This window comes from Solanum lycopersicum, chromosome 8 (genome assembly GCF_036512215.1).
Source record: "Solanum lycopersicum chromosome 8, SLM_r2.1".
NCBI classification, from domain to species: Eukaryota; Viridiplantae; Streptophyta; class Magnoliopsida; order Solanales; family Solanaceae; genus Solanum; species Solanum lycopersicum.
In genome coordinates, this window is record NC_090807.1 from 65,373,718 (window position 1) to 65,442,200 (window position 68,483).

Genomic DNA, 68,483 nt, shown 5'->3' on the forward strand with positions numbered 1-68,483 from the left:
AGAATAGTAAAGGGGGGAAATGGAAAGAAGGAGGATGGTGTGAACAAGGATATCGCGATTGGATCAGATTGCTTAAGTTATGTGGACCATGTTGTCTTACTACATGTCTTGAATGGTGGTGTTATGAAATTTTGGTTTTGTTAACAGGGCATTTACCAAATGCTAAACAAGCTATTGGTGTTATAGCCATTGTGTTGAACTTTGATTATTTGCTTTTCTCTGTTATGCTTTCGTTATCAACTAGTGCATCTATTCGTGTGTCTAATGAGCTTGGTGCAGATAGTCCTGGCCTTGCGTATCGTGCAGCCTATGTATCGTTAGCTATGAGCATTGTCTCGGGGTTTGTTGGTGGCTCTGTTATGGCAGGGGCAAGGGGTGTTTGGGGGCCATTGTTTAGCCATGATAAAGGGATAATAAGTGGTGTTAAGAAGATTATGTTGATAATGGCATTGCTTGAAGTTGTTAATTTCCCTTTAGCAGTTTGTGGAGGTATCGTTCGAGGAACAGCTAGGCCATGGCTAGGGACATATGCAAATATATTTGGATTTTATCTATTGGCATTGCCATTAGGTGTGGTTTTGGCATTCAAGATTCATGTTGGTTTGGCTGGATTGTTGACAGGGTTTGTTGTTGGTGTAGCTTGTTGTTTGGCCTTGTTGTTGGTGTTTATTGCTAGGATTGATTGGGTTCAAGAAGCTAAGAAAGCACAACTACTTTCTTGTAATCTTGAAGAAATTGCTAATGATGATGAGACAAGTTAAAACTTCACAAGTTATTACTGAGTAGGACTCGTGAGTCGGGACTATAGTCTTGTTTCACCTACAATCAGAGGCGGATCTAGAACAGAGTTGGAGTTCAGGTTCAATTTATTAGTTCAATTAAACATGTTTGCTTTTGACTCGAACTATGTATACATATGTAAAAAAATGTTTATCTTACTCCTCTTGAATTCATAGCTACCTACAATTATTGTTTGACGAAACAATGTGAAGGAAAAACAATTCACAAAAAAAATACCAACTGTTAGTATATTTCTAGTAATTATATAATTTAATGATGAGTCATGTTTAATTTTCTGACTACAACTATTGATAGACAAAATAATTGACAAAAAAAATACCAAACTGTTAATATATTTCTAGTAATTGTATAATTTAATGATGAGTCATGTTTATTTTCATACCATATTCTCGTTATTAACGAGTTCTCAAAAAGTATGTATATGATAATCGCACAAATTTTATAAAATATTTGAGATTATAAGATTCAACAGTTTTATAACTATGAAAAATTAGATTGAATAAGTCGTATCATAGAGAGGCTCAATAACCAAAAAGCAAAAAGCTAAAGCATACAATAGGTAAATGCTTATTTTGAATTCATAATAGAATCTGTAGCTGTATGAATAAACTTATTTTGAATTCATACTACGAGATATGTCGTATGAGTTAGCGGGGTGGCTCAAATAAATGATTGGCATAAAGCCAAAATTTAGAAAAAAAAGTTATATTTATAATTGTTCATAATTTAATAATTAATTTTACTTTTTCAATGATAGTATAACATTCTGTAATATCTTATAAGACAATAATAAATATATATGAATTATTATATGTTGCAGAATAACACAAATGTTTGAATCTCTCTTATTAATTATATTTTTGAAAACTTTTTCAATAAAATAAATTGTTACATAAACTATCAATATTATTCTAAAAATGATTTATTTAAAAGTGAAGACTTCACTACATTGAATGCCAATCAAAGTATCATCTTTTTACTTATACAATATTTCATAATATTTTTAATTACAAAAACCAACATTGTAGTAATTGTTACCTTAGAAAACATTCAAAGTTAAAGACAATATTTTTAAAATTTAATTATTTGATAATCTAATTAGTTTGAGTTTGAAATGTTTACTATAAAACATTTCAAAGAATTGAAGACAATCTTACAAAGTCAATATTAAAGTATGGTTGATATAAATTGAAGTAGATTAGTCAAATTAAGAAATATAAAGTAACTATAAATTTAATTGTCTACTTTATTCAATTATAATTACATCTATTTATAATACTTTGTTCGAATGATTATTACGTATTGTTTTATAATGTATCGTGTTGTATTATGTTGTATTGTGTTGTTTAATTGAATACAATGTGCGGATAGCTTGTATGTTCTCCACCTTACATTCATAATTTGAATGATAAATCTATTAAAAAAAATGTAGAATACAGATAGAGCTACTATGAAACGGTAGCATAAGAGATAACATATAACTATTAAATTATAAATAAAGAAAAAATGAGAAGAACTTGGCAAGGTGTTTCTTTTGGGCCTGCAGTAGGACCAAAGAAGTCAGTCGGGTCGCCTGCAATAGGGCCGAAGAAGTTGGCAAGGTGTTTCTTTTGGGCTTCATTGATGGCCCAAATAAAGAAGGCCCACTGGAAATTAGCATGTTCACGGGTTGTGAACTTCCTTTCCTGGAGAAGAAGCAATAACGGTATCTTAGGAATAAGCATCAGCTAATTCTGTGTCAGCAATCGCGGTAATAAAGAGTATACAAGTGTTATCCAGAATGATTAGGCTCAAAGTGTAGGTGGCTTTTTAAGTATGTCATCAATCCCAGGGCTCAACCATGAACAGACGATGTGAACTATAAGCTGGAGTCCGGTAGGGGCAAAGGAAATTTTCGGTGGAGCTGTGGAATGCATAGAGATCGAAAAAAATACCAACGAAAAAGCACTATGCTGGCCCAACATGGGTGGCCCACTTCTCGGATAGCCCATTTACCTTTACTCAGTACTATTCTGGGCCTAAATAACAAGCTAGGCCCATCGTACTCGTATCTATTTTTTTTCTGGGCCTGAATCACAATCTAGGCCTTCTCTACTCCATCCTTTTACAAGGCTATTATTTAAATTTTTGTTCATATATCTTAAAAATGGAAAACTACCTTATTGCACGTACATTCATATCATATATATTAATTCTATCTATACTTTCAAATAATTATGTATCTTATCACTTATTAAGAGTTTTCTAATATATATTGAGGAAGATACACCTAGATATGTGCATTTTTGTAGCTAAATACACTAATAGGGAGAGAACCGAGCGAGCTGGGGAGGGAGGCAAGCAAGATAGTCATGTATTTCATATACACATAATTACACCAAATTCATGTATTTTGGAATATCATATACATTGGAGAATGATGAGCGAGATGACAGAGTAGAGCGAAAATTGTCTATATATCCCAAATATGTGTTAATTCACTTGGATACAATATATTTATATTAAACTATACTTAATTTTAACCCCATACATCCCGAGTTACATGTATCTAGACGCACTAAAATTTATTAAGATTCATAATATTGTAAATTAGAGTAATTAGCTCCTAAACTGTTGAATCTCTACAATTTTCCCTCTAAAAATTGTACAAACACAACTTTACGACCAACAAAAATATCAAACTATCGTCATTTATAAAATATTAACTAACGTTTTCTCATAAAATTTTCAATTTGCTCAAACGAGATTGTTAAACCATGATCTAATAACAAAACATTTCTGAACTTAGGTCCCTAAAATACAGGCTTTACTAACTTTTTATGCCATAATATGATGTCATTTCAACTAACAAACAACTAGACAATATATGCCCAACTTTATTTTCTTTTCACTGATACTTTAATTTGGACACTGAAAAAGTCTCTCCATATCAAAATACTTTTTTTTTATCAGCACAGATTTTAAGGTTCTTGTTTTGTATCCATTTTGTCGCGCATAATGTTATTGAATCAGCTTGTGTGTATGTTAATTATTTTATCAAATATTTATTATTGAGTCACACTTCTATTAATTTAAATATGTGCGGGTTTTTTATATGATTTTGGACAATTTTATTTTTTACGAGCCAATCTTCCTACACATAGGTATCTAAAAAAATTATTGAAAATCTTGTTGACATAATTAAGCTCTAGGACATATAGCAACAACGGCTCAGAAATTATTTTCAATTCCAATTATGATATTTCTAACTTTTTTTAATCATCTTTTAAATAGTGTAATTTTTGGCTCTATCTTAGCTTAAACTAACATACTGACATGACCTATATATAGCAATCATTCATGCATATATATTAGCCTTTTTTCTATAATCATCATCATCATTATATATATATATATAAATAAATGTTGCCCAAATCATTATAAATAGTTAAATTTACCAACTGTAGGAAGGTGTTGTAAAGCTAAATCACTGTATTAAAAAAGATCATTAGTAGGAATTAATTTTTAATTATAATTAAATATATATTTTTAGTAATAATTAGCATTATTTGTATATATTCTTAAAACATTTAGTGATATTAATTTTGATGACACTCAGCTAATATCGATAGAGATTTTAATACTATTTATTAATATTAATATTTAATTTCATTAAAAATTATTTTTGTTTCGATGAACGAAGGAACCATGTGACTATTGGAACTTTTTAAACAAAAATTGCGGTGGGGTTTTAAGTGTTTATTAACTAATCTTGTTGTCTTTTCAAAATTATGATGAACAAAAGTTCCCTACTTTCTACGTAGCTTCTTCATATATTAAAACACTTTCTGCTGGAATAATAACTCTGTTACATTTATATATTACACTGGTTCACTTTTAATTGTCATAGTTTCAGACGATAATAATTTTAATTAATATTTTATTATGTAATTTTTTTGTTATATTAATATGAAAAAAATTAGATTTATAATATTTTTAGTATAATTTTTAAATATTTAAATTTTTTATTTAAAATATTAAATTAATATAATTTAATTTAATTTTAAAAATTAGTTTTAATAAATACGGTATAACAGTTAAAAGTGGATATATGAAAGTATCAGTCAAAAATAATTATTAGTACTATACTTTGTCATCATAATGACTTCTTTTTTGTGTGTTGAAGTGAAATAAATTTGAGTATTGTCTCTGAATTACTGTTACATGTTACCTTAACTTTTCTGTTTCATTTCCATGTTATTATTGAAAATGTTCACCTTTTTTAATCTTTGTTTAGCTAATTATGTTTTTAAGTTAGCTATTTAAAGTTCTTATATACTTTATAAATTTTTCAACCTTTTTTCATTGCATCATCCCTTTAAAACAAAAAGATTGACAATAATTTAGTCCAATGATTTTTAGAATTTAAAGTTGATGACTTCTTAGAAATTTAAGGTTATTTAATTTGTTACTCGATCCTCAATATATATGTTTTATATTTTTTTAATATAAATATCAAATATGGGTGAAAGTTACTAAGGTCAAAGTTCTAGATCCACATGCCCTTTTATTTAGATGGATGTGAACATTTTAAGTGTCTAGCACTCTTGTCTGAGTACTTATAGATAGAGTCAAAATTTAAAACTTTATTATTTTTTTTGGTGGGGTTTATTGAATATATGTCTTGTTTTAATTAATAGGTAAGTTAGTTATTGAATAATTCACAAATTTAATAGATTATCAAATAAAAACATAAAAATTTAACTAAAAATTATTGAATTCATCTGAACTCGTGGTTCAACTACGGTCTCTTTACCAAATGGTCTTGGTAAGCTTCACATGCACTAGTTCGTTCATTAATTGTAAATGAAGCCGTTGAGATGGAGTAAATGATCTTCCTATATACATATTTATAATTTTAAAAAAGAAAACGATCGTTCATATAAAAATATAATCTCTTCTATTTTATTTATTTATATATCTGTTTGTGTTATATATAATCGATATTCTTAGATGGAATGAAAATGAAATATGAATAGGGGTATGTGGTCCTTCCCATGCTTTGAAAGTGTTAAATATTCTTACTTCATGTTTTAAAAAATTGTCTTTTTCTTTTGAGTTGTCTCGATTGTTATGTTATTTTCCGTCTTTAAATTGATACTTTCTCTTTGAGATGATTTAGTTAGTTTGGAGGGTGGTGCATTTAAATGAATTATTCGGAATTGATCTCTCTCAGTGTCTTCTAATTTGAGAATACATACACCCTCTATGTATGATTTGATGGCTATTAAATAGTTGGGGGGAGGGGAGGTTAATTATCCGGTGCACACAGAGTACTCACTTGAAGGGCAGAGAATTGTATATCTTGTAACAATTGCGATTATCTTTGAATTCCAAAAATTAAAATAATTATTTTATATAGTATAGTAAGTACCACCAAAAAAGTAATTAAAGGCTCGATATATCTATTTATTTTTATTATTATTAGTGAATTATTTATATGTATGTCAATTGATCAAATTATGTTAAGGTAATGTTGTGTTGATGTTGGAGTTACACCACAAACAAGTCTAACGATGAAATGTCTACATAAAATTAAAGATATTAAAAGAGTTAGAGGGGTGGTCTTTTTAAATCAACCAAACCTATTTCCACAATTAGGTTCGCGTTTGAACACAAAAAATATGAAATTTTAATTAAAATAAAATTGAAAAAAGAAGAAGATAAAAGTGATCTTTAAAAATTAAAGTTGTGTTTTGTACTTTTATACATAATATAAATTGAAATTATTTTTTTTTAATTTTTATAAGTGAGCAACAACTTTTTTAAATTTATTCAAAACTTCAAATTAAATTCGAAAAGTTATCCTCTATAATTATACATCCAAATAGTTTTTCGAAATAACACTTCGAAAAAGAGGGGAAAATATTTATGGACAAATAGACTACTTAACGTAACAAGGATGACAACTCATTTTGGTTTCTAAATATATGAGCAAATTAAATTCATTTCCAATTGCGTATGATTCTAAAATTATTTTATTTTAATTTGTGGTATCCTAATATGTGAGCAACTTAAATCACTTTTCTAATTGTGTTAGATTTAAAAAAATTTACGTTACTTATGGTCTCCATATATATGTATTAGGTGAGTAGTCAATTTTCTTCCTATCGTAAATAAATTCCTTTTTTTTCATCTATCATAAATAATATTTCTTTTTTTTTCATCTATCATAAATAAATTCTTGATTGCTTCAAACATCGTTCATTCTGACTAATGAGAAATATTGAAAATTTCTCTAAATTTAGCTCGAATTATTAGTTTATTTTTTGAACTATTAATAATTTTAAAAATATATTTTTACTTGACTAAATAAACTTAAATACACTCGCATCTTGAAATAAGAGTCAAATACACACTTAAATTCTTGTTAACACTTCTCTCGATTTTTTATTAAGAGTCTCAATGAGAACACTTTACATATAGTGATAGATTGGGGTGTATCTAGTTTAATTTAGTCATGTAGAAAGGTATTTTTAAGGCTATCAATAATTGGAGAACGAAACTAATTAATAATATACGTCAAGTTTAAAAGTGTTTTTAATATCTCTCTCTTCTAAATACATCAAATTAATATTACACTGATGTTTTACATGACTTGAAAGGAAAGATATATATATATATATATATATATATATATATATATATATTTAAATAGTGAACATGAAAGAAATAACTATGTACTCCCCCGTTCCTTTTTACTTGTTCACTTTTATTTTTATAGTTGTCCCTAATTACTTGTCTATTTTGACGAATCAAGAAAAGACAATTTTTTTAATCTATTATACCCTTAATTAAATGACTAACTACTTTGAAAAATATAGAACTTTCGTCCACTATATAATTAATAGAGATAAAATGGTAAACTCACTATGTCATTAATTATTTTTTTAATAAGTGCGTCAATTCAAAAGTGGACAAGTAAAAATGAATAAAAGAGTATTAAAATTTCATTTAAAGCCTAGTGAAGGAACAATTATTTGATATTTATATTGATGGAAGATAGTAAATATTAAGTAAAATTAGCCGAGTTTTGAACTCTTAGTACCCAACGGCCCGAAAAAGTTTAAAAATTATTTTTTAAAAAATAATGTTCTTTCCACATAATGGTTGTCCAATTAGAATGAAAAAAATAAATAAATCAAATTGACTCCAATTAATCTTCTTTAAAATTGATGGGTCTATAGATAGTTATTGTTTGATAAATACTTAAATTCCTTAGAACAGTGTTTGTTAGAATGTCTTTATATCCTTTTATTTACATTTATTACAAATTTATTCATTGTCAAAACAAATTGACAATTTAGAGTATCCATCTTTTAATATGTTGTTATTTATTAATATATAATATCTGTGACATTATATTAATAATTTGGGAAGAAAAATCAGTGGCCCAAATCTATCCCTGTGGTCATGTTCACTGTTTAGCAATTTTCAATTGGCACTCATTTATAAGCACCCATCACCTACCATATTAAAAAGGAATTCTGATATATTTAATACATTTAATATTTTATTACTATTATCTTTTTATTACTGAACATATTTTGTAAAATATTTTTCTTTTAAGTCAAGGGTGTATTAAAAATAGGGAAAATAATCAAAGTTTTTTCTTAATTTTGATTTATTATTTGAATATATGGTCATTTGTACCACTGTGGAAAATTCAAATAAACTAAAATCACCCAACTTTAATTAAAATAACTGATTTTATATTTTCATTCAAATCCAACTTACTAAATCAAATTAAAATCCCATATGCATCCCTTTAATCTCCGTCATGTCCTTCCTCTATCGAAATACCGTATCACTAAATTGATATCAAAACATTATACTACCGAATTGATATGTGTTATTATGTCGATGAGAATTTTATAAAGTTAGCATCGGCTCTTGATTTTATAAGTATATAATACCTCCGCAAATAATTCCATAAGTGAATATAAATTCAAAGCATTATGATATAACTATTGTCTGTATTAACAATCCAAAATTTTTATTTAGTACAATAAATATTTTATATGCGAACATGAAGTTGATATTGAAAATCTATTTAATACAATAAATATTTGATTACTACATTTTCATATTTCCCCCCTATTTTATAAAACTAGGGAGGACTCTAAGTCATTAAAGTCAATATTTATCCCTTAAAAGTAAAATAATACAATTTATTTAAAAGTAAAATAATACAATTTATTTATAAAAACAGTAAATATACCTCTATATCTATTTTATTGAAGTGGATCCTAGTGCTAACTGAACGATCTTATCCATAAAGGGTAAGAAGTAAATTCATTTTGATTCATTATGTTCTCTGTTAAAGTTATACTCACACCTACTTGAGGCGAAATTAGATGAAAATTCATAAGTTTGAATGAATCTGAATTTTTTCGTAGATTTTATATTTACATAAAAAATTTATATATATTAACTTGTGAATTGTTAAATAAATTAATTTAAAACTCTTAAACATCTAATTTTAACTTTGTATTTGCGATTCTGCACGATTAATTGTTTAATTGTTTAATGATGAGTACAACTACTCTAGGAACATTTTTTTGCATTAAAAATGACAAATGAAAGGAACTTGAGAGAGACAAAAGAGGATCCTTTCTTTTAATTTCTTTCACAAAACTTTATAAGTAATAGAGAAACTACAAACCCCTTAATCCCAATTATAAGAGAAGTAACTCTACTTTGGTCCCCAAAGATATTGACTTTTCTCTTTTTTTGAATGAACTTTATCATTACCTTTTTAAGCTTATTTATTAATTATAATCAGGAGTATCAAATTATGGGTTTTAATGTTAAAATATTTATCGTATTTTTTATTTATACATCTCTTAAAAAAATAATTTAAAAGAGTGTCAAATTTTTTACCCTTATTTATATATTAAGATGTAATTATTTTTTTATTAAATATTTATTTTATGGGCCTAAGATATTAAAATATATATTTTTAATAAAAACGATAAATATTTTAAAACGGATATACTAGTGTTTAAATATGTATTTTTCTTTGAGGTTGCTTCATCTATCATTTCTCCTTTATGTTGTCTTGATTGTTGAGACATTAATAATCGTGAAAAAATACATTTGCTTTTATCATTCGTAATTGGGAAAATGCACAAGTACCCCCACAATCTATGCCCGAAATCTCAGAGACACACTTATACTATACTAAGGTCCTATTACCCCTCTGAACTTATTTTATAAGTAATTTTCTACCCCTTTTTAGCCTACGTGACACTATTTTGAAAAAATGTCAACCATTGTTGGACCCACCAGATAGTGCCGCGTAGGCTAAAAAGGGGTAAAAAATTGTTAATAAAATAAGTTCAGGAGGGTAATAGGACCTTAGTATAGTATAAGTGTGTCTCTGAGATTTCGGGCATAGGTTGAGGGGGTACTTGGGCATTATCCCTTTGTAATTTTGTATTTTTCTTTTTGTCCTATTAAGAGAAAAATCTAGAATTTATAGGTAATTATTTTAGAATAAATGTAATCTTATATATAATTTTTAAAAATAATTCTTGAATATGTACACATAGGTGTGAACTGAAATAATGTTAAAAACCATCCTTGGTGAAATATTGTGAGTCAATGATTCTTATGAGGGGGATTTTCACACTTGTGTGTATGTTGATTTTGTACATTTGTTTATTTTAGAAGTTGACTCTTTTATATTGTCCAAGTGCTTTGTATCTCTTTTGACCTTATATGTTATTCTCATTTTAGTTTTAATAAATTTCTTTTTATAATTAAATAAATATTATCACATGTTTATTATAAGGTTTGAAGGTTTTCTATGTATATAATAAATATTATTATTTTATATTTAAATCACTAATTTAAAAATCTTTATTTTTTACTTATTTCGTGTAATTTAAATTATGTGAAATAAATTAAAGCAAATAAAATAGTAAGCTTTTGTTTTACCATGTAAATTTTGAAATTAAAACTTGAAAATTTGAGTTTTGTGTATGGAAGTCCCAAAAACTGACTTCAATCGCGAATCCATTTTGAAAATATTTGAAGATCATATTTTCAAAGTCTAATTAAATTTCATAATCATACAAATATATGAAGATAATTTTTTTAAAAACTATGATAAAACGCTAACTAAATACATGATGAAATAATAGAGACGTACGTCAAAACTTACTAGAATAGCATCATTATAAAGAAAGAAAAATGTAAATAGAAAAAGTAGCACATATTAATGACCAAAAAAGGTCTTGGTGAACAGAATGCATTAATCTTGACTTAATAACGAGAATAACTTTTTTTTCCCCACTCGATATTCGAAATTCACCTTAAAACTTTGACTAAATTCAGATCGTGCTCTGCGACCCATCCTCACGAAGAAAGTAAAATAAGAAAAAGAAACTTTTATAAGACTCATTCAATTCAACCTATTTTTTTTTTCTTTTTTTCATTTCATTGATCTTTTAGGTACCTATCTGTCTATAAGGAGTGTCTGGTGTGTGTAGTGATGCTAATGGTGGCTTGGTTGGTGAATAGAATAAATGCTTCTGTTCTTGCAACAGACCCTACCATATGATTCATACTCACACTGTGGTGATAGTGAACCATGACATATAACAAATTGGCTTCTCTTTTTGTTTGTTATCCACATAAAAATAAAACAATTTAAGTATATATACTAATTACTTCTTTTCTATACTAACCATCAAATTTATAATCAAAGAATTAGGTGAGTTAGTTTAAAATTGTTGTTGCATTCGTATCGTATCTTTTTAAGATGTAGTACTATTTTTAAAGAATCTGACATGTATGTGTGTGTGCTTTGTGTAATTTTGTCTACGTACAATTTGTATAATCTTGTTATATACTTTTAAAGGACTATACATATAATACATTGACATTTTTGAAGAGCAAGTGAGTCAAAGATTATTTAGAGCCTGTTTGGCTCAGCTTAAAAGCTGGTCAAACTGACTTAAAAGCTGGTTTTTGACTTATTTAACTGTTTGACAATACTCAAAATAGCTTATTTTAAGTTAAAAAAAACTTATTTTAAGCCAAAAGTTAAAAGCTGGGGTAGGGGTGCTTTTTTTTTTTTAGCTTATAAGCTGTTTTAAGTTGACCACATTTTTATGTTTTTTCCCTTAATATTTTTATACAATCTCCAAATTACCCATATAACCCTAACATCTCTTTCTTCTATTTTTCCCTCTTCACGTTTGACATAACAACTTCAGCACTTTTATCTAAACGCATAACTGCTTATTTTAAAAATAAGTTTCAGCACTTTCAAAAGTACTTTTTTTAAAGCTGCTTTTATTAAGCCCATCCAAACGGTAGAGTCCGTTAGTTCGAGCGATCTTGTATATATACATCAGAAGACATGGTTAATGCAACCTTGTTACATGTATATATATAATTTACTTTTGAAGAATCTCACACAAAGTTACCGACATTTATAGAGTTATTCCATCAATCGGAGTGACATTTTTAGAGTTGTTACATGTATATATATCTTGCTTTTTTATACATATATTTTTAATTAAAAATAGGAAAAATGTAGAATTATCCCTGATCTTTACTCGAAATCTCAGAGATACACTTATACTACACTACCTATTATTTCCTCAAATTATTGTATAACTAATTTTCTACCTCTTTTTGATATACGTGGCACTATCTTGTGGGTTCAGTGCGTGTTGACATTTTTTTTTCAAACTAGTGTCACGTAGGCCGAAAAAAGTAAAAAATTATGTATTAAATAAGTTCAAAAATAATAAAATTTTAATATATTACAAGTATATCTCTAAAAATTCAAACGTAAATTCAAAAATACTTATATATTTTTTCTTAAAAAATAATAAATTCAGTTTGAACCAGTAAAACTCGCCCTAAATCTTTCATTCTTGAGTGTGGTTAAAAGGAGAAGATGACCATGTGGAGACAACCGTCAAAAATATTTCAGCAGTTTCTCTATTAAATCAAAACAAAAAAAAAACTGGCAGATCAACAACCTTTTTCAGCAAAGCCAGGCATTTTCACCTTGCATCCCACTAGTTTTGTACTCTGTTTTGCATGTCATTGCCAGCCAGACTAGTAATAGCAGTTCTAAAAATTTCATTTTTTTTGTTTTGGGGTTCTCTCTTCTTAAGCCCACTTTCTTGAAATCTTCATTTTTCTTGAAATTCTGCAAAATTATAGAATTTAGGGTTAGTAACTCAAACACCAGATGTACAAAATACCCAAAGTTCCAAACTTTATTGTTTCATTCAAGAAAAGAGTACCAAATCATAGAATTTTAAGCTATACCCAATAAATGCACTTTAATTACTTTCTTGTTTTAAGAAGATACTGAGTAAGTATTTAAAATGCTTTTGTTTAGTCAAGATCGAAATCTTGTATTTTTGATAATTGAACCTCATTTGAGAAAAGGCAAAAGGGTGTCTGGAGAAGTAGAGATCAACAAGTTCCAAGATTGGATCCAGCTATGATAATGTTTGAGTGTTTGTGCTGGGGAACATGAGAAAATTAGGTACATTTGTTCATTGTGTTGTTTTAGTTTGGTGTTTTTGTTTGATTGAATTGGAATTGGTATCTCCCATCACTGAAAAGGAGATCCTTCTTCAGTTCAAGGGTAACATTTCTACTGACCCTTTTAATAGTTTAGCTTCTTGGGATCCTAATGGAACTCCTTGCCTAGACTTTAGTGGTGTTTTCTGCAATTCTGTTGGAAATGTGGTGAAGATTGTGTTGTGGAACACTAGTCTTGGTGGGGTTCTCTCCCCTGCCTTAGCAGAACTTAAGTCTTTGCGCATCCTTACCTTGTTTGGGAACCAATTTACTGGCAATATTCCTGCAGAGTATGGGGGGATTGATTCATTGTGGAAGATTAACTTCAGCTCTAATGCCTTTTCTGGTTCAATTCCTGAATTTCTTGGGGATTTACCTAATATAAGGTTCCTTGATTTGTCAAGAAATGTGTATAGTGGTGAAATTCCTGTGTCTTTGTTTGTGAATTGTAACAAAACAAGGTTCATTTCCTTGTCCCATAACAATCTTTCAGGTTCAATTCCAGCATCAATTGGAAACTGTCAGAGTCTTGAAGGAATAGACTTGTCTTTTAATGGTCTAAGTGGAAGTTTACCTTCACAAATTTGTGACATTCCAGGATTAGTGTACTTGTCTGTGAGGAGCAATGCACTATCAGGACTTGTTCAAGAACAGGTTTCTCCATGTCAAAGGTTGGAGCTTTTGGATCTTGGTAGCAATGAGTTCTCTGGTTTGGCTCCTTTCGGAGTTCTTGAGCTGGTGAATCTTACATATTTCAATGTTTCAAATAATGATTTTGAAGGGGAGATTGTTAACTCTGGAACTTGTAGCCAGAGACTGGAAGTGTTGGATGTTTCAAGGAATAATTTTTTTGGCGAAATTCCCTTGAGCATCTCGAAATGCAACACGTTGAAATACTTGGACATGGCATATAACAGAATTAATGGAAGTATCCCTATTGAGCTTGCAGATTTGAAAAGCCTTTCCGTTATTCGATTGGGTGATAATTTGTTAGGCGGGACAATTCCAGCCGAACTTGGTGGTATCGAATGGCTTGCAGTTTTGGACCTCCATAATCTCACCCTATTTGGTGAAATCCCATATGAGATAAGCAACTGCAAGCTTCTTCTTCAACTGTGAGTATATTACCATCTTAGTTTAATTTGTTCATTTCGTCATTGCTTTGAACTGGAATTGAAACGTCTAATATTTGCTGCAGGGATCTATCTGGGAATCTTTTAGTAGGAGAAATACCACAAAACCTGTACAACTTGTCAAACCTTGTATATCTTGACTTACATCATAACCAACTGAATGGAAGTATTCCATCAACCATTGGGAATTTGTCTAACTTGCATTTTTTGGATTTATCACAAAATCTGCTGTCTGGGTCAATCCCTGTTGCTCTTGGGGATTTGCAAAATTTAACTCATTTTAATGTATCTTACAATCTTCTATCTGGTGCTATTCCCTCAATTGAGAGCATCAAGAAGTTTGGACCCTCAGCCTTTTTTCATAATAGTGGTCTTTGTGGTGATCCTTTAGAAGTTTCATGCACTGCCAGTGGCACTACTCTAGCAAAAGGGAAACCAAAATTGAGTGTCTCAGCTATTGTTGCTATTGTAGCTGCTTCAATAATCCTAACAGGCGTTTGTTTGATAACCATCATCAATATGAAGGCTCGACGTAGAAGGAGGAGAGAGGATGAAACATTTGTTCTAGAGAGCACGCCACTGGCTTCAACAGATTCAAATGTCATTATAGGAAAGTTGGTTCTTTTCAGCAAGACTTTGCCTTCAAAATATGAGGACTGGGAGGCTGGCACAAAAGCCTTGCTAGACAAGGAGTCTTTGATTGGTGGGGGAACAATTGGATCAGTTTACAGAACTTCCTTTGAAGGTGGTGTATCAATTGCAGTGAAAAAGCTCGAGACATTGGGGCAAATCAGAAATCAAGATGAATTTGAGCATGAAGTTGGCCGGTTAGGGACCCTTCAGCACCCCAATCTTGTTGCTTTACAAGGGTACTACTGGTCCTCTAGCATGCAGTTAATATTGTCGGAGTTTGTTCCGAATGGAAACCTATATGACAATTTGCATGGACTTAGTTATCCTGGAACCAGCACTGGTGCTGGTAACCCAGAATTGAATTGGCCAAGAAGGTTTCAGATAGCAGTTGGAACAGCTCGAGCGCTCACATATCTTCACCATGATTGCAAACCTCCTGTCCTTCATCTTAATGTCAAGTCCACTAATATACTCCTGGACACAAACTATGAAGCCAAATTGACTGATTATGGCCTGAGTAGGTTCCTTCCCCTGCTAGACAATTATGGACTAACCAAATTTCACAATGCAGTTGGTTACGTTGCACCAGAGTTGGCGCAAAGTCTGAGACTAAGTGATAAATGTGACGTTTACAGTTTCGGGGTGATTCTGCTGGAGTTGGTCACTGGGAGGAAACCAGTAGAGAGCCCAATAGCAAATGAAGTGGTGGTCTTGTGTGAATATGTTAGAGGATTGATAGAAAGGGGTGCTGCTTCAGACTGTTTCGATAGAAGTTTGAGGGGCTATGCAGAAAATGAGCTGATTCAGGTAATGAAGTTAGGCTTAATTTGTACTTCTGAAATATCCTCAAGGAGACCAAGCATGGCTGAGGTAGTACAGGTTCTTGAGTCCATCAGGAATGGCTTGGGATCATAGTAAAGATTTAGTAGAGCCATAAGACTATTTGAAACAGCAGCTGTTCATAGAATGAGAAAAGAGTAGTCTGGCTGTTGTGCTAGACTCACTACTTATGAGATTCGACGAGGGAATCAGAAAGGGTCTCAAATAAGAGAGGCGCGCGCAGACCAACTTATAGTATCAGCCATATTCTTGAATTTGGAATCTGAGTGATTAGGAGGTGACAGCTTTTAGTACAAAGAGAAGATTCTTTAGTATTTTGATTTGTGATTCTTTTAATCAATTGGTCATTGTAAGTTTACAATAAAGTCATTCTTTTCCTGTAAGATCCAAATGCATTTTGTTGTCTCATATGCAGCTTAACAACAGCTTTTTATAACCATACAATATTGCTCTTCATTTTACAGTTAGAATTACCTTTGACATGCACATATCAACAACCTTAGAAGGGATGAAAGAAATTGATTCATTTATCGAATTACATATCTAGTGCCAACACAAGAATGAATGTGAACAAATAATGAGTACATACATCTACCTGTAACTATACAACAATGAGAAATAATAAGAAAATATCAAGATTTAAGACCTTACTTATTGACTATGCACAAAGAATTTGGAAATGGATTTCATTTGAAGCCATTTCTATATGCTATATGTTTTTCCTTGCATAAACTTTGACTGCTAATTTACCTATCTTCAAAATCCATAAACTGGGAGGAGGAATGCATTTGTGAAAATGACAAAGTTGGAGAGGACCAAGAACACACTTCTGGAATCATCTGCATACAATTTGGCCTTTTTATTTTGTTTTCTCTGCATTTAGTTCTCAGAGCTGCTGCATCCTCACCTCATTATCAGGATACTGATAACTTATGGATCCATTAAAATCACACAACACTCGACCCTTAAAATCTCTGCAGAAGTTTTGGACCTATGATTACACGGTTGACTAATGTAAGGGATCATATCATTAGCAACTTAACTCAGAGACTTACGTAACTCCAAAACTTTCTGGATACGTTGCATAACTGCGGAAATGTCCTTCTCACTTAATGTCGAAAAACATAACCTGAACCACCCAGGTTCAACACAGTGGCAGGAAGAACCAGGAGTTGCGTTGATCTTAGCTACATTTAGTAGATTATCCCAAAGCTCAATCTCACCCTTCTCATTATACGACCGAATTAACCTGCTCATGTCAGCCCAACAATAGAAGCCCCCACTACTTCTGGTGCACTCAATTCCCAGCTGCTTCAATCCACTGACAAATAGAGAAGACATCCTTCTTAGCCTCTCTCTGTTCTTTTTGATAAATTGTTGTACAAACTTTGCATCTGATAGCATTTGGATGATTAAATGCTGTGTTGGGGCTGAAATGGATGAGAATCTTGTCAATTTTTTCGCAGCAGCTAGAACATTTTCATTGCAAGAATAGATGACCCCCACCCTGAACCCAGGAAGAGAAAGGTCCTTAGAGAGACCATACACAATGTGTACCCTGCTCCTGTCAAAATCTTCGGAATCAATTATCTCTGCCATGCTGACAAATTCTTCATTTCCATAAGTTGACCCTGCCAAGATTTCATTGGATATTACATGGATGTTCTTCTCAGTTGTAAAGTCTAAGAGGTTATAAAGTGTCTCCCTAGAGAAAATATTGCCCACAGGATTCGAGGGGTTAGAAATGATAATCCCTCGTACTTTAAGACCACGTTTCTTAGCTTGGTTAAAAGCTCGGTCAAGAGCATCAATGCTCAAGTTAAAGTTGTCTGCACTGCGGCAAGGAACAGGTATAATCTCCACTCCAGTTCTCCACTTGACATCCCTATCAAGACTGCAAATGCATTGAGCTCATTTTATACACTAAATACGTAAAAATGACCAAAAGATCGAAATTTCTTTGAGGGAGAATGAGACTTACTCAGGATAATATGGTGAGGGAACAAGAAAAGCATTTCCAGGATCAGCTAGGCAGAAGCTCAGTATCTCAAGCGCAGGAGTTGCACCACCGGTAAGAACCATTTGTGAGGGGCTGAAGGACACTGATCTCTCTAGAGCTTGAGACATAAATTCTCCCACAGCCTGCATACAGGTGAGAAAACATAAAAATCATTTCAAAGAGATTCCATAATTATGTAGAATCACACAAAACACTTATTGTTTTTATGAATCAATCATCATAGTGGCTCAAAGATAATTTCATATGTTGCTGTCATACAATTCTCAAACACGCAATTTTAAAAGGCAAATCCATCAGATCATCTCCCACCCATATGATACCTGATGACAAAGGTAGCCAACTGATATTTCAAAGAGGCCAAAATTGCCTTCCATCTTCAACAGGCAAATCTAGCAATAGTCCTTCGATAAGTTACACAGTGATGAGTATCAAGGTGAGTATTAATCAAGGAAATAATAGGCCACCTCTCAGAACAACTGAGTCCATTATTCACTATTAACTTGCTTATAACAAAAACCATGCAGAATAAAGCAGGTCAAACTATTCTCTAATGTGATGAAATATCGAAATCTAGATTTTTTTATCATATCACACTGCAAGGTCCTATTTTTCTGGTCAGCACAAACACCACCATAGACAATTATCAAAAGCTGAAACAACATAAATATCTGAGCTAGATCCACAACAATTACGTGTTTCCACTCAAGTTTTACCAATGTAATGTTCAAGTAGGAGAAGTTTAACAATTTAATTACCCTCTGGATACGGTTTTGGTGCTTTGTCTGGTCACACACATTCTCAGGTTTCAAAATTTTCCTATCATTTCTATAAAACATTCAGAGCAGTGTTTATTTTTCCAAAATGATAATTAGCGTCGATAGCGTAGAAGTTAAAGCGTTGACAAACTTTTCAGAAGTTAATTGTCAGTTGCACTGTAAAATGAAAGTGAAGCTTACCATTGCTTTTCCTTATGTCTGTTGTACTTTATACACTTAGAAAGCTCAAGATGGGACATACAATACCCTTGTATACGAAAGGTAACTTTGGGATTGTCAAATGCCATTACCGATCCACAGCCAGGGATTCACATTTCAAATTAAATCAGCGATAAAGCACACAGAACTAGAGGATGGGTGATAATTGATATGGAGTAACTGTTATACAAGCATATAGACATGACATGAGTCCATCCTAGGTAATAATTATAAACTAATACCACCTGAAAAGGTATCTCATTGATTTATTCCTATAAAGTCTTGATTCAAATTACCAACTTTAAGTTTTTACAAACCTTTTCAAGCAATTTTTTTGTTCAATTTCCTTCTCTAGCCTGTAAAAACTATTAACCATATGAACAACTACTAGTAATTGAATAGTTCAAGAAGAACCATCTTAGTATGCAAGGAAAAACTAAAAAGCTTACCACTTTCAGCTCCAATAACCCGTCAAATGGCTGATAAGTAGCTATTCCGGTTATACTCGAATCTTGAGTCATCATCCATCTTGACACATTTTCTGCTAGCCATTCTTGAACTAAATCCAGTGACAACTGTAACCATACAAATAGAGACAAAATTCAAAATCATCAAAACAACAAACCAAAGTAGAAAGGAAAAAAATTCACTTCCCAACAAGAAACGTATTGCATTTGGTACATTTCTCTAGAAAATGATTCAATATATCCAAATATTCAAAATTATTACCTTGTTTTCTGCTAATCCTAGCTGAATAACACCATCTGGATTACTCGACTCATCATAAGGGTCTTCAGAAGCTCTTTTCAATCCAACATAGTAAGGGCTACTATCAATTTGTTTAGAAATAATCGAATTAGCTCTAGCAGATACCTGAGATTGCCCAGTAGTTCCCTTCGGTGACAATAACAGACGTGAATGAACCCTTTGTAACCCAGACCCAGAAGACACTTCTGGCAAATGGGTCGACGACGGTGACCTCGCCGGTGCCGTAGATTCGCCGTTATTGTCACCACCGGAGGAACGATTTCGTTTTAGGTAGAGTTGCCAAAAATAAAAAAGAGCACAGGGTATTACTGAACCTAAGAAAAGACCACCCCGACCTTGTACTACACCTTGTAAGGGTACTATCACCCTCATCGCCGTCGTGGCTCCTCCTCCGTCTCTGCCGCCGGCGCCGCCAGTTGAAATGGTTGTTGTTCTGGTTGGTGAACGGTTCCGTGACCTTGTCATAACTGTGACATAGTGGAGGCGTAGAGAAAGACGTCACCTTGTCGGAGTATGACGTCAGTCAGCTACCTGGCCGGCGAGATGGTGGTGGACGGAGAATACAAAGGGAGGTGAGTGATGGAGAAGAGATTTGGAGAAAATGGTGGCAAATAGTTGGTCGAATTATTATTATCTTTTTGTCCGCCTAAATTTTTTTATTTTTTTTTTGGTTATAATAAGAAAGAAATTCAAAAGAAAATTTTAATTTTCGCGGTTTGTCTTGCTTCTTTTGTGGCATGGGGTTTACCCGTGACCGTAGACATATACTTCTTGGTATTTGTCTCGGGGTTTTAGGTCACAAATTTAAATCGTGTGAATTAAATTTTTATTTTCAATTGATTATAATTTTTGAAAAAAAGTTTAGAATTTAAATAGTTGGTGATGATAATTATCAATAGTCATTGATGGTTAATGATGGTATTAATAGTGATGACAGTTGATTATAGTGATTGACAACATAATGATAATTAATACTGGTGAGCAATATAATAGCTGGTAAATAAATATAATTCGTTAAACTTTTTGAATGAATATTTTAGTAAAATTTTTATCATATATTATAATTATTTTGATATATTTAAACGCATTCAATTGTTTATAACATAGAAAGGGAAAAAAGAAAACAAAATTGATGATTTAGATCTAGATAAGTAAGATTCAAATCTAAAAAAATAAATAGATTTAATAACCGATAACTGAATATTTTTTTAAAATAAATGTGCACTAATTATCCCTTAAGGTTCTTAACCCCACATTGGTCTAACTATCTTTTGTCCATCTTGAATGAGTAATAATGACCTAACTATCTTTTGTCTATCTTGAATAAGTAACTAATAAGTGTTTGAGGGACCTTTTAATTAAATTAAGAGGAAATTCAAAAAATAATAACTAAGAGGTTTTTAATTTTCTAGATGCTTATTTGAACTAATAATTTTTTTAATAGATAAAACAATATTTCTCTATTACTTTGGAGTTCAAATCTCTTGAGTAAACATTGCCAAAAAGTGAGGCATATCATTTCTTTAATGTGTGATGACAACATAGTACTAATGTACAGGTAGAATATGATGTGTTTAATGAGTTGAGATCCCAAAGTAAAGTTAAGAATATGCCCATCATTTGGTCGTGATCAACAAGTTTAATTTCAAAGCTAAACACTACTTCTTACTTAAAGACAAAAAGAAAAGAAAATTTTGTCATCTTCCAATCTCAATTGTAAACCACAAAGCTAGAAATAATAGAAAGATCACTAATCCAACCAAAAACCATTTCTTATCATCATCTATCTATGACACATTCTTATCGTTTTATCAAAAATTTTAAGATAATGCATAAGTACCCCTCAATTCGTGTTCGAAATCTTAGAGACACACTTATATTACACTAAGGTCATTTGAACTTTTTTATTAATAATTTTCTACCTCTTTTTTTCCTATGTGTCACTATTTTGTGAGTCCAATACTGGTTGACTTTTTTTTCAAGTTAGTGTTATGTAAGCCGAAAAGGGATAGAAAATTACTTATAAAATAAATTCAGGGGATAATAAAATATTAGTATAATATAAGTGTGTCTCTAGAATTTCGAACATAGATTGAGGAGGTACTTGTGCATTTTTTCAAAAATTTATAAAAATTTGAATTTCATTTTTTAAACATTAATATTTATACTTCAGAATGAATGACTCAATTATTTAAACTTTTTATATCTTTGTTATTAAGTAGGTTATATATTGTACAATTAAAATATAAATTTTTTAAAAATCAGTTTGTTTTAAAAACAAATAATAATTTCTTTTACATGTATATCTTATGTTATTTTGTTTCAATGGCTTGAAATGACCATAAGATAAGAGGAATATTCAAGTCCTATAGATTGGAGCCACAAATATTAATGGTGCGTATGCTTTGGATCTAGGGCTTTTTGTCACGTGCTACCATGTTCTTTTTTCTATATTCTTCATTTTATTTTATTTTCAATAATTTAATTTATAATTTAGTAAAAAAAAATAATAAAAATTGCTATGCCGGACGGAACGGGACGAAAAGAAAAATATTGTCTAAGGCAAGGCAGATTAAAGTCATTGCAGGTCAATGTTGAATCGAACTCGCAAACGCTCTGCCCCGCTTCATTATTTTTTTATGTTTAGTGTTTGTATTGAGTACTTGAGTTCATCTAATACGAATTCATCTATTAAAAGACTTATTTTTGAGATCGATATTTTTATCAGAAAAAATTTACGATTAAAAATGAAGAAATCTCAATAATCTGTCGAGGTCTTGCGTGCAGGGTTCTAATATCAATAAGTTCCTGTTCTCTTTATGATTTCCTTTTCTTCCTGTCTCCAAAGTTGAAAACAAAATCAGCTAAAGAGTTTTGAATCATATTTTGACTAATTGGCCATAAAGAATATTTTGAAAAAAAATCAAAATAACTTTTCACTTTATTTGAAAATTAGTACTTAGCTATAAAAAAAATCAAAATTCAACTTAATAATTATATTTAAAATTAAAAAAATAACAATTTATAATTTACTGAAGTTATAAAACTTCATTAAATATGTTATATTATTTGAGGTATTAAAAATTGTTAAACAAAAACTTTATATTGTCTTAGAGTATGCACTTTTTTATTTCACAATTTAGTGGACCTATAGTACTACATGATATTTACTCCTAGTACCAAAACTGTCATTTATCTAAACTTTTTTTATATACTCCATATAGAATGTCCACAAATTTTAAGGTCCAACTACTTGTCATTATCTTTTTTTATTATTATTATTATTCCCAATATATATTCTGCATTTGCCAGAATTGTGTTTGTGTACGGCTAATTTTTTATTTGAATTTCTTCACAATAAACTATTAATCTATAATTAAAATTACAAACACTTTTTGTTACTATACCAAACAGTTATGAAAAGTTTTCTTGTATTTCAAAAACAATGACTTACACCACGAAAATTCCACCAAAATAAAATATGGGATGTAACTCATGTAAGTATTTAATTTTAAATTTATCCGTAATTGAGTTATAATACAAAGGTATTTAGTATAGTTAACCCCTTTTTTAGATGATTTGTTTATTATAAAAACAAAAAGAAACAATTAAGAGGTAGGAAGCAAGTTTCTTTTAGTTATTATATATTTACACTAATACACATCAGTATCAACTATCATAACTATTACGTTGCTGCGGACTATAAATAATTATCAGTATCCACAACCATTATTGCTATTGGTGTCAATCATAAGCATAGTTATCAACGTGTCTAGTATCATTTACAATCATCACTATCAACCATCATTATCATCAATCACTATTATCAATAGTACAAATACATTGTCAATCACCCATAATCGTTCATTATCACAATTAGACATTACATATCATTATAATATATCACCACCAGTCACCACCACCACCGACCGCCACCATCACCACTACTACCTACGATCAATATCGATCATCCCATTTATCGGCACAAAAGGATTTGCAAATTAGATACTTTGGGCCAACGTTGAGTTTGTTGTATTGCATTTGGCCCAAATATAAGATGGTCCTCAAATTATTACATTTTACATTTTTATGATATTTGAATTTTTTTTTTGTTTTCTAATAATATAGATTTAACAATTTTATTTTTGGATTAAAAATTGATATTAAAATTAAATCAAAGAAATAGTATTTAATTGTTTTTTTTTTATTTTGACGATTATGTTTAATTATTATGGTTACAAGTGCAACACTGGTAAAGAGGAAAAATACCAAAAAGTAAAAAAGACAAAGCAATAAGTTAAAATTAGCCGTGTAAATCTAGTAAATGGAGTACAAGGGTAAAACCGTGGGGTAACTTTCTGACTTGAAAAGAAGAGAATCCTAAGAAGCACCTTAAATGAGAAAATAAATGCATTTCTCTATCGATATCTAGTTTGGTCTCACGATTCTTTTTATTTAAAATTATATTTTTGATAAGTTATAATTGTGTCATTTTTTGTCTAATCATCGCTCCTTAATACTTATTCCGTATACATCTATCTCTTTTGAATCCATCCTTAGTCAACTTCTCATACCTTCACAATGAAACATTTGTGCATCTCCCTCATCACATGTCCAGATCATCTCGACCTCGCTTTCACATTATGTCTTCCACCAAAGTCATACCCCAAAAATAATGAATACATTTATGATATATTCTATTGCAATTATGCAAAAAGTAGGATTAAATTTTAGGTACAATCTATTATTCTGAAATATAACCTCATTCATAAAATCACACTTAATATATTGATTTTGTTATAATATATCCTCAAAATTAAATGAATATTTCTTTTGAAATAGCTCTGAGAGATTTTACCAACTAAATATAAATGTCAATATTATTAGATTTTTTTTACTATAGCATATAGTACATAATAATTTTCGTAGTATTAATTGCCATAGCCATTATTCTGATTTCTGAATTTGATTTCATTTCCAAAAAAGTACTACCCTAGTAAATGCCTTAACCTTTTAGAGCCAAGACATAAATGAATAATCTAAAAAGGCTTTAAACCTTTTTTCCCCAAAGTAGGTCATGTAATTGCATAACCATTAACATCTACGATAAATTTCTCATTTGAAAGTTCAAAACGTTTTAGGATTCAAATAATTTTTAGTATCGAAAAATTATATGATACATATAAAATCAATCTTTTATGAATATAAAATAAATCTTAAACTTTTTTGACAAAAAATATCACTATCTAATTTTAATCTACATTCGCTTATTATAACTCGCAACAAAAATGAAATTAAATTTTCAAATAACTCAAGACCATTCATTGGGAGAGATATTATTGTTGTTTTTATTTTTAGTCAATTATATATACATTTCATTTAAGTTTGTCTATTATTAGCGTTTGAATTATGATTTTTTTTCTAAATTCTGTACGAACGGAGAATACTTTGTTCATCTAATTTTTTTATAAAAAATTGTTAATGTCCTGGATTTTGCATTCACAGTTTCACACTGTTGCTATAATATTTCTTTCACGATATAACATAAAAGTCAAATTAATATTCCAGTATTTTCATATTCAATTAAACTTATACAGTTTACAATATAATAATAGTACTTCTGATCTATCTTTTGATAATTTTTAAATTATATAGTTTACAATATAATAATAGTACTTCTGATCTATCTTTTGATAATTTTAAAATTATTTTTCATTTGAAATAAGATAAGTCTGGTGGGACCCACATTTGAAAAACCTGACAAACGAACAAACCGTTAAGGGGTAGAATTGCAATTAAATTGAAAAGAAGGGGTTAAAAAGGAATACATGTCAAAATTATGAGACTTGTTTTGACAGATTTGAGCCGCCCGAAACAGAGCTCAAACTCCAATGGGAATTGGCTTTTCTGCCCAAAGACAAACAAATTATCCTATTTGCCCCCCAAAATGACAATCCAATCCCTATCTTGTTTTAAATTTCAAAAATTCACTATAACATCTGTTTCTTAAATTTCAATAATTATTTGGAACTTTTTGTTGAAAATTACTTGTCACTGCTCTACATGATTTTGGAATGATTTTCTCCACTTTTGAAATTCAATTTTTTTCTAGTTTATGATACTAGTAGATAAATTATTAATGAATTAAAAAGTTTATAGATTATCGTTATAATCTTAATAAGTACGTCATTATTATATCAATAATCCTCCTATTTGAAATCAAGCTTTCAATGTGATAATTTAGGTGAGATTCATCTTTCAATCTATTTTTGAGATTGGATTTATTCTAAGGGGACCACCATAATTCCTCTTTCTCATCTCTTATTATGTATATTTATCTCTCGAGCATAGATTCAGGTTCAACAAGAAAACAAAATGAAGCACCTAACAATACAATTTAGAGTTCAAGAATTATCATATAAGCATTTTCATGTAACACTTTTGCCATTTAACAACATCTGTCGCTGAATACAAAATAAATTACATCTTTCAATTCAAACAACACTTATATTTTTAAGATGTCTCAAGTTCAAATTCATATAGTGGCGAAGATATTATATAATTTTCTTTTCATCCGCTTTAATTTTTTGAGATAGATTTACCTAATCAAATGTGATATATAGTGAAATAATTGAGATACGTGTAATCTCGTGAATTAGTAGAAAGTTTTAACTCAAAAGTTGACATAAAAAGAGAGAAGGGCATAATGGTAAAAGCAGAAAAAGTTTTCTAACGTTATATAGCCCAACCCAATCGGACCCGCCCATACCCATCTTTTCAAAAATTCGGATCCTTCTGAAAATTATCAGTCGCCGCTACCAACAAGTCTCACACTACTTACTGCTAAATTGTACTCTTTCCTTTTTTCTCTTCCCAAATCTCCATGAATCGTTACGTCGCTTCTCTTCTTCTGCTTCTTCCAATTCTTTCTCGGTTTTCTATGCACTGACTAGGCCTTTTCCTTCTCCATTATCATCGATTCCAGTGTTTTTTTTTTCTTTCTTATCTCGTTCCTCAAGATCACAATCGCTGTGTGAGAAAATCACGCTTGAGTTTCTATTTTCAAAATCGGCGGTTATCGGAAACTGTGCGATTGGAGAAATGGAGGAAGAAATGGAGGATATGGTTGAGTATACTTTTACAGCGGTGGAGATTGACCTCGATTACGAGTTTGATGCACCTCGTTACTTTGATTTAGGTTGTGAAGAGGCTTTGCCTGAGACTCGTCAAGCTGAGAGTTGGTTTGAATCTGCCGGAAGCTATCCGCCTTCTCGTGAGTTTTTTTTTTTTTTTTTTTTAACGGTGCTAAATTTTGGTGTTTATTTGATTTATTAGAACTTGTATTTTATTTTCCTGCAATTTCTAAGCTGTATTTGTTAAGGAACTAGTGTTAAAACGATTTGATTAGACGTTGTCTGTATTTTTGCATCGAAGCTGTTTGTGTATGATTCAGAACCCGTGACTCACAGGTCGCTTTTTAGGATCAACTTCTTATGGTGCGATGATGCCAATGCTATATTTTTCACGTTATGTATTTTGTATTTTTTCGCTTTTTACCGACAATATTTTAGCTTTTTCCTGTTCATCTGGTTTTGAAAATATTTATATTTTTGTAACTAATGTAGTAAAAGCTTAGCCTGGTGCAATGAGCTCTAGCAATGGACTGTGTCCGGGCAAAAGCCTGACCACAATTGTCTACTGTAGGTAACCTTATACTGCATTTTTGCGAGCGGCCATTTACGTATCTCGAACCTGTGACTTTTTAGTGGCATAACTGTGGTAGTATATGGGAAAATTCTGTGTTTTCTCACCTTTTTTATTTCTACTTAAGTTTTGGAAGATTTTAGTTTAGAACTGTCTTTAACTCTCTGCTATAGGAGCTACGTTCTAATTAAAGGAGCTGGTATCTCATGTATACTATTTTCCTTGATGTACTGAGCATTATAAGACACTGTTTCCTTTTCTGTTTGTTCTTTGCTTTGGTTTTGGTAAAGGACCTCCTAACATTCCTTAGGTTAAAGGCCATTCTAGTAAAACTAAAATTTGGAATGTAAATAACACTTGTGTTTTAATTATCACTTCCGTGCTAGAACATTGTTTTTGGAACAATATGACTGATAATACATTTGTTGTCTGTTATTCAAGCCTTCGTCACTAGGTTAATTTCGAAGGAGGACAGTTTCCTGGAGAACATTCATGTATCTCCGAAATCCAAAGTTGTGAATATGAGTTTGTCTGGGAGTGATTCTGATATTGAGGTTGAGCAAGAGGTTCCTGCTGTAATGGAAGGTGTTTATTCTGCCTCTTTTAAAGTTAAAACTCTCATCTTTTACTTGAATTTTGTGCTTTGCTGTTTTAAGGGTGATGTATTATTTTCATTGTTGTTGAACATTTGCTTTTAGAAGTTCATAATCAATTTGGATATCCCATATTTTTGCATGTGGAAGTATCCAATTGACCGAAAATTTACTGAAATGCAAGCTAGTTCTTGACATTAATTATGACTCTTGAGATAAGTAGAAGGTAAAGCTAATAAGAGTCCAAAGGGAACAATTGGTTCCTTCACCCAACGCTGATGAACTGAGTAATTTATCCACTTGGTCCTCCTTCTGCTTGATGTATTTTTTTTGTTTTCCTCGAAAAGATTTAGTGTTTTTCATAGTTGTTTACTTTAATTATAAGCTGGCTTTCAGGATATGCCACAACTTTCTTGTACTGATGTTGATACTAGTAGTTGGTATCATTCTGATATACTCAATTTTTCTGTCTGATCTTATTTTGCAGAAGGCGTGGGCAACAATGCAGAAATTTCTGCTAACTTAGGAATTAGCAACGCTGAGAAACTTTTAAATCAGCTGAGACAGCTTCCTTCAGGTGCATATCTAATTTGACAATTGTAAATGTCTGCATCAATGTTTGTCTTAATGAACTATCTTTGAAATGTTTAATATTCTACTACTAGAATTAAGAATATATTTTTGTCCTGTGTCATGGTTCAAGTTGGTTGCTTGAGTGATAAGTATGTGATTTGAATAGGCAATCATGTTACAATAGGTACAACAGTTTTGTCATGCAACCATGTTACACTAATATTTGATGCATTTGATTGGCAGGGTTGACTTTCTACAATCACACGGCTACAGGTGCCACTGCCACAACAGGTAAAACAAGGTGCTCAGGGAAGCCATCATGTCCCAGGGGTTCAACCCTCATGAAACCAACCGCAAGTCACTTAGCCAAGCAAAACCTGCCTCGTCCAATAGGTGAATCGAGGTTGGAAGCTTATCCGCCTTGATTTTCTTCGCATTCTCTGTTTTAAGTGCAGACCATCTTTTATTATTTCAAGTGTTCTTTTAAAAAAATTTCAAGAGTGAGTATCTGTAAATCTTTAAACAGTGGGTCATCTTCTGTATGTATTTTGTTGTTTTTCATATTCCACCTTTTTGTGAACGGTGAGCAAAGCTCTTGCAACTTTGCATGTAATCTGTTGGGAATGACCTTGTTTGATCACACAGCTGCTCATCACCGGCTAACTACTTTACTGGTCTGTGTTCTCTTTGAACACCTTTCTCTTGTATTAGGTTACCCACATTCTTGGTTGAGAAAAACGGAACCAGTTCAACTGTGATCGAGACTCAAGCTGCCAAGAGACAAAAGCTTGAGAGTGGTCATCTACGGAAGGTAGTTTTTGTATGTTCTGCCCTATGGATTTTGCTCCTTTTCCTCTGCATTATGCTAGAGTAATCATGAGTCTCTTTAACTATTAATTGCTTCTTCCAATTTAGTGTTTCTTTTACATTAACAGAATCAACTTTATGAATTTGTGGAGTTAAAATCTGCTGCAAATTAATTGAATAGAATTATGATTTTAAGAATTTTTATGGGGATGTATTACATATTGGAATTCCAACATTTTTAAATATTGGAAATGGGCTAAAACATTACTTTAATTCGTTCTCTCTGTAAGGAATACAACCCTTGCCAAAAAAGTACATTTTTGACATTACTTTGTCTTCACATCTAATTACTTGACCAAGGTTCTTCTCCAGCTTTGCAATTTTGACAACAGCGCAAATGCTTCATCTCTTCCTTCTATTGTATTCAAATTCTGTTCACTTGTATATGGACTTTTGGCATCTCTCTAATGTTAGGTTGCTCAAATTTTTATGAAAAAGTATCTCTTTCTGCATTACAGGTTGCCGAAGCGAAGCCTGTATTTAGTTTTGTTCACAAGGCACCTAAGAGAGTAAGTATTTGCTCTCCATTCTATTTTCTATTTACTCAGGAAAAGTTAGGAGTCTTCCTCCTTGTACAGTTAAAGACCTTAAGTGACTATCTGTTTCATTGTTTTGATCACGTGTGTCCTAATAGTTTCCCTTCACCTGTGATATCTTTTGTTGAGTTGACCTTCCCTATACCTATAGAAATTTTCGTTGATTTGAGTAGTTCAAAGTGCGAGCTCCCATATTTTTTACTTAAAAGATGTCTAGAAATTTTTCCCCCAGTATTCAACCGCCGACCAGGTCCATTCTTGAGTGGCTGAATTATGTCTCTAGTACGAAATTATGCGTAATCCCTAGTCTCTAGAGCTCTGGGTTTTTGAACCTTAACCATGTAGAACTTTTTGGTGATGACTGGATTTTCTGCTGGAGTTCTGACACAGTTTGTGAACTATCTTGCAGGACGGAAAAGTCGATTGCAACAACACTTTGGTGAAGCCCAGGATTACTATTCCTAGAGAACCTGCTCTTCAAACAACTCATAGAGCACAAAGAGCAAGGTCGGCCTCATTAACTGGTTTCATTTATCTTATCCAGTTTGAGATCCACTTTCAACATTTTATCATGACGTTTCAATTTCAGGCCAAAAGATAGTGTACAAGCAGAAAATTTGCCACCGACGGCTATACGTAGATTCAAAGCTCTTCCACTAAATAGAAAGGTTAAACATAGTTTCCTTGAGGCAATCAACTCATCTGCATGTTATTGACAGCTGACTATTTCACAGATCTTTGAAGGTCCTTCTTTGCCTCCAAAAAGAAGTAATCCACAACTCCCACAGTTTCAAGTAAGTATTCAGACTGGTGTCTTCGCTTCTCGTTCCTTTTCTAAGATTACCAAGCTCCATTCATATCACTTGTATTCCATGACTTTTCACTTGTAATATATTGTAAACATAGTTTCACAAACAAGTGAATTAAAATTTCTACCTTGATGCTTTGGTTTAAAGGAATTTCACCTGAAAACGTCAGAGAGAGCCGTGCAACATCGTTCAGCTGTTTCAACTTCTGCTGCCAATTCTTCTTCTACTAATGACAAGGTTACATATTAGTTTTTATCATGAGGAGTTTGTTCTTATGCACAAACACTCTACTCGATTTAACTTATAGTCTGAACCAGTGAAATTGGATAATTTTAGTGGCAACAACATGACAAGATTTGGGAACTTTGTAGTGTTACCTTATTTTTTATGGCTCCTTCCAATGTGATTTTTCCCTGCCTAAAATATTACATAAAAATTGCACCGTTGGTGAAATCTTAGAAATGTTCCCACCATTTTTTTTGGAGTCTATCTGCATCTATATTTGAGTTTGATAAAATTAAGAGGTTCATAAAGAAATTAGGTTATTTGAATTCAAGTTGTTTGCATTATTATTACTGATTGACAAAATATTTTGTTGCAGGTGTTGCAGAAAGTCAGTTCTAATTCAACATTGGAATGTGGAAATAGAGAATCCAGAAGGTGAATGTTGACATCCTTTTGTGTGTTGAGCAGCAGCAGTCTTTGTTGTTAGCATAACATTCTATGTTGTTCTTATTACATTCTTTTGTTTATTTTTAGTTTCAAATTAAAATATTGGTTGTCAATGCTTGTAAAATGTAAATTACTTTTAAGGTTGTGGGTGACTAAAAAACGTGAACTTTTGTATGTCAGATTCAATCACGTAGAGGCTCCAAAGCAAGAAGAACCGGTGTCCACCTACAACTTCAAAGCTCTTCCCCTTAATAAAAAGGTACATTAGGAAAGATTGGGGAAGTTTTGATATATGGAGTTCTGGGAACTGAACTTTTTGTTTCATGTAGATTCTATCAAGTAAAGGAGATATTGGAGTGTTCCGAAATACCAAGAAGGAAACCACAGTGCCAATGGTAATCCAAACATGTCTAGTTTTTTCAGTTGTTATTGTTGTCTTTGAAGTTCCAATAATGACATATGAATTGCTTTGCCTCTGCCACAGGAGTTTAATTTTCATACTGTAAAGAGGATTCATCATAATCCGCCAATTGATTTGTTTAATAAGGTTGGTAGTTTTACATTTTTGTATTGGTGTTCAATTGTGTACATTGTTTGGTGTCTCTCTTTGGACACAATATTAATCTTTCTTGTTTTTTTTTATCAGCTATCTCTTATGTCCGAGCCCCAACAAGCTGCGGGAGTTCAATCAAAAGCACAACGACCATCCTGTCTTCCGTCAAAGGTTCCATTTATTTTTTCATTTTTCTTTCTGATCTTATTTAGTTAAGCATTGTCTAGATTTTTGATTTTGTATGGGTTTTTGTTACAAGGGTTCTAAAGAAAATAGATGGGCTTATTTCCAACAGAACCATGAGGTAAGCACTGTTTATTCCGTGGTTACTAGCTATTTCCATCTCCATCAGCTTACAAAATTCTTCTTTTTAAGATAGTACACACGGAGACCGGAAAACTAGCTGATCTCAAAAGCAAAGCCAATTTTGTTCGGTAGTGATGTGGGCTAACTGAAGTTTGTCAAGTCTCTAACACCATCAACAGGTACAAGCTTTGCTTTCTGTTTTCTTTATAATCGAGAAATCTCCGAGGGTTTAAGATGTGACATGCATCTAACCCAAACATCTCTAACACCGTGTGGTAGTTTTGCTTTTCTTCTTATATGATAAAACTCAACAGGTATATTTGAATTCTTGTAGGTGTTTGGGCTTTTTAGGAACAAAATACAGCACATTTCTGGACGTTGATGGAACACCTTTTTTGCTTGATTCAAAAGGCAGACTGAGATGATGTAGCAATGCCAATACACAACAATTGTCTGAAATTGTCAAGTGCATTCGAATATATAGAAGTTTTATAACTTTATGTAAAAATCATTTTCTACAGATGTAAACCATCAGATACGAACAACAATGTTAAACCCAATGTGAATAAAAATGAGCAAGTTTTTGTTTTAGCTGGAACTGTTCATCTTTATTCTACTTTGATTTTGCCTTATATGTGACTGATTCTTTATGACATAGAATGCTTGAGAGATTAATGTATCAAATGTGAAAAAATTACAAATTTAATTGAATCCTCTTGGCTAATTTCATAGTTCGGACAGTTAGTCTCGATTACATTCTTACTATAATGCCTTCAGGACTAATTGCTTGATACCCTTATATATTGCTGCTAACTTCCATATTATACAATTATGCAGCGTAATTATTATTGAATTACAATCATTTCTCCTCCTCAGAGGCGCACTCTTTGTCTCCTGAGTTATGTTTCCCTATTGACGTGACAAATGAAAGAGGTGAATGTTTTGTCCAACGCTTCATCAAAGGCTTCTTATCCTTGCTGTATCTTTTCTTTGTTATGGCAATGGCGAGATCATTGGGAAACAAGGTTTTCCAGACAAAAGCATGCAGAAGGGTTGAGACGAATAATATGCAGACCATTGTTGTTGACATGAACGATAGGGCCAAAGCCAAAGCCTTGGTAATGAAAGATGGAACCTCCTCTGCATACTTTATGGTTGCTATTGAAACTGTGGTCATTGGAAAAGTATATGACCACCATGCAACTGAAAATCTGCAGATAGTCAAGATATTAGATCAAAGTTTTCATCAAAATTTTGAACTCTTGTGCTGTTATCGTATTTCATGGACGAGAAAGTTACCTGAATCCTGTGAAGAAGTTGGGACGTACAACCAATGATAAGTAGAGAAATAGTGATATGAAGTAGCAGGTTCTTGCCAAGCCATCAAATTCATCATATATAGCCCCCCAAGCAAGGCTAGCTGCAGCTGGAGTGGCAATGAACATGGAATAAACAGGGTGGAGTTCCTTAGGCAACGCTTCACTCGTTGGCAACCTTTGATATAATGTGACAAACACCACAAGGTAATGTGCAAAGCCAATGGACCATAAGAACTTTCCAGGCTCCTTCCATCCCACTTTAGCAGCCAAAATAGCTCCCACGAAATTCCCAATTACAGAGAGGTGAGATGAGGGGTTGGCTACTTTACAGAGACGTCGTTTCCCTCCTGAAAGCCATTGGCCATAAATTTTGAGATTGAGGAAGAAGATCGGGGCCATGAAGACACACCAGATGGCAGGGTGAAGTGTTCCTGGCGCTGTTTTAGGAGGTGCACCTATAGCTAAAAACATGCATACAATCCATGGAGCACAAAAGAAGTTGACTCTCACTGGGTGAAAGTATTCTCTCTTTATCGCTTCAAAGTAAAGAGCACATTTGAATATATAGGTGATGAAGACTGCAACGAGAACCCCCACTGCTAACAGCCAAACCGCGAAGTTAATGAAAAGTGGAACATGAAGGAATTTGGTGACAGGACTCAGAGCAAGTGAACGCCAGAGGATGGCTTGACTACTAAGGCCTAGGCATATACCGAAGCAACCAATCGGGAACCTGAGTAGAAAAGGCCATTTTTCATCTTTTGGAAGAAGAATGTCCTCAGAATCCTGCAGAAAAGATTGTTACCAACACTTGAGTTTAGCAACATCTATGCACCGACAGCACAAAAGATTAAATAGACATTTTGTTATATCTTAAAGTTCAAGACCACAAATACAAAAGTTTCTTTTACTTTCTGAAACACACTTGTCAAGTCAAAACCAGACAAACAAATTGAAACTGAAGGAGTACGGATAATTACCTTGACTTGATCAAGTTCAGGTCCTGTAAGAGCATCAAAGTATCTTCCAGCAGGTACACTTTTCTTGACATGATCATTAAGTCCTTCCTTAACATTATTGTTCTGAAGTTCAATTCCACTTTCTTTTCTAAGTGGTATCTTTGAAGATTGCCTAGCAATAGTTGATTTAGTCCTAAACATGTTGAAATCTCCTTTATTTCTTGCTTCAATACCATTTGTTCCATTAACACCAAATCCTCCAAAACTATTTCCACTTCTTCCGAGTATTTTTCGTTCATTTTTATCTTTAGATGTCTCTCCATTGAGTACAGAGAACCCTGTCTCTAGTGACACTTGCCTGCTGAACTTCCTAGGAGGCCTTTTTATTTCTCTATTTTTCATAGGCCTGTTGAATCGCGTGTCTGGTTTATCAGCATTCATCGTAATGTTACTGTTTTCTTCCTTGTGATCTTCTTCCTCTTCATGCAAGACTTCATTGATATCAACTAAATGGTTGTTTCCTACATTCATTTTGCACCCCTTCTATTGTTCGCGATAAGTGGACGAAATGTAATTATTCACTATAATAAACTTGCATTTTTATTGATTGTCAAACATGAGATGTATCACGAGAAATGTGAAAAAATGAACTTTGTTGGTGGTAATTATCAACTTGGTTCTTTGATGGGGTTTCTCGTGAGGAAGACTTTAACATAAGTAATTTGTGGTGTTTAGAGAGAACACACTATTAGATTGAGGTATTCAAGTTGAATATGTTTGTAATTTTATGGTTTTTGTCTTTATGATGATTTCTGTTTGAGAGGCACATTTTCTTGCATTTCACGGGTCTAAAGACCAAAATTAGTGGCATTGGTTGTGAACATTTACCTCATAACTAGGGTGGTCTAGGGTTAGTATAAATAGTGTCATTTGGCCATAATGATCTTATGTTCATATATACAATAATAGAGTTCATATTTAAATATTTATAGATATTTAGTAGATTCCTTATACATATATGTAGTTTGAATTATAATTAGTGAATCCATAGACGACACACTAGATCAGCCTCTGACCTCTGTAGTTAGATCCACGGTAGAGCTAAAAGTTATAATAAGGGAATTCAACATACTGCAACAATTCGACTTATATATTGTACTAAAATTATACTTGCACTACTTTGAATTTTATGAAATTTTGTGAGACTATTTATCAAATGTTTGTGTGATTTACTTTTGAAGTGTTGGATATATTTCAATTAGCAGCCCTAATAGTGTAGGTTACCCTTGCCACTTCTACTACAACTATTTTTTTCAGCCTTAAAGTTAGAAAGTAGCCAATGTTGTCGATTTCAACTTTTTACTAGTGCGATGACATGACAAATATGAAATTTTATTTGTTGAAACTTTAGAATAATGACATTACCAAAATAGCTATTTGTAGTCTTATGGGCCAAAAGAAATATTCTTGTGATATGGGCCTTCCAGACAATCAATCCAAAAACATGCATTCTATTAAAAGAAAATTTCGCAAATAGCCACTATAAATAATTTAATTAGGCCTCATAGCTATAGTTTGCTAATTATAATTCGTAGCTACATGTTAGAGGGAAGAGAGAGGTGAGTCAGATTAGGAGAGGGAGGAAAGAGGCGAGCGAGAGAGGGAGGAGAGTGGAGAGAGGTGAACTGTATTTGTATATCTGTCGAATGGTATATGTTAGGTATCAAATAACTGTATCTATGTAATTGATATACATATGCATTTGTATATTTGGCGAGCGAGATTGGGAAAGGGAGCGAGAGAGGGATGAGAGTGGAAAGAGACGCATTGTATTTATATATCTTTCATATAATTGTATATTTTTACATGTATAAGAGAGGAGAGAGGAGAGAGACTCACATAATTATAGCTAAATAGAAGTTGCGAGTGGTAATCAATTCAAACTATAGCTATATTAGCTAATTAACCCGTATATGTTTAGTTATTCGCATAATTTCCCCTTCTATTAACAAGGCCTAGTCTAACGAATCGAGTTCAACTCATATCAGTTACTTAATAACGAAAATGTGGCGAAATAATCATGTCAAACCGTATTTTCTTAATGATAAAAAAACTTTTTACAAAAATAGTCTACCTTTTAACACTTACTTTTACTTCTCAATCTGCCTTTGAAAAGGTAAAATTATTCTCTCCATTACTATTATTATTTTACTGATAAAAGTAATATTATTTTCTCTCCTTAATTTTATAAAATAAATAAGTAATATATAATTATTTTTTTTTCATTAATTATAAAGACCAAGTAAAATAAAATCGAAGAATATAAAAAATTTCCACTTGGATGGGCAAAAGATTAGATGTTAATATAATTAAGCATTGTGACATTCGGCAAGAATAAAATTTGGATAAAATAAAAAGTCACTATAGACACATAAGTTTTTTTCTACAATTCCAAAAGTAACATATCAAATATCATATATTAAAAAAAAAAATCATATATTAAATTTAATTCAAACTTTGTTATTTTCTCAAAAAAAAAAAAATGCCGCTATTAGCCGGCTACTCTTCTTAATCTTCAAAAATTAACAACCTATAAATACATCCCCTAACAATCAATAATTTCAAATCATATAAAAACACCTTATTATAACTACTTATTTTTCAAAAAAAAAAAAATTTAAAAAAATCTCAATGGCATCGACATCTGTTATGATTGCAGTTATTGTTGTTGTTGTTGCCACTCCAGCAATGGCAACTGATCATTGGGTTGGTGATGATCAAGGTTGGAAACTCGATTTTAATTACACAGCTTGGGCTGCTACGAAACAGTTCCACGTTGGAGATAAGCTCAGTATGTACATAAATTTATCATATCTCGTACTATTTTAAGTTTGTGTAATCGTTGTCATTAAAACATATTTTCAATACGTGTCCCTAAAGCTAAGCCTGATTTATTTTGTGATTGCAGTATTCAAGTACAAGAAAGACGTTCACAACGTGTACAAAGCAGATCATGAAGCATTCAAAAGCTGTACACCAAGTAGCGATGTTACGCCATTAACATCTGGAAATGATGAGATTTCCCTGGCTTCGCCAGGGAAAAAATGGTACATTTGTGGTGTAGGTAAACATTGTGAAAAGGGAATGAAACTTGCTATTAATGTTTGGCCAGCAGAATCAGTATCCCCTGCTCCGTCACCAAGTAGCCCTGGTTCTTCTTCTTCTTCTTCATTTGCATCTTCAATTTCTCCCGATTCAAAATTTGTTGCTTTGCTTGTTGCTGCATTTGCAATGATCGTCATGATCATGACTTGACGATGAAATTAGTTCGTATGGAGGGGTGAGCTGATGATCATTTATCAATTTGTTGTTGTTATTTGTTTTCACATTTTGAATAATTGTAAGATAGTTGAGGCAATCAGGACTCAGGAGTAGTGTCTGAGGCTCCTGGATTTTATGTTAATTTCTTTTACTTTGTTTGTTTTATTGAAGATTTGAATATGTTTGTATCCTACCTGATTTGATATATTATTTATTCTACGATTCTCTCATAACTTATAGTTATGCGGATTTCTAATTGCAGATCAAACACATGACTCAAAACAACCTTTTTTTTCTCTCATCAGCATTTATATGTATTTAATACATTCATATATATGGCCCCTCCCTCTATCTCTTCAAGTGGATGAAGTTTCTTAGACATTAATGTGATGTTTGAAATAGGATATTTCCTACAATTGCAACATCTTGTCCAAGTTGATTGCATTTATCTGTTGCTGCTGCATTGTCCATGTTCTCTTAAATCTTGCCTTTTAGTGTGTGGAGGCCCACTTTTATTCTTTTTTATTTGTAATATATTTACTTTTTCGAGTATTCTAGATATCTATCGGTCTGACTAATTTAAATTTACGTCCACCAAGCTCATTGAAAAGGAAGTGCTCCAACAACTTTTATATTCTCAAAGATTTGCATTTGAAAATTTTGATTAACAGCGAGAGGATTTTATTCATTCCATCATAAGTCAATAGCTTTTGGTAAACCCTTTGTGTAAATATTCCATCAAATATGATAAATATTTTACAAAGGAATCTAATTATTATAGTAGTCATTGTCTCACTTAGTTGAATCATTGTAGTTCTAACATGCTTTTGATCTTTAATTTGTCCTCTAGCGATCGAACTTATACACAATGTATCCGAACATAACTTATAAATATTATAATACGAAAACAGAAATTTATAGGAAAAAAAAAAAGAAGTTAATTAGTATGGAGGATACTAAAGACATACACAAAGTAGAGGGTTAAAAGAGGCTATCATAAACACCAAAAAAAGGTTTGAGAAAAAAGAATATTAGAGAAAGTTGAAAGTTACACCTTTAACATTTTATTATAAATTAGTAATCAATATAAAATTTAAAATTATATTAAATAAATAATGCTAGTGGGTGGAGAATTTTAATCATTTTATGCTTTTATCTATTTGGTTGAGAGACAACTTCTTTTAAGTCATCCTAAAAGTAACATGCCTAACATGCTTATAAAGAAAAACAACCAATATTTAGCTTTATGTAGCTAACTAACTCTATATGTTTCACACAAAGAGTAAAGCAAAAGCAAAATAACACATCTCATCTACATGTTTCCATAAATAGTAGTTTTCCTCTACTATTCTCTACACAAATCGTTCACTCGATACAGAAACTTACCTATCGTTGTAGGTCAACTTAACGTATAAAGTTCTTTAGACTGTTAGTGCAACAGTGCAAAAATCCCTTGCCAATGGCTCTCCTATATCGAAAGTTCTTACATATACTTTCAAAGTAGTTCTTCTAAGAACCTTGATATGAAGCTTAATAACAGTAGATTTATGTCAGATTAGACTAATGTATATGCTCCATCAGGGTATGGAGTTAAGTGAGGGCGGAGATGATCCTCCTTCACCGGAAAGTAGAAGGTACACTATCTATCAACATTCTTGAAGTTAAAGCTTAAAAGCAGTAGGTACATTTCCTATCAAGTCCCTTATGTGAGGTTTAGAAGCTACAGACATGCTGCAAATGGTTGAAAACTTGAAGTCATTCTATCTATATGGGAATTAGGTGGGGCAACGAAAGAAACTTGGCAATAACGACAGCAACTTGAGAACTAAGATCCACTTAAGAGACTTGCCAAATAATACAAACAATCAATGCAACTCATGACTATTTTGCACCACAATTTTCCATGTAGTCGTTTTCTAAAACAATCAGGGACCTCAATAGATACAACATTTCAATGTTTCTTGGCTGGCAGATCAACTATTCAAAAGTAAAAAGACCTTGCATCATCTTGATTATTGAAATATTTGCTATACATCTGATTGATTACTTACGTCTTTACAGGAGCCCCAGATCGCCAACTTTTTATAACAAGGATCGACACTAAAAATGTTATCTCGAGAATTAACTAAAACATAGAAGAGTAGGAAAGTAAACTTGAGTTTGGACAAAATATATTGGGAGGACAATTCTCCCACAAGAATATTACACATAGAGAACAATATCTAAAGAATCAGTCTTTCTTTGTTGTAGTTGCATCAAAGGAGTATAAAATTACAGAAAGGGGAAAAGTAAAAGAGACAACTTTATTCTCTTCAAACCAACCCCAATCAAGAACAATTATATAGAGGAAAAAAAGCATAGCACATAAACCTTTTTCCACTTTACCCCATCTTTGTTCCTATACAGTGGAATATAATCCAACCACTTAATCTTCCCCCACCCCATCCAGAATGAATACTAATTAGACCAAAAACAAAAAAAAAATTGTACCTTTGTGTGGCATCATCAAGATTGAATCTTTCAAACTATCATCAGTGTGCTGTTACTTTAGATCTCTTCTTTGCCTCACTGTAAAGCACCACACCCATTACAGTCACAGCAAATCCTGTTATGCCCATGATGTTCACTGGATTCCTGAATATCAAAACTGACACCACTGCAGCCACTGCAGCCTTGGCATTCCCCAAAACTTGCAGTGTCAAGGCACTTGTATGCTTAGTAACCAAGAAATTAGTCAAGTTCACCAAATAAGCAACTGTGGCATTACCAATCAACAAGAAAACCATAAATCCATCTCCCTTAGCTTTCTCCACTGTAACTGCAGCTACATTCCCCTCTATGTATAGTGTAAAAGGAAGCAAAATCATTGCTGCCATTGGAGCCATGTATAATAACAGATTCATAGAGTGCAATTTCTCAGCATCAGAGGATAACAACAACCCCTGAACAACAGATTTCAAGGCTCTCCCAGCAGTTGAACCTAAAGCCATCAAGAACCCAAACAAATGGAACAATGGCTCACTATTGCTAGCCAAAACAATACCAAGAACCACAGGGACAAGAGCTAAATAAACCTCAGCAGTTTCTTTCTTACAAGTAATCACAAAAGCAAAAATAGCAGTAAAAAATGGGGTAGTAGCACCAATTGCTTGATTAAACGATACAGGAAGGTACCTCAATGAAGTATTACCACAAACAACAGAAAAACAAAAAATAGCACTCAAAGCAAGAATCTTGAAGAACTGTTTCCTGCTATGTATCTGCTGGAAAGGAACAACTTCCAGCCACTTAATAGCAACTAAACTATAAGTAGCACATGACAACATATGCAACATAGTCAAGAATATTGGGTAACGATAACCATAAAAACTCAAAAGATACTTGTTTAGCAACAACACCCCAATATTTGAACAGTACCAAGAAGCAATTATAAGAGCAGTAAGTACATTTGGTGACACCAAAGAAGTTATCCCACCATTAGAATACTGTTGCTGCCTGATTTCAGCAGTTGGGGTTACTGGCATATCCAAGACTTGATCTTGGGGTGACTCCAATCTTGGATTGCTTCCCCTTCTTGTAGTCCATGACTGTGCCTCCACCATTACAATGCTTCCAACAACTTAAAACAGTGTAAAGATTCAATTTTTATGACTCTTGATACTACTTAGTATACTAAATACCCAATAGAATTTCAAGAAAATATAATGGGGTTGCCACTTAGCTGTAGTTTGAGTATTTGTCTAAATGGGGGTTGAGATCTGGGGGTAGTGAAGAAGATAGGGTAGGTTGGTGGGAAAATTTGGGGTTTGATCTAATTGAAGGGTCAAGATTTAGATTTCAAATGAAGGAAGTAATCCTGGCCATCGAATGAGAATTAAATGAGTAGAATAATACTAATAATAATAAAATAAAACTTAATGATTATAGCTGTGAACAAAGTGTCGGTACCATATTGGGTGCTTTAAACTCTATGCACTGTCCCACCCATGAATATGGTCCATTTTTATTTTATCAAACGTCTTGAGTTCAAGTTTAAATACGTAATATTTTAATAAAATATGTTATTTTTAAATTGAGATGTATTTAAGTTTGAGATAGGTTAGTTCTAATAAGGATATCAGACACTGATAAGACGGAAAAACAGTTGAGTTGTAATAGTGGACCAATAGAAATTATTTATCTAACATTCCCCTATATTTCATCCTAGTATAGGGGGGATTTATTTTGTAGTCATTATTTAAATTTCATAAAGATATATGTGGTTTAATTAGTCAATTAAGGTCAAACATATTATATTGACAAAGAAAATGTTATTTATTTGTTTATAGGAGTTTTGCATTCATGTTGGAGACAAGTAATATACAAAGATGTAAATGCATCTGAAGTGGAATTTGATGTGAAGTTTTTTTTATACATTTTTGTATGTTTTTTTTCTCCAAGCAATGCTTCAATAATTGGCAATCCAGATTGTTACTTGCCTCTTTAAAGTCAATATTGGTCATAGAAAATGGGTTAGAGAAAGTAATTAACAATCAAGATTGTTTGTTGACAGAGCAAATAACATAATCAAGAAGATCATTTTAATTGGCCTTTCAATTTTGCTAAACAAGAAAGGAAAGATTAATCATTATTATAGCCTTCTATTAAAAGATTGTTGCATTTAATAGTATGACTAATGATGGATACAAAATTGAAAATTATTATTCCACGCGAATTGTTTGATTTGACACAAAATTTAAAAAAAGAAAAGAAGACTTTTAAAATTTGTGGTAAAAAATAAATGATAAAAATTTATATTGCTATAAATCATTTCGTTAAAAATAAAATGGACATTTTAAAATTATATATAAATGTTTCATTCTTTTTAGATAAATTAAAAAGAAAAGTAAATCGTATAAATTGAAACAGAGTATATTTTTTCCACTTAGTTATGTCTTGGGGGGGCATGTGGATATCCAAGTTATAATCTCGAGATTATAATTTTGGAATTTGTTTTGAACTAAATGACATAGTCAAGATATACGTAAATTGATATAAATACTATCGTGTGATTAAAAAACGACTAAATTCATTGTCAAGTTCATTACATTATACATATTTCAAAATCAATTGTTTCCTCAATTAAATCGTAACTAGAAATGTCATAACAAAAAACAAAAACAGAGAAATCATTTGAAGAATTACACACATCTCCAATAGAACAACTTCTACTAGTAACAATTAATTCATTGGTAGACCAATGGACAAAGTGGTTGTGTCTGGTTCTGAATTATGATCTATGTTGTTCAGACTTTTCAAAAATATCAATGGTTGCATGTCAGATACTTTACCAGTAGCGCATTTTTGAAGAATCTGACACGATTGTGATAATATTTTTGAAGAGTCTGAACAACATATATCTGTCGAATTTGTTAATTCCATACACTTTCTTGAACGTTGGCGGCCTCTATGCATATGTTTTTCACAATATTTCTGATTTTGGACAACACCTTTGCTACATCTCCATTTCTTGCCATCAGTTCTCTTACATCTTCCTGGCTCTGGTTCCATCCTACTTTTATGTTCCCAACACACGTGTCCATATCCCATCACTACAAAAAAGAATCACGAAATTCGATTCATATTGTCTGTCTTTAACAATTCTTAGATTCTCGTTAAAAAAATCCTTAAATTATAATCATAAATAACGAAGCATAAGGAGGTTCAAATGAACCTTTTGCGAAAAAGTATACTACTAGTTTGAATTATTGTCTTCACCACTAATTACACTATCAAATCACGTTTACATGTTGTAGCAGGTAATATGTATTAAAAATCTGTTTAATTTTGAGTATTACAATTTATAATTCTCACATTTTTAAAGATAGTGGATATTCTTTAGACTACATTGACAATGAAAATATTTTTCAAATATTATAATTAAGGGTACATACATATGATAAGGAGCAAGATTTTACCAACACTTCACTATACATGTTATTATGAATCTAATAAAATCAAAGAAATCACCTTATTGGACTAAGCTTTGATTATATGCGAATTTGAATAAAGGTCAAACCATAATACAATCTTACCTTATATTAAGAGTTAATAATTTTGATATTCACTTAATTATCAATTATTTTCAGAGAAAGTCATTCAACTTTTATTTTCAATTTAAAAGTCACTCAACTATGACTTCTTTGCACAGAAAGTCACCCAACCTGTTTACTTATTTTTTTAGAAAAAATTAGTGACATGAAATTTTAATATTAACAAAAATATAAGAATCAAAATATAAATCCATTTAAAATATTTAATGACCCGCCCATTTAATCCAATCCACTAAAAATATGATATTAAACATTTTATTTTATCATTAATTCCCTAGATCATTCTCCGTTGAACATTGAACATTTTATTTTACCATTAATTAGCTAAAAGAACATTGGAGACAAGGGAGAATGCTTTAGGGAATTAATGGTAAATTAAAATGTTCAATATAATATTTTTAACGGGTCGGGTTAAATGGAGCGGATCATTATATGGGTATATATTCGACTCTCAAAATTTTGGTTAATAATTAAAATTCTATGTCACCAATTTTAATGAAAAAAATTAATTAAATAGGTTGAGTGACTTTCTGTGTAAAGAAATCATAATTGAGTGACTTTTAAGTTGAAAATGAAAGTTAAGTGACTTTCTGTACAACTAATTTATAATTGAGTAACTTTTGAGTTGAAAATGAAAGCTGAGTGACTGTGAAAACAATTGATAGCTGAGTTATTAACTCCTTATATTAATGCAAAAGATTATTTTCACATCTTAATTAACCTCGCGACATTTATATCAAACCGTTATCATTACACTAAGATTTTTGCCAGTTAAGAATGAAAAAAAAATGCTAGAAGGTTAGGTGAAGACTTACCATCATGAAGACCTTTTAAAGAACAAGTAAAAGACTTGTATATAGGAATAATTAGATGTGTGGGAACAGGTAGCCCTGCTTCTATATACTTGTAGATGATAAATTGTTGCTCTAATTCTTGCCTTTGTAGAAATGTAAATCCATATCCATTTGTACTAAAGTTTGAGTAGCTAAGCTCAAGATTTTTAAAACCAAGTTCAATTGAACATTTTTCACCTCCATCTGACACTGCACAAAAATAATAACAAAAAAGAAAAAAGAATGAGATAATAAAATAGTCATTTTTGGCCTAAAATATACACACCAAAAGAAACTAGTACCATTGTAGCAGACTTTTTTGGTAGCAATACTCTTGGGAGGTGAGATTTTGAGTTCCATTTGCAGATGAAATATATATATTTTTTGTTTATTTTAATAATATTATCACTACTAATTGTGTGTTGCTCTCATATTGTGAGATGTGCAAATAGGATTCAGATAAAAACAATGAAATACTGGCATAGACAGCAACTCTTCTGACATAGTCAGAAAATTTTGGCAGCTCCTGTTTTTGAATGGTAGGGCTTTTTTTTTTTTTTGGTTCGGTAGCTATATTGAAGCATGATTAAATTTATATTTGTGTATTGTAGAGTTCGTTTCTAGGAGGCAATACTTTTAATAGTGTTTTTTCATTTTCAAGGACTTGAATTCGAAATTCTAATTAAGAGTGAAATGATAGTGAATTGTTCCACCACAAACTTTGCACTTAGATTGTGTATAGTCTAAGAAAATGATAACAACATCATACCTAGTGAAAATCCTGTATAGGCAATCTTTATTCCATTTAGTAGGATTTAGGAAGAGTATAGTACACGTGAATCTTATCACTAATTTCTGGAGGTTGAGAAACTGTTTCGTAACTCACTATAACAAAAACTAGAAAAATGAGAATTTACATTTTTTTTTTTCGTGGAACTTACTATACTTTTCGTATTAACTATTATGCTTTATTTATTATCTTTTTCTTTCCTACTTGAATTTAATACACTTAATCTGATGGTATTTTGAAATCAATTTTCTTACTTTCACAAAATAGTGATAAAATTTATGTATATTTGACTCTCCCCAGACTTCACTTAGTGGAATTCCATGTAATATGTTACTATTGTGATGGTGAATTATGAAATATGAACAAATTTATTAGCATTTCTCCCCTAATTTTTCTCTGTTGAAAATTTAACTTGTGAAACATTAATCTGGACCAATCCAAAGTTAAAGAAAGTATATCGGCATACAAATTTTGGTTAATTGATAATTTGAAGTCACAAATTTGAAATCTAATGCATAATTTTTAAAAAAATTAAATATGAAATTTTAAATTTAATCTATAATTAAAAAATCCAGACAGACTATTAATTAGAAATTTTTGAATTTACCCAACTTATGACCACCGCTACTTACGATAGTCAAACACAATCGTTTTAGTTTTATTTACCTACCTTTTAATATTAGAACTATTTTTAACACAAAATTATTAGATTTCACGTTATTATTTATTATTACTCCAAAGTATTTTGTTATTTTCTCACTTAAAAATGGATAATGAATTTCTTGAAAATTGTGTCAACTAGAAAAAATAAAAGTTGCTCTTTACGTCACCAATTTTCTTTTTTTCACAAAATTGCACAGAAACTGTTAAATTGGACGAAATTGCTCCAAATTGTGTCTTCTTGTAATTAAAGATTGAAGATTCCATTTTTTCACCTAAAATTATTTAAAAAAACAATTTTTTTTGAATCTTGGTGTTTATGGCCTGGGACTCAAGTGATAGCTTGTAGAAGAGGTAAAGTTTCGATTTTTTCTATGTGGGTGTTTGTGTTTTTCCATGTTTTACTTATTGTGGTCGATTATGTTTCATACATGTGTATTGAATTGCTGTTAGATGGTGAAATATAAGTGTTTCATCTGCTGAACGCTTACTGTTCGACGAAAGTCCTAAGAGAAGTTAATGTTGTTAAAAAGTACATATTTTTTGCTTTTTGTGTCGTTTGTGACACTAATATTTGCCGAACTACTGCTCTCTTTTTATTGGTTTGCCCTTTACGTTGAAACTAAGCTCCCGTTTGGTCATCAATTTTGAAGTTGAAACTCGAAAATTTGAGCTTTTTTGAACTTGTGATTTTTGGTATATGAAGTTGTGTTTGGACATGTATTTTGCTTGGAAAAAGTTTCTAAGTTTTGTGAGTGGATTGTGGAAGTCCCAATTGGGAATTGATTTTTTTGATCACATTTCATGCAAATAAATATTTGAGGGTAAACTTTCAAAAGCTATGACCCTGACGCTGGCTAAGATTTTAGAAATTTTACTCGACTCTACTATTCCATTTCAAGTTTCCCTTGTTTTAGCTTGAATTTCTGGTTGATTACAGAAGCCTTAAGTAGTCAGTGTTACTTTCTAACGAAATGTGAAGGATTTCCATTCTCGCTCTCTCATGCGGGGCTAATTGACTTATTGAATGACTCCTCTCTTTACCGTCAAGTGGATTTCAGCTCTTTCTTTTTATTACGGGAAAGAAATTTAGGAAATCTTCCTACTTGTCACGAGACACTATTGTTTGTTGCATATTGAATTTGAAATTGTTAAGGAAGGAATCCTGCCCTTATTTTTGTTTTAGTATAATGTCCTTTGTATCCTCTTTCCTTTGATCTGCTCAGAAAACTGGGGAAAAATGTTATCTATAACTTTCCTCATTATTTTTAAAAGGTAGCTAATTCCATTGATTAATAATTTTATCAAGATACTTGAATATAGCTTACCCCCTCCGCTCTTTTATCACAGCTTATAAATGGGATAATCCTTTTGAAAGCAAAGCATTTACTACGTTCACTGTTGTGATAAATATATGTAGTTCAGGTCGTGGATAACTTAAGTCACCTAAATCTTGTACTTAATTTGGATCAAATTTTGTAGTGATTAAGGTTTATTGATGAGACTTCGGTAGAAAATTAGTGGGGTCTTAGCTATATCCATTATGCTTTAGGGAATTAGCAGTCTTTTTTAATTTATTGCTTGCAATGTTTGATCTTGCAGTTGCATAATTTACATAATGGCAAAGAAACCTGAATCTGTATTCCTTGAAGAATGGCTATGCAGAATCAGTGGCACCCAGGAGAACGTGACACTGAAACATCCTTCTTCGGCATCAGCCCAAGCTATCATCCAAGCATGGGCTGATCTTAGGGACTCCCTTCAAAATCAAGCATTCCACTCAAATCACCTCCAATCCCTAAGGACCCTCGTTGATGCTCAGTTCTCTCTCTATATTGCTGATCCACAAACAAAAATTCTGTTGTCTATTTTGTCCTCGCAAAAAGTCTCCCTTCCACAGGAATCTTATCCTTTATTTGTCAGGCTTCTATACATTTGGGTTCGGAAATCATTTAGACATTCTCCTGGGGTCATTGATTCAGCAGTTGAGGTCCTTTTGCACCTTTTCTCTGGGCATATTCATTCAAACAAAAGCTTATCTTTCTTCTCTGAAGGTGTTCTTCTCCTTGGTGCTCTTTCTTTTGTACCTTCAGCATCCGAAAAATCTAAAACCGTTTGCTTGAAATTGCTCTGCCAGCTTCTTGAAGAAGACTATAGATTGATCCATTTGTCTGAGAGGACAATCCCGAATGTTCTTGCAGGAATTGGCTATGCTCTATCTTCTTCTGTGAACATATATTTTGTTAGAGTTCTCAGTTGTTTAATGGAATTGTGGGATAAAAGCGACGGCCCTTTTGCTAGTTTGTCTAATGGGCTCATGATACTGCATCTGATTGAGTGGAGTTTCTCAAATTTTATCAATTCTAACTCCACAGACAAGATTGATCTTTTCAGTAGAGAGGTATTGAATAACACACGACCAGCATTCTCTTTGTTTGCTGTAGTCATGGCTGCTGCTGGAGTACTGAGAGTCATCAATAGATCTGAACAGAAAGCACTAACTGACCTTAAGATTTCTGTTGAGGAACGAATCGAGACCATTGCATGTGGTTTAGTTTCTAGTGCTGGAGATGCTGATTATGCTACAATGGAGCCAAGAAACTCCTTTCTGTTACAGTGTATATCATTAGCTTTATCTAAAAGTGGACCATTTTCTTACCAACCTCATGTGTTTCTATGCCTTGCTACAGCTTTATTGACTGAAATCTTCCCCTTGCCACACATTTATGTAAAAATCCAAGAATCACCTTCTGGCAACTTGGTGGGATTAGTTCTCAATGACGTGCAGCAACACCTAGACAGCATTATTTTTAAGGAAGCAGGGGCCATAACTGGTGTTTTTTGCAATCAGTATGTCATGGCTGATGAGGAAAACCGAAGTGCCGTAGAGGATATCATATGGAATTACTGTCGGGATGTCTATATGTGGCATCGGAAGGTTGCTTTGATGCTTGGAGGTAGGGAGGAAGCGCTGTTAGGGAATCTGGAAAAAATTGCTGAATCTGCTTTTCTCATGGTTGTGGTCTTTGCCTTAGCAGTAACAAAGCAAAAGTTAAGTTTAAGTGCTCCCCAAGAAATTCAAATGAGACTTTCAGTGAGGATATTGGTTGCATTTTCTTGTATGGAATATTTCCGCAGAATGCGTTTGCCAGAGTACATGGATACAATTAGAGCAGTTGTTACAAGGGTTCAGGAGAATGAACATGCCTGTGTCTCATTCTTGGAATCTATTCCATCTTATGATGATTTGACAAACCAAGCTGGTTGTGACTTTCTCCTGCATATTTTAATTGTCAATATCTTTGCTATATTACAGTCTTTCACAAAACATCACCTTTTTCCTTGCAGTACCTTCTAGCTTTCAGAAAATGGAATATATGTGGACTACTGATGAAGTGCAGACTGCTCGGATCTTATTTTACATGCGAGTAATTCCAACTTGCATTGAATGTATACCAGCCTCTGTATTCCGCAAGGTTCTGGCTCCAACCATGTTCCTGTATCCTGCATCAGATGGTTAAGGGCCCGTTTGGATGGGCTTAATAAAAGCAGCTTTAAAAAAGTACTTTTGAAAGTGCTGAAACTTATTTTTAAAATAAGCAGTTATGCGTTTGGATAAAAGTGCTGAAGTTGTTATGCCAAACGTGAAAAGGAAAAAATGGAAAAAAGAGATGTTAGGGTTATATGGATAATTTGGTCAACTTAAAACAGCTTATAAGCTAAAAAACAAAAAGCACCCCTACCCCAGCTTTTAGCTTTTGGCTTAAAATAAGTTTTTTTTAACTTAAAATAAGTTATTTCGAGTATTGCCAAACAGTTAAATAAGTCAAAAACCAGCTTTTAAGTCAGTTTGACCAGCTTTTAAGCTAAGCCAAATAGGCTCTAAATCTAGAAACAAATAGGATAGTCAAACCTGATTGAATTTATAAAAATTTCCTTAATGCATTTAACCAGATACATGGGGCATCCAACTGGAAAATTGGCTAAAGCCTCACACTCGGTGTTTGTCGCTTTCATGTCCTCTGGTAAGGATGCTGATCCAGATGAAAGAGATACATTAAAGGAGCAACTTGTATTTTATTATGTCAAGAGATCTTTAGAGGTAATAAAAACTACCAAAGTTAATTTCTGTGATGCTTGAACTTGTTCTCTGATTTAACTGAAAATTTAGGGATACCCTGGGATTACTCCTTTTGAGGGAATGGCTTCTGGAGTTGTTGCACTGGTTAGACATCTGCCTGCTGGAAGCCCGTCTATATTCTATTGCATCCACTGTCTCATTGAGAAGGCTGATAGCCTTTGTAGTTCAGTCGATACTACTCCAGAAACTGACTTGTGGAAGAGTTGGAATGGAAAGCTGGAGCCTTTCAAGATGTTGGATTTACTTTTTCGTCTCCTTTCTCTTGTTGATATACAGGTAAAAGTGGTAACAATGTTTATCTTCAACTGGGCAACCTAATGATGTGCAGTTACAAGTTCAATCATTAGAGAACACGTGCCTTCCATGGATATGAAAATATTCAATATGTGTGATACGTCACTTTAATTGTTTTACTTTCGTGTCTTCCTTTGTTAGAAAATTTGGGTAATTGGTATAATTTGTAGGAGCTCTTTCTTGTTACATAAAAGCTTTGGAAAATGGATAGATGTTTCAACTATGAAAATGCTGATTTGTCTTAGGTGTCCTAGCCCGATATATGCCTACTGTGCAAATATAATGCACTTGACGTGGCTGATACTTTTTTTTGCCTCTCAGGTTCTGCCTAGTTTGATGAAGTCACTGGCACAGTTGGTCGTTACATTACCACCAAGTGGCCAGGATATCATTCTCAATGAATTATATCAACATGTTGCAGAATCAGATGATGTTACACGGAAACCGACAATGGTTTCGTGGTTGCAGTCACTGTCTTATCTTAGTTATCAAAATACTAGCAAGAAAGCACCAAAAGTGGCAGCAAAAGAACTACATGATTCAATATCAGGAACTACAGACTCATTAAGCATGAATAAAATCAGTGCACGTCTGTAGAAGATTGAGGTATACAATTCTCACTTAATTGTTGGTAATATTACATAAGAATACATGTCCACTGTTAATCACTGGTCCCTTGAAATTTCATCACATCACACATGAATAAAACAAACAATCGTGGACAATGGTTATGCAGGATTCATGGATACCAGAAATGTGTAAGATGAGGTTAATGCTGAGATTGGTGCTTCTTTAATCTGATGAGAAAATGTTCATTGTTTGGACTGCATTTGACTTGCAATTCTGTGCATAAAGGAATGTTAGGTTTTATTGCATTGTTGTTTATAAATAAACTTGTATTACAAAGGGAGCAATTGAGGAGAATTCTGAAAGACTTCTCTTCTATTTATCAAGAACTGATGTGACAAGTCACAAGTACTTGCAATTATAAATGTCACACAGGAGTGAGGACCATGAATTGGCTTTCTGGTGTTATATCCCACATATTTCCGTGTCTATGATTTCTGGATTCAATTTTGAAGTTTCTTCGCAGAATTATTAGGATCTGTTGCTAGTAATCCAGGGCAAAATTCAACATCCAACGCCAAGGGGTGAGTTCTCACTTCCAAGTGCTGCCTCCAAAATTGGTTTGTGGATAGCCATAAACCTGTATGGTGTAAAATATGTTGGCTTAATGTCTGTATCCTTTGAGATTTACCATTTGTTCATGAAGACTTGGGTCTGCTTTGAGATGGTACCGACACAAACTTCATCAGATTCTGTTCAACAAGCCAAGAAGAAGTATGATGCAGGGTGAAGTTGCATTTTCTTTTTATGCCAAGCTTCTGGCTGAGGAAATTGTGCTTTCCATATCTTGCTCTCACTCACTTTATCGAGCTTCCCTCATCTCAGCTTGTTCCTGCTTTACTTGGTATTTATGCCGAATTGTGAAGCAACTCTGCCACTGCTCATCCTATACCATATCATGATGCCCCTTCCTCCAACGAACAAATGCTGGAAAAGATTGAAAATGTTGTAACATAGACATTATACAACTTCTTGACTATACAGTTATATGATTGATTATACTGAATTACAACTATTCTGTTAGCATAAATGGTCAAGAAACACTGTGAAGTGTTCTTCCCTCAGTTCACTCTTCTAGTAGGACTGGATACTTCCCAGAGATGTATATTTAGCTGCCTTCCCCTTGGTGTATGTTTGAGCTTGAATAAAATGCTCCTTTACTGAATTTAGTGGTTTTGACTCATATTTTTGTTCTGATAAAGTTAAGATCTTTCATTCACTACATCAAGTAGATGCATAGTTGCAAGGAAATTAAAAAAGCATTAACAGAAGTACAAATGAATCTCTTTTTAGTGTGTTTTGGGGCGAGCTTTTTTATGTCGTTGATAACTAATATGAGACGGGGTGAGTAAATGAGTAGAAAATGCAAAAGAGTATTGTTTTTCGTCTTTTCGATTTTATTATTATACTAATAAAACATTCCACAAGGGAGTAGTTTGCCAATAGTGCTGGAAAATGAGAGTAACAGTGCCACGTTTTGGACTTCCATTCTTGAAACCTCTCTATGAATTCCCCTTTTCCTCTTCTTCTTCAAACCTTTGGCCCAGAAATTGTTCTGGAAGCTTCTCTGTAAAAATGTCAACAACCCCACCTTCTCAAATCGCTGACATCATCAATCTCCCCACCCAACTCGACCAACCGGTTTCTGTTGTCGCTGCTCCCGGCGTCTCCGATACTCACTTCAGGCAAATCCCTCAACTTTTTATTTCATTTGCGATTCTATTTTTAGCTATCAATTTACCCAATTCTTACTTAATAGGGCATTTGTTGTGTGGGTTTTATAAGTTTTTCATGATTTTTTAGAAAAAAAAAAGAAGCAGCCTTTTCTATGATAAAGATTAAGCAATTTTCTTGGCATGGATCCATTTGGATATACCTCAACATGTTATTCTTTGTTTTCTTTTACTTATTCGGGTTCTACTTTCATCTGTCAATTTAAGTAATTCACACTTGATTCTTGTTATGTCCTTTTTTTCTTTTTGGGGTTCAAGTTTTAGCTTTCAGTTACGTAATTCACTAGTATGCCATTTGAGGTGAGGTTGTAGAAGTAAAGATTTTTAGTTATGTTAAAGATTAAACATTCTCTTGGGATGGCTTTGGATTATGTGGGCTGTTTGGATGCCATTTGAGGTGAGGATTGTGCATGATTTTCAGAAAAGGAAGCATTTTTATGTTAAAGGATGGTTTGAGTGAATTGTCTGTTTTCTTGTAGGAATGCTATTGAATCCTCATTGTTCAAACAGTGGTTAAAGAACATACAAACTGAAACAGGACTGCTGGCTAATGGAGCGCTGTCTTTAAAACAAGTTCTTATCCAGGTTTCTATCTCAAGCTGTTCTGCTAAACTATGAAGATAGTAACCTTTACATGGTCAGTAGTTACAATGAAATATATTGTTGGCTAATGGGACCATTAGAACACAAATTGAGTTGCTTGAACCCTTCTAAATTTTTTCCACATTGGACAATTGGAGGAAAATGGTCTGTCTTCTGATCATAACTGATGCTGAGGCTCTTAATTATATCTTTATTTAGTATGTTTTGTCCTAACATTTATCAAAAGAATGGATATCTAGGTTGATTGTGCACTTTATGCTCCTTAAAGATTCCTATGCTTCCCTAACATAGTTGTCAGTCGTGCTCCCTCCTAAAGAGGATAAAAAGGAAGTCTTCTTGATGTACGTGTCTGAATTTTTGGAATGATGTTAACTCGCACTATCAGCGACCAAGAGTCCAAGACATAGTGACTATCACAGGATTTGAAACTGCTTTTGGTCCTGCTACCGCAAACATTAAGTTTGCTTTACAGCTGACATTCCTTTTTATGTGTTGGAGCAGGGTGTAGATATGTTTGGAGAGCGTTTGGGGTTTCTAAAATTCAAAGCAGATATTATTGATAAGGAAACGGGTCAAAAGGTATCTGATTAGAATCTCTCCATCCCATTGGATATGTAATTCATTCAGCCGGACTATGAATAGCTTCTCTTAAAGCTGTGTCCTCAATTTATTTTGCTTTGGTTTTTTTTCCTTGTACCTTAGAGCATTGAACAATACAGTACTCGTGACATAGCTCGACAATATTAGCATGACAATGATGTATTACTTCCATTTTCCTTTTTCCTAGCTTATCCTTGGTTGCAACAAGGGAAACTTCTTTCCTGTCACTATCACCTCTTTTGTGTCTAGGTTCCTGGTATTGTCTTCGCACGGGGTCCAGCTGTTGCAGTTCTAATCCTTTTGGATTATGAGGGTGAGACATATGCTGTGCTTACGGAACAGGTAGGTCTTCCAACTGTCAACTCCTCCATTTTTATAACGTCGAAAAATATCTCACAGTACAGATAATATGAGGAAATTTATGAAAGTTTTCTGTCCCTTTTACTGTTTAAACTCTAAAATACATTCAACCTGTTTGGAAGGTTAGGGTCCCAGTTGGGAGGCTAATTTTGGAATTGCCAGCAGGAATGTTGGATGATGACCAAGGCGACTTTGCTGGAACAGCAGTTCGAGAAGTCTCTCTCTCCCTTTCTATCAAAGCACTATCCCCTTCTCAAAATTTTCTCAAGTGAGACAAGCTGTCCCCTTGTTTTTTTGGTGTTCAGTTCCCTAGTATATTAGTTTATTATGGCATAATGAACTGTATTCCTCTTATCGTGTCATTTTTCAACAAATCACTGGAAGTTCCTTCGTTTCTGAGCAAGTTCAATTGAATCCAGAAATCTGCTAATGAAACTATATGCGTGACTAAACTGAAATCCTTATAAGAACATCACAACTTCCTTATCAAAAGCAACTATTTGTTTTACATATTTGACAACTTAGTTGCACTCCACTGTATAATTAAATATTGAATACTTTTGCATTTGAATATATATCGGTTTTAGCGCGTGGATGGAAAAATCAGAGAGTTTGACATTGCTTGGCTTAACTTATAATTGAAGTATTTGATCTAATATGATTCAGGTTGAGGAAGAAACTGGAATACACCTGAATGTCCATGATATGGTCGATCTCACGGCTTTTCTTGACGCGTCAACTGGGGGCAGAGTTTTTCCTTCTCCTGTAAGCATTCCACCATCTTCTATAAGACTCAGATAACTCTCAGCGCATGCTTTCTTGGATTTTGTATTATAGGAACAGAAAAAAGTAGAAATATTTGCATTAACAACTAGTTTCTGCTAAAACTCTTATGGAAATGTATGTGTTGTAATATATATTTTTTTTATTTCTGTTAGTCAATAATTTTGATTCATTGCACTGCTTGCTTTACTGTTTGGAACCTGTAAATTGTAATGACATTGGATATTGCTCCATGTGCACTTGCAATTAGTGGTATATTTGTGAACCTTGCCCATTGCACGGGGTAGGACTAGACCTGACTTTTTTTGTTAGAGAGGGAAAGGTTCGGAGTAGGCGCAACTACATTGGATCTTTTGTATGCAGCCAGCCTTATATTGGGTGTATTTTTCAATTCAAAGATGAGGCCTTCTGTGATTGTTTCTGCCTTTATATATCTCTTAACACTATATTTATGTGGTTTTGGTGTTCTTTCAATGTTAGGGTGGATGTGATGAGGAGATGAGTTTGTTTCTCTACAGAGGAAATGTCAGCAAAGAGAAAATCCAACAACTGCAAGGGAAAGAAACCGGACTACGAGACCATGGTGAGCTGATCAAAGTGCATGTGGTTCCATATGATAAACTATGGCGTGCCACAGCTGATGCAAAGGCTCTGACCGCCATTGCTCTCTATGAGATGGCTAAAAGAGATGGACTGTTGTCTTGATCGACGAGTTAATAATTTCTCCTCCATTATATAACAACTTACGATTGTATGCTTTGCTGAAAAGATGACGACTCTCTATTTTAGGCAAGTCTGCTTCTACAGTATGAGCATTCCTAGGTGAACGCTCCGGGTAATTGCATCTACTGTTGCTTGGTATTGAATTTTTGTATATTAGACGCAACTGTTCTGCATAGAACAGAATTTTACTGTTTCGAAAAAGAAATTTAAAAGGGGAAAGAGAAGATTCTTCCTTGTTATCTATCAGTATTCAACACGACTACCACCAACTGGAATTTGAGCTTTGTTTGAAGTTGAATTCCCTATCTTTTCTCATTCAAATGAAGAGGAGCAGTTCGTCACACAGGAACCAAAGAAAGTGAGAGCAACAAATGATTACATTTATTTTTGATACATTAGCTTGTCCATCCAACTTAAAAGCATCATGAATGTGAATGATACAGACGTAGTAGTATACAATGATCAAATGATTCTAAAGATAATAAACTGTTCAGATTTTGCTGGTTGCTTCCCAGATAGTTGTACCATCACAAGTGCAAAGCTTCTTGTAGTTCTCACCAACCCCGGCACTTCTAGCTATCACTGCTGCTGTAAGTCCTGGGTCTGATTTATCTTCAGTAGCATATACAGCAATAGCTCTCCCAATCAGGTCAGCAACTCTCAGCTTCTCTTTAGGACCGGAATAAAATGCCTCTCCTTTCTCGTCAACATCCAGTGTTCCCAGGTCACCGAGTGGCTGAAAGATGGAAAAACACATCAGAAATGCAGTTAATAGTCTGTCTGGTGCAACATATATTAGACATAAGTAAACCAATCATTCATTAGAACTTTATCCATATATTTGTCTCCTTTTGACTGTCCAACAAAAGGAAAATTACAATTGATAGATGCTTATTTCACTTTCAGAGGACAAAGAGAGAGGAAAAGTTTCACAGTCCTTGACAAATGTTATCTAGTATCCAGACAGTTACGATTCCATAACTAACAGCATGGTATTAGATGCATTTCATATGGCAAAGGACCACTTAAAAGCATTTATATCATACTCCAAACACTTCAAGCATCCTTGAGTGAGATTAAATGAAACATGATTGCATAATTAATATTATGGATCCTGATTCTCTCTTTCTCAATGCAAGTATATTGCAGAATCCATGCCCCCAAGAAACAAAGGTTCGTAGAAAGAAGATAGTACAACATATTCAACATAAATAAAATGTTCTTTTGCGTGTTACTTACTAGGCTGTACAATTTTCCAGTACTAGCTGCCCCCCTCGTCAAATCACCAAATTCATTAATAGACCAAGCATGCTTCCCAGGTGACAGGCCACTGAAGTTTGCTTCAATCCTAGTTAATTCCATATTGACTTGAGCCAAGCGAACAACACCAAAAATATCTGGTCCTTTGAATTCGGCAACGGCAGCAGATATAAGGAAATCTACAGGGCATGGTTCAAATGAATATAAAAGTAAGATGCATCGCATAAAATATAAAGCAGATAAAGCTAAGACGACTGAAGCTCATGAGAGAAGTGCATAATATCTCTTTTTTTGCACTCTTCGTTCCCTTCAGCACTTAAGAAGGCCATTACACACTATAATCATAAGTATGCTTTACTTCTGCTCATCCTCTTTAACATAGCCAGAGATGTGAAGACATAATGCTTCACAAATTTTCTATAATACTAACTTAGGAAACATGACAGATGCAATTAGATAAGATCGGAACATACCATCCGGTACTCCTTGCCCAATCAGACGGGCTTTTCGACCTGTTTGCTCCAAGGCTTCAGTCATTGTCTTCACAGGTGAAGATCCAAGAATTCTCACTACTTGATTATCAAGATCCACATCTACATTCTTGACTCCTAAAAGCCACATAAAAGATCTCTTTCAACACCAAAACAAATGAGGAAGTTAAAAATAAAGCCCCATTACAGGGCATGGTTTCTCTCTTCTTCTTTTTTCTTAGCATATACCTTCTACGGTTTGCAATTTGCTCTTGACAGCACTAACACAGCCTTGACACGACATATCCACCATAAACTCTGTCTGTCACCAATTTGTCAATATGATCAGTTTAACGTGGAAAAAAACAACAATGTGCAACATAATATATCAACTCACAAAGAAACCAATAGAAACAAACATAAGCCCCCCAAACTAAACCTTCAATAACCAACAAAATGGGCTACATTAAGCCATCAAGATTAAAAGATACCCCCCTCCCGTTAAAAGTCATCATCTCTGATACACTCACTAATCACATTACAACCAGCACAATCAATTTACCTCAGCAATTGATCAAGGAGAAAAAACCGTCACGTGTTATCGGCAATATAATTCAAAAGCAGAGCTACAGATTTTTTATTGACAAATGAATATTGTTTGTAGTAGCATTATATAAGGGCTCTTGTCCTCTCTTCTAACAGAAGATGTTAGTTGATCTACCTAAAGCAGAGGCGAAAAAGATTGATATAATACTACTCTTAAGTGTACATCTCCTCCTTTCATCAAATGTTGTACTACTCATAGTACTATCCAAAGTACAAAGTTACTAGACTCTTTATAAGTACAAGAATCCTATTTATTGTACAGCTTCCAATGTGCAATAAAAAAACACCAGAAATTTCCTCATTTCTCCTCCAAACAAAAATAACAGAGATTTTTTTTTTCCTGAGAAAAAACTTACCAGCAACTCAGGCAAAACGACTCCATTCTGCAAACGAAAAATCACATAACCCAATTAGAACAATAGCATCCATTTATTGCCAAATTTACAAACAAAAAAAAATTAAACATATTAGTTTTTCATTCTGGATTAAAAAAAAGAGATGGATCTAAAATTTAGTAGTGAAGAATTGCAATACAAGTAAGACCTCCCTAAACCCTAAATCCTCGCCAATAGGTGAAAATTCAATTAGCCAACCAATTGACCCCTGTAAGATTCTCCAAATAATTCAAAAAATCAACAAAAAGATAAAAGAGCTGAAGGATAAAATTATTACATCGGAGGAAGTTTGGTGATTTGAAGAATGCGTTTCCATATGAAGAGCTGAAGGAGGACTCTTTTTTTGTAGATTCTTCGCGAAGCTTAATTGGAGAATCGAATTCGAACTAGAAATTGAGCCAAATTTTAGATTTTTCAACGGACGTTCAAACTGCGAAGAAGAAGAAATAGAAGAAACAGCAAAAGCAGCAGCTGGAATAGCAGCAGCAATGGCGGTAGTTTTTGCAGTCACAATGGACCTCAAAAATGCCATTTTTTTTTACTCTTTTTATATTCAGAGTTTTGGTCATAGAGAAGAGAAGTCGATGCCTGAGGCAATCTAGAATCATCTATTGCATGTAATCACTTAATTGGGCTTTTTTAAGTTTTATTGGGCCATATATAACTACTTGGGTTGGTCCAAGTAGACAGAAACTATCTAATAGCACAAATATTCGGTATTAATTAGGAAAAATTATGCGGTTAAGTAAATTTATACTATTCAATTACTCATTATAGCTATAGTTTGTTATAATTATAACTCGTGATTAACATTATACGTTAATTACGTGGGTTGACTTTGAGTTTGTATTAATTAGTCATGATTGTAGATGTATAATTCGACAGAATATGCAAATACCGATGTATTTATACAATTGTCTAACCGATATACATATATAATGTACCTCACTCCTACTCTCTACCCTCTCTCGCTCGCCTCTCTCCTCCCACTCACAATCTTGCTTGCTATATATACAAATACATATGTATAATATACAATTCGCTCGCCTCTCTCCTCCATATAACGTATAACTATGAATTGTAATTATCAAACTATAGCTATGGAGAGTAATTATGCTACTTTTAAGTGACTACATGTGAAAGTTTCCCTAACTAACTCTCCATACAGTTTGAAAGAACTATATTTATATATCTCTAATTAATAATTTAATATAAGATTTCAAGTCAAATACACCTAAACATGTCTTTTTTACATATATTGAAATAAAGAGAAAGACGAGCGAGATTTACCTATGTGTTCCAAACATATGCGAATCACACTAGATACATGTATTTGTATGCATCAAATGTGAATTGATGTTTATGATATACCAAATATATAGGAGAGTAGCGAGCAAAATGAGAGGGAGACGAGCGAGATTTCTCTATGTAGCATAGATACATGCGAATCTACTTGGATAAATGTGTCTAGAGCAAATTACACCTAATGTTGACCCATATATCTTGAATTACATATATTTGGATGCACAAAAATCTGGTAAGATTCGTAATATTGTAAACTAACGTGTATCTTAGTAATTAACTCTGAAACTAGTGGAATTTCTGTAAGTTACCCTTTTATTAGCGCGTTTGGTAGAAAATAAGTGACTTGCTTATATATTTTCTAGTACTAGTCATGGACATGTGAGTTGCACGTGTGAGCCATGTTAAGTTGTCTCATTGTCTCGATAGAGATTTTTAAAGCTTATGAATGCGTGCAATAATATTGATTTAGTAGTAGTGTGCATTTTGTTTAAAAGTCTTATCATGTGTGGATGACTTATATTGATGTCGTTAAGGGCTAAAGATTTAATTGATGCATTTAATAATATGTATCATATTTATGTGGTAAATCATGAACGATATAATCAACTTAATATGAAGGCCTAAGTCATATACAACCCCCTTAACTTGTCCACATATTTCATTTAGACACCTCAATTCAACTGTATACCAATTGAACACTTATATTGTAAGAGATTTCTACCTATTAAACATTTTGTACTGACATGGCAGCATGTGTGTAGTACATACATGAAAAGAGCGTGAAAGGGCATCATTTAACCAAAAAATAATAATTTTCTTTTTTTAAAAAAATAAAATAAAATTAGCATCTCTTCATCTTCTTCTTTGACTCAACCACCATTAGAACCACCGCAATCACCGGTGTCCCACCATTAAAGTATATTCCATTTTTTCTCGAGCTGCAATCATTCTTCTTCTCTATACCACCTTGTTTTTTAATTAAATATGCATCACCATATCCACAATGCTGTTTTCCTTTATTTTTTCGGTCATCTTCTTCCCCTTTTTTTTTTCAGACCATCATCTTTTTTCTCCTTTTTTACTGGTCATCGAACACCACCTCATTTTTCTCCAAATTTATCATCGTCAATATCTTTTTTTATTTTTAGCTTTTCAAACAATCAATTACAAATTTTAATTTGTTCATTAGAAAACAATGCCACCAATCATCTTTTTCTTTATGCCAAATCAACTCAAACATGAATTGAATCTAAGCTTAAAAATAAAACATTAATTAGATAAAAAGAAGTAGAAAAACTTAGGTGATTTAAGTGTTTTTTTGAAAGAAAAAAAAAAGGAGGAAGAAGATGAAGTTGGGGTGGGGTGGGGGGAGGGGGGAGCAGGTCTGAGCGGAGGCAGGAACATACATACTTTAGGATTTTATTTTTTTTAATTATAATTATTTTTTAGCAAGAAAAACAAATTTAAGACACGTGGCTTCTTTTAATTAATTAGTTTGCCATGTCATGGCAAGTGCATCACACACACTTGACATTTTTTGTTGATTATCAAAATGTGTCTAATAGGAAAATTTTTATATAAGTAAAAGTGTTCAATAGGTAAAAGATTAAATTGAGATGTCTAAATGAATAATGAGGACAACTTTAAGGGGTCACATATGACTTTGGCCTAATATGAAGTATCACATAAGAAGCATGAAGTGTTGTAAATTATGAATAATAATAATATTAAAACATTAGAATGAAATACAATATGAACAAACAAGAAACGTCAACATTAAAGCATAATGAAACAATATAAGAGACAACAGAATAGACCATGGTGTGACGCATTGAAGAGTATGGGTCGAGGTTTAATCGATTATGTTTGCATATTTCAAGCAATGTAATGTTGTTAGTATTTTATGATTTATAAATAGTTCATTATTTGTGTTAGAATGAACATATATGTATATCATACCTAAAACATCCTTAATGTTCTTTGTGTATGTTCCATTGTGGCGTTTTGGTTGCTCGGTTAGGACAAGTACTTTTGTTGTGGACATAGATATCCCTCTAGAGAGTGCCACGTACAATTGACCATGTGAGAAAACATTTTGAGGCAAATACAATTCAACAATTGGAATTGTTTGACCTTGCGCTTTATTTATAGTCATTGCAAAGCAAAGTCGTATCAATTTTGATGGTGATGAAAGCAAGAAACCTGTTAAAAGTATTACAACATAAAGAGATAGTAAATGTAATTTCCAATGAACTAAATTAATAAAAAAGAAACAAATTACTGCATCGAAAGTATTACAAACTGAACGACTTCAAAATGGAAAAGTCTTTGGCCGACAATCTTTAGACTTGTTATGGCAGAACGTGGATATTGCCAAGAAAAGCTGAGTATTGGAAGATATTACAACAATAAAGCTCTACGACTAAAGCTTTGGCCAATTAGGAAGAAATCACTTCAATTTATAAGAAAAAGTCATATATGTCTCTTCTGTGTTAGGATTGTGACAATGCTAATTAATTAATGCAAACATCTTGTAGTAATATGGTGTTTCTTGTGGTACCTTACCATACATGATTTTGGTAAAAGCTAATGATGTTGTATCGTTACTGTTCTAATTGTGGACCGTATTGAAGTTTTATGCGAAAACAAACCATAGACAAACAGTATTGAAGGTTTATGCAAAAGCAAATCATAGACAGGTGGTGAAGTTAGTTTGTTGTTTAGAAACTTTTTTTTTTTGTAATATGCGTAGAGCTGTACTATACCCTGTATTATGCTCGTTACTTATGGCCTTGTGATTTAGGATAGATATTCAACTAAGTATAGAGGAAAATTACAATGAAATTTCTTTTATTAGGAAACTCACAATGTCAACTATTTCAAAACAAACGACAAGCTCCTTGCGGAACAACAAAAAAAGAGTGTCTGAATTAAAATCAGGATTTTTTAGGACTATCTGAATCTGTGGAGGATCGAATTAGTGCATAAGTTTGAAATAATCTGCTGTTAGAAGCTGCATATTAAAGAGAACCATTAGGCACAATATTGCTAACTACTTTTGCATTTGACAGAGATCCCAGCCATGCAGATCACTAAGCGAAGAAATTGATAATAACTGAAAATCCATGCTTTCAGGCAGAATCAAGAATGAAAAGATAGAATTTTACTTTACTAACCGTACTTATTCATTAAACAACAATTTGAGGAGTACTTTACTGTCCATATTTTTTTTATTCAACAACAATATGAGGATTTTTTTTACCTGATTTATTTGATTGAGGCACAGAAACGATAACAGATTAATGGGCAATAACAACTTCTTGGAGACATTTATATAGACGCCTGAAGTATCTGAAAAGCCTGCTGAAGCTGAGTGTTGGAAATTTTTTGTCCCACTGATCGAAGAGTTTGAGCAGAAACTTGGACGAAGAGGATGAGGCAACGTTTAGTTTCTGGAGAATTAAAGCAGCTACTCTACGTCTCTGTTACATTGAACATGAGGCAACAGTTAGTCTGTGGTGAATTTAAAGCAGCAACTCTACGTCTCTGTTACATTGAACATGAGGCAACAATTGGTCTGTGGAGAATTAAAAGCAGCGACTCTTCGTCTCTTACATTGAACATGAGGTTAAGGCTGAGGCAACGGTTGATGTGTGAAGAAATAATTTAGATATCATCAGCTAATTTATAATAAATTAATTTATTAAAATTATAGAGATAAAACAGTAAATTAACTTTTGGGTTAAACTCTTCAGATTTATAATATGATATGATTTGGTAAATAAATAAAAAGATACTAACTCAAAAGCATTTATATGGAAGGTACCAAAATATTATGAGGGTTGAAGGTGGGGGGTTCAAGTGTGGTCAAGACTCAAAGGATGGGGTTTAAGAAGATTGTTTTGCTAGAGAAAATATTTTGATCGACCAATCAAACATGAAAAAAATTGAAAACAAAAAATGTTCTGCCGCCACCAAAAAAGTAAAAGAAATGATAAAAGGAAAAATTGATTACTATCAATAAGGATATGCATTTATTTTCTTCAATTAGGTGTGAACAAACATTGAAGCAGTATTTAATATTAAAGACCAAATAATTATCAATATAGTACTGTAGTTTAAAAAAAAAAGAAGAAGCATATAGTGGAAAGAAACAGAACTTTCACTATAATCAAATGTTTGAGTACTTTATGCAGTTATATAGCCAAATTTTCATTGGATCAACAAAAGTGCAATTGGACTTCTCACTGAGTGCCTATTAGAAGTCCACTTCAAGAATCCCTCAATAACCTCAGTGTTTGAGCTATTAGCTGTCTTGGAAAATGTCACTTGGTATGTCAACTTCTGGTTCAACTCGGAGAAATTTAGCTCGGAGGGTTCAACTTCGATGGCAACGCCTTCTGGTGAAGCTACCTCCACTTTGTAAGATGATTTAGCATCACCAACATTGGTCACAGTTCTGGTATATGTCTGAGGAGTTGATCCAAGGTCGTATATGGAAAACGAAGGATAGTTTAATTGTGCTTCAAGAATACTTTTCACCTCCGAGCAATTCACCTTGCGTTGTAACAGGTTACCTACCTGCCGATTTGTGTAGTTCAAACCACATAAATAAGGTACATAGTCCTCGAATGGTGTATCATAAACTAGTCCTGGATCATTTGCCCTCGATGGATTAACATGTCCTGCACCGATTGCATAAATGTCAGCAGGAAGGAGCCTTTCGTCTAGTATTGGACTGTTGGCTAGGTTTAATGTGTCAGCTGTTGTCATCATTGCAGACTTAATAGCAGCAGGAGACCAATCAGGATGTGTGCTCTTCAGCAGAGCAGCTACGCCACTAAGGTGAGGGCAAGACATTGATGTGCCTGATATGATATTGAATGTGGATTTGGTGTTTTTGTTATCATCCACAGAGGTAGGCCAAGCAGCAAGGATATTAACACCAGGACCGATTATGTCAGGTTTCAAGATGCCAATACTAGCTCCACTTGGTCCGCGAGACGAAAATGCAGCTACTATGGGAGCATTTTTATCTCCAATTATCGTTCCTTGGAACGTGATTGTAGCAACAGGGTTCGATGTTGAGTTCATATAAGCAAGGATTTTTGTTCCATCTGCATCAGAAATATCCAATGCTGGAAGCACATGAGCATCGGCTGATTTAGTGACACCAGAACGCTGCTGGTTGATTATAATCATGCCAACACCTCCAGCATCCTTTACAGCTTGCCCTTTATCAACCCTCGGAACTCCACCACCTGCCAAACATATGACTATCTTTCCTCTTATAACGGGATCAGTAAGTGACCCTGATCTGCAATAAGGTGTTTCAAATTCGTCACTTGCATTTTTTCCAGCATCAAATAGAGCGAAGAATGTTGAGTTGGAAATCTTTGGACGATAAGCAGATTCTCCTTCAAATTCCTCTCCATTTCCAAGCTTAACAGTAGCTTTTAGCTTTCTATCTTGAGTGCTAGCGCCTACTGTAAGAATCCACGGGGCTTCATTTCCTACTGAGCCAGTAGAAGGACCATTATTGCCGGCAGAGCAACTTACAAGAATACCTCTTTCTGTTGCACTATATGCCCCAAGAGCAATAGGATTACTATAGAAATCACTCGAACCACCTCCACCAAGAGATATAGAAAGGATATCTACGCCATCATCTATAGCTGCATCCATAGCAGCTAAGACATCAGTGTCAGCACAACCATCAGAATTACATACCTTATATACCGCTATGTGGGCAAAAGGGGCAACACCAGCAGCAGTGCCATTAGCATTACCAAATACATTGGCACCATTCACAAACGCTCCAGCTGCTGTGCTTGCTGTGTGTGTACCATGTCCATCATCGTCTATCGGGGAACCATGGCCAAGTTGGTAAGACCTGGCTCCAATGAGCTTGTTGTTACACTTGTTTGTGAAATTGGACTCACAAACTCCTTTCCACTTAGCAGGCGGAGGAGGCATCCCAACGTCACTAAACGAAGGATGATCAGGAAGAATTCCAGTGTCTATAACTCCGATAATCACGCCTTTTCCATAGTTGGAATCCTTCCATACACCCATGTTCTGCTGCAAACCAAGAAAGCTTGAAGTATGAGTAGTATCCAAGGACAAAGTCCTCTGTTTCTGAGCGGAGACAAAGCCGTGTATCTTCTCCATTTCCTTCACTTGTTCTGCAGTTAATCTTGCTGCAAACCCTGTCATCACATTGTGATAAGAATAGATCATTGTAGCAGCCTCTTCATTTCCGCTAGAGCTGATTGCGGTAGTAGTTTTAGGCAAAAAAGAAAGGTAATAGCTATCTAAATCCGTTAACGATGATTGAGTAGAAATTAGGCTTTCGGGGGATTCAACATGGACTAGATAAGTCTCGAGATTACTCTGAATAGTAGGCCATGGGAAAGAGCAAAAGATGAAAACAAGAAGGATTTTCAAGAATCCCATGGCTTGCAAATGGTATAGTAATAGTACTTAATAATGTTATAATTGGAAAATGAATTTGATGATCTTTTGAGATTAGGAGTTATATATATACATACATATATATTGCTTTTATACTTGGAAGTATACACATTAATTTTTTTTTGCTCCACTTGCAAAGTCATATTGATGAACTCTGAGTGTGATGCGTATTAATTGTTTTTATGAATGATTAATGATTATTTTCATCTAACTTTAAATCATCAATTGCAATCTCTTCTTTTTCTTTTTTGCGTTTAATTGCTTGGTTGAATCACAATAATTAAGTTCTATTTATTATCTAATATATGTTGGAGATATATTGTTTTTAGATTAGAAAAGAATTAAGCAGGGCATGATCTAATTCCCTAGAATTAGGGCAAGTATTTGAACAGGATATATCTAGTTATCCTGTTCAACCAACTATAGTAAGAAAACATTAATTCTATTTTGATTAGGTGAGTAGAAGTTCCTATGAAATGGGGTCAAATAATTAAATGGGAAAACCCTACCAAGGTTCTTTGGTAGGTGTATGTATTTAATGTCGGTGAAGATAATATTTTGTGTGGTGCAGATAGAACAAATTCATATTTTGATAATTCGTTCATATTTTAATGAGTTGGGTGAGTGATTTTTATATGCATAATTTCACATAGTGTTAAGACGTAAAGAGTATCTTTTAACGTATTTGTCAGCTTGTGTTTATAGGCAAGTGTTTAATTGGAAGACAAGTCCCGTTTTCATTTTAAGATAACGGTTTGTTTTACTAAATTTTTTCTCATTGATTATCTATGTTGGTATTTCAATCAAAAGGTCTTGAAAATTATCCTTATTAGGTTATTTTCTTGATATTTCAATCAAAAGATAACTTGAGCAAAGTTTAAAATATTTGAAAAGCAAGGAGAAACTATAGATTATTTGTCTCCGCGAAATAAATAGCAACATTACACTTCAATCAAAATGAGTAATGGTAGCTTGTTTCACTAGAGCAATTGGACTTCTCACAGAGTGCCTATTAGAAGTCCATTTCAAGAATCCCTCAACAACACTATCGTTTGAGCTTAATAACAGATAGTATTAAATAAATAATATTAGTATTTACTGTGTACTAATTCCAGTCCTATTAATCCTAATAGGACTAGAATTAGTACACATTTGTTGTCTTGGAAAAATGTCACTTGGTATATAAGATTTCGAAAAGTAAATCTTCCGCGAGCAAATTTATGCCCTCCTTCGGATTTCTCATCGCTTATTTTTATGTTTGGACACCATGAAAATGTTGCTAATATCAACCATATTATTAACTAAAAAGATATTCAAATATCACTCACCATTGGTCATCTTACGATATTTTTCCTTGAAGGAAAATATCATAACGTTATTGAATTTGGTGGTCCGTCTTCCCTTCCTATCGTAATGTGACATCAAATAAATTACTTTATCTTAAATTTAAGATCCATATTTTTATTTATTATTTATTACCAACTAAATGTGACGCTCAAATTGGTATAGAAAAGTCTACAACTTTTTATAACGACGTGGCTATAGTGGCAAATCAGTGGCTGTTGTTATCTCTCTTAAAAAAAAAGTAATTCAATAAAAATAAAATAAAATATCACTACGTAGTAATCGAGTTATGAGACTCAGTATGAATTAACAAGTTTTATGTTGATACATAACTCTACTTCAATCTTCATCTTTTATCCGAACCTGAGACCGATAATGTAAGGAACCTCACACACATTGAGTTTTGGAAAAG

The 68,483-nt window shown here is 33.0% G+C and overlaps 11 protein-coding genes across 29 annotated transcripts in view; 6 read left to right on the plus strand and 5 right to left on the minus strand.

Annotated features, from left to right (window-relative positions):
• Positions 1-938, plus strand: part of LOC101258088 (protein DETOXIFICATION 56-like) — a 1,782-nt gene extending 844 nt beyond the window's left edge. The window contains exon 1 of the mRNA XM_004245641.5: positions 1-938. This exon is cut by the window's left edge and continues 844 nt beyond it. Within this exon, the coding sequence (XP_004245689.1) occupies positions 1-761 (761 nt within the window). The 3' untranslated portion in view covers positions 762-938.
• An 11,758-nt stretch (positions 939-12,696) lies between these two features.
• On the plus strand, positions 12,697-16,448 carry LOC101257791 (probable LRR receptor-like serine/threonine-protein kinase At1g12460). The gene is made up of 2 exons (XM_004245640.5): positions 12,697-14,513; positions 14,597-16,448. The coding sequence occupies exons 1-2, from the start codon at positions 13,348-13,350 to the stop codon at positions 16,077-16,079; spliced, it is 2,649 nt and encodes an 882-aa protein (XP_004245688.1). The 5' UTR covers positions 12,697-13,347; the 3' UTR covers positions 16,080-16,448.
• Positions 16,449-16,507: 59 nt separating this feature from the next.
• On the minus strand, positions 16,508-20,503 carry LOC101257494 (probable aminotransferase ACS10). 2 transcript variants are annotated; one of them, XM_010327144.4, is made up of 5 exons: positions 19,728-20,414; positions 19,448-19,573; positions 18,345-18,413; positions 17,986-18,146; positions 16,508-17,898 (listed from the first exon to the last, which is right to left on the minus strand). In XM_010327144.4, exons 1-5 carry the CDS (start codon positions 20,229-20,231, stop codon positions 17,043-17,045), a joined length of 1,716 nt encoding a protein of 571 aa, XP_010325446.1. In that variant the 5' UTR covers positions 20,232-20,414; the 3' UTR covers positions 16,508-17,042. The 2 variants fall into 2 exon arrangements, with proteins under 2 accessions (XP_010325446.1, XP_004245687.1); XM_004245639.4 differs by lacking the exon at positions 18,345-18,413 and having other exon boundaries at positions 19,728-20,503.
• A 6,034-nt stretch (positions 20,504-26,537) lies between these two features.
• On the plus strand, positions 26,538-32,970 carry LOC101244516 (protein TPX2). 13 transcript variants are annotated; one of them, XR_011211322.1, is made up of 18 exons: positions 26,538-27,039; positions 27,912-28,055; positions 28,551-28,640; positions 28,880-29,039; positions 29,348-29,447; positions 29,962-30,012; positions 30,449-30,546; positions 30,629-30,707; positions 30,774-30,833; positions 30,996-31,085; positions 31,450-31,508; positions 31,701-31,779; positions 31,850-31,915; positions 32,005-32,067; positions 32,167-32,244; positions 32,333-32,377; positions 32,453-32,558; positions 32,714-32,970. XR_011211322.1 is itself a non-coding variant. In XM_004246089.5 (18 exons), exons 1-17 carry the CDS (start codon positions 26,868-26,870, stop codon positions 32,509-32,511), a joined length of 1,497 nt encoding a protein of 498 aa, XP_004246137.2. In that variant the 5' UTR covers positions 26,538-26,867; the 3' UTR covers positions 32,512-32,558; positions 32,714-32,970. The 13 variants fall into 13 exon arrangements, 8 of the variants coding, with proteins under 8 accessions (XP_004246137.2, XP_010325443.1, XP_025888207.1 ...); XR_011211323.1 differs by having other exon boundaries at positions 32,343-32,377; positions 32,449-32,558; XM_004246089.5 differs by having other exon boundaries at positions 32,449-32,558.
• Positions 32,971-33,025: 55 nt separating this feature from the next.
• LOC101256903 (guard cell S-type anion channel SLAC1) lies at positions 33,026-35,426 on the minus strand. Its single transcript, XM_004245638.5, has 3 exons — positions 34,679-35,426; positions 33,679-34,484; positions 33,026-33,590 (listed from the first exon to the last, which is right to left on the minus strand). Exons 1-3 carry the CDS (start codon positions 35,186-35,188, stop codon positions 33,239-33,241), a joined length of 1,668 nt encoding a protein of 555 aa, XP_004245686.1. The 5' UTR covers positions 35,189-35,426; the 3' UTR covers positions 33,026-33,238.
• A 1,795-nt stretch (positions 35,427-37,221) lies between these two features.
• LOC101244217 (mavicyanin-like) lies at positions 37,222-38,211 on the plus strand. Its single transcript, XM_004246088.5, has 2 exons — positions 37,222-37,508; positions 37,626-38,211. Exons 1-2 carry the CDS (start codon positions 37,349-37,351, stop codon positions 37,970-37,972), a joined length of 507 nt encoding a protein of 168 aa, XP_004246136.1. The 5' UTR covers positions 37,222-37,348; the 3' UTR covers positions 37,973-38,211.
• Positions 38,212-40,119: 1,908 nt separating this feature from the next.
• Positions 40,120-43,132, minus strand: LOC101256613 (probable sugar phosphate/phosphate translocator At1g12500). Its single transcript, XM_004245637.5, has one exon. It carries the CDS (start codon positions 41,578-41,580, stop codon positions 40,510-40,512), a length of 1,071 nt encoding a protein of 356 aa, XP_004245685.1. The 5' UTR covers positions 41,581-43,132; the 3' UTR covers positions 40,120-40,509.
• Positions 43,133-46,401: 3,269 nt separating this feature from the next.
• On the plus strand, positions 46,402-54,319 carry LOC109118690 (uncharacterized). Of its 4 annotated transcripts, XR_003247732.2 has the most exons (8): positions 46,452-46,707; positions 47,956-49,616; positions 49,702-49,852; positions 50,308-50,455; positions 50,525-50,770; positions 51,110-51,394; positions 53,628-53,733; positions 54,253-54,319. XR_003247732.2 is itself a non-coding variant. In XM_019215231.3 (7 exons), the coding sequence occupies exons 2-6, from the start codon at positions 47,972-47,974 to the stop codon at positions 51,383-51,385; spliced, it is 2,466 nt and encodes an 821-aa protein (XP_019070776.1). In that variant the 5' UTR covers positions 46,402-46,707; positions 47,956-47,971; the 3' UTR covers positions 51,386-51,394; positions 51,525-52,580. The 4 variants fall into 4 exon arrangements, 3 of the variants coding, with proteins under 3 accessions (XP_019070776.1, XP_019070777.1, XP_019070775.1); XM_019215231.3 differs by lacking the exons at positions 53,628-53,733; positions 54,253-54,319 and adding an exon at positions 51,525-52,580 and having other exon boundaries at positions 46,402-46,707; XM_019215232.3 differs by lacking the exons at positions 53,628-53,733; positions 54,253-54,319 and adding an exon at positions 51,882-52,580.
• Positions 52,737-56,463, plus strand: LOC101256314 (nudix hydrolase 14, chloroplastic). Its single transcript, XM_004245635.5, has 7 exons — positions 52,737-53,100; positions 53,628-53,733; positions 54,253-54,330; positions 54,601-54,693; positions 54,834-54,926; positions 55,378-55,476; positions 55,975-56,463. The coding sequence occupies exons 1-7, from the start codon at positions 52,871-52,873 to the stop codon at positions 56,197-56,199; spliced, it is 924 nt and encodes a 307-aa protein (XP_004245683.1). The 5' UTR covers positions 52,737-52,870; the 3' UTR covers positions 56,200-56,463.
• Positions 56,464-56,576: 113 nt separating this feature from the next.
• On the minus strand, positions 56,577-59,538 carry CCS (copper chaperone for superoxide dismutase). Of its 3 annotated transcripts, none has more exons than NM_001347093.1 (6): positions 59,226-59,538; positions 58,910-58,936; positions 58,197-58,269; positions 57,951-58,085; positions 57,457-57,620; positions 56,577-56,953 (listed from the first exon to the last, which is right to left on the minus strand). In NM_001347093.1, exons 1-6 carry the CDS (start codon positions 59,478-59,480, stop codon positions 56,708-56,710), a joined length of 900 nt encoding a protein of 299 aa, NP_001334022.1. In that variant the 5' UTR covers positions 59,481-59,538; the 3' UTR covers positions 56,577-56,707. The 3 variants fall into 3 exon arrangements, with proteins under 3 accessions (NP_001334022.1, NP_001334014.1, NP_001334027.1); NM_001347085.1 differs by having other exon boundaries at positions 57,457-57,656; NM_001347098.1 differs by lacking the exons at positions 58,910-58,936; positions 59,226-59,538 and adding an exon at positions 58,510-58,607 and having other exon boundaries at positions 57,457-57,656.
• A 4,765-nt stretch (positions 59,539-64,303) lies between these two features.
• On the minus strand, positions 64,304-66,769 carry P69A (subtilisin-like endoprotease). The gene has a single exon (NM_001247328.2). It carries the CDS (start codon positions 66,707-66,709, stop codon positions 64,466-64,468), a length of 2,244 nt encoding a protein of 747 aa, NP_001234257.2. The 5' UTR covers positions 66,710-66,769; the 3' UTR covers positions 64,304-64,465.
• Between the last annotated feature and the right edge of the window lie 1,714 nt (positions 66,770-68,483).

Excerpts from the sequence above, each read along its gene's own strand:
- CCS (NM_001347085.1), bottom strand. The coding sequence starts at position 59,480 with ATGGCATTTTTGAGGTCCATTGTGACTGCAAAAACTACCGCCATTGCT. Across the intron at positions 58,086-58,196 it reads CAAATTGCAAACCGTAGAAG|GAGTCAAGAATGTAGATGTG; the intron begins GTATATGCTAAG and ends TGTGGCTTTTAG. Across the intron at positions 57,657-57,950 it reads TGGGCAAGGAGTACCGGATG|ATTTCCTTATATCTGCTGCC; the intron begins GTATGTTCCGAT and ends CATGCCCTGTAG.
- LOC101256613 (XM_004245637.5), bottom strand. The coding sequence starts at position 41,580 with ATGGTGGAGGCACAGTCATGGACTACAAGAAGGGGAAGCAATCCAAGA.
- LOC109118690 (XM_019215231.3), top strand. The coding sequence starts at position 47,972 with ATGGCAAAGAAACCTGAATCTGTATTCCTTGAAGAATGGCTATGCAGA. Across the intron at positions 49,617-49,701 it reads TGATTTGACAAACCAAGCTG|TACCTTCTAGCTTTCAGAAA; the intron begins GTTGTGACTTTC and ends TTTTCCTTGCAG. Across the intron at positions 50,771-51,109 it reads TTTCTCTTGTTGATATACAG|GTTCTGCCTAGTTTGATGAA; the intron begins GTAAAAGTGGTA and ends TTTGCCTCTCAG.
- LOC101256903 (XM_004245638.5), bottom strand. The coding sequence starts at position 35,188 with ATGAATGTAGGAAACAACCATTTAGTTGATATCAATGAAGTCTTGCAT. Across the intron at positions 34,485-34,678 it reads CTGAACTTGATCAAGTCAAG|GATTCTGAGGACATTCTTCT; the intron begins GTAATTATCCGT and ends TCTTTTCTGCAG. Across the intron at positions 33,591-33,678 it reads AACTTCTTCACAGGATTCAG|ATTTTCAGTTGCATGGTGGT; the intron begins GTAACTTTCTCG and ends GACTATCTGCAG.
- LOC101256314 (XM_004245635.5), top strand. The coding sequence starts at position 52,871 with ATGAGAGTAACAGTGCCACGTTTTGGACTTCCATTCTTGAAACCTCTC. Across the intron at positions 53,101-53,627 it reads GTCTCCGATACTCACTTCAG|GAATGCTATTGAATCCTCAT; the intron begins GCAAATCCCTCA and ends GTTTTCTTGTAG. Across the intron at positions 54,331-54,600 it reads ATAAGGAAACGGGTCAAAAG|GTTCCTGGTATTGTCTTCGC; the intron begins GTATCTGATTAG and ends TTTTGTGTCTAG.
- LOC101244516 (XM_010327141.4), top strand. The coding sequence starts at position 26,868 with ATGGAGGAAGAAATGGAGGATATGGTTGAGTATACTTTTACAGCGGTG. Across the intron at positions 30,013-30,448 it reads TTCACAAGGCACCTAAGAGA|GACGGAAAAGTCGATTGCAA; the intron begins GTAAGTATTTGC and ends ACTATCTTGCAG. Across the intron at positions 31,509-31,700 it reads GGAAATAGAGAATCCAGAAG|ATTCAATCACGTAGAGGCTC; the intron begins GTGAATGTTGAC and ends TTTGTATGTCAG.
- LOC101257791 (XM_004245640.5), top strand. The coding sequence starts at position 13,348 with ATGAGAAAATTAGGTACATTTGTTCATTGTGTTGTTTTAGTTTGGTGT. Across the intron at positions 14,514-14,596 it reads TGCAAGCTTCTTCTTCAACT|GGATCTATCTGGGAATCTTT; the intron begins GTGAGTATATTA and ends TATTTGCTGCAG.
- P69A (NM_001247328.2), bottom strand. The coding sequence starts at position 66,709 with ATGGGATTCTTGAAAATCCTTCTTGTTTTCATCTTTTGCTCTTTCCCA.
- LOC101257494 (XM_010327144.4), bottom strand. The coding sequence starts at position 20,231 with ATGACAAGGTCACGGAACCGTTCACCAACCAGAACAACAACCATTTCA. Across the intron at positions 18,414-19,447 it reads GGTTATTGGAGCTGAAAGTG|ATTTGCCTGTTGAAGATGGA; the intron begins GTAAGCTTTTTA and ends GACTATTGCTAG. Across the intron at positions 17,899-17,985 it reads CCCTCACCATATTATCCTGA|TCTTGATAGGGATGTCAAGT; the intron begins GTAAGTCTCATT and ends ATGCATTTGCAG.
- LOC101244217 (XM_004246088.5), top strand. The coding sequence starts at position 37,349 with ATGGCATCGACATCTGTTATGATTGCAGTTATTGTTGTTGTTGTTGCC. Across the intron at positions 37,509-37,625 it reads CCACGTTGGAGATAAGCTCA|TATTCAAGTACAAGAAAGAC; the intron begins GTATGTACATAA and ends TTGTGATTGCAG.